Source organism: Pongo abelii, chromosome 6, assembly GCF_028885655.2.
Source record: "Pongo abelii isolate AG06213 chromosome 6, NHGRI_mPonAbe1-v2.0_pri, whole genome shotgun sequence".
NCBI lineage: Eukaryota > Metazoa > Chordata > Mammalia > Primates > Hominidae > Pongo > Pongo abelii.
This window is the reverse complement of record NC_071991.2, coordinates 54844285-54916199: the sequence shown is the minus strand read 5'-3', so window position 1 is coordinate 54916199 and position 71915 is coordinate 54844285. Positions and strand designations below refer to the sequence as shown.

At 44.4% G+C, this 71915-nt stretch overlaps 1 protein-coding gene across 4 annotated transcripts; it reads left to right on the top strand.

The window, feature by feature from the left end:
- Window positions 1-15361: 15361 nt before the first annotated feature.
- On the top strand, window positions 15362-43399 carry MTURN (maturin, neural progenitor differentiation regulator homolog). 4 transcript variants are annotated; one of them, XM_063726029.1, is made up of 5 exons: window positions 15717-15861; window positions 17823-17923; window positions 26737-26859; window positions 38067-38224; window positions 39612-43399. In XM_063726029.1, the coding sequence occupies exons 1-4, from the start codon at window positions 15735-15737 to the stop codon at window positions 38175-38177; spliced, it is 462 nt and encodes a 153-aa protein (XP_063582099.1). In that variant the 5' UTR covers window positions 15717-15734; the 3' UTR covers window positions 38178-38224; window positions 39612-43399. The 4 variants fall into 4 exon arrangements, with proteins under 4 accessions (XP_054416545.1, XP_024105675.1, XP_063582099.1 ...); XM_054560570.2 differs by having other exon boundaries at window positions 15362-15861; window positions 38067-43399; XM_054560571.2 differs by lacking the exon at window positions 15717-15861 and adding an exon at window positions 16083-16837 and having other exon boundaries at window positions 38067-43399.
- The last annotated feature ends 28516 nt before the right edge of the window (window positions 43400-71915 follow it).

The window sequence follows — 71915 nt, the reverse complement described above, 5'->3', positions numbered from 1 at the left end:
TCCACCTTGCTTCATGTTGAAGTGTGAATTTGTAACCTTAGGAGCCTGTTGTCACAGTCTTTAGGATGTATTTATGTGCTCTGATCTTCTGGCCTCCTGACGCTAAATATAACTCTTTCTTATTGGTACTCAGCTGATATACAAAACTCAGGCTCTTTTTGTGAATGTTTGCTGAATGAGAGATTTGTTAACACCTACTGTATTCTCAGCTCTGAGAATATTAAACCTCTAAGATACAATGCAAGCCTCTGAGAGCAAACAGTCTTCTCTGTGCTATCAAAAAGCTAAGAACTTAGTCATTAGGGAAATGCAAATCAAAGCCACAATGAGATACCTCTTCATACTCAGTAGGATGGCTATAATACAAATAATTTAAAAAACAAACAAAAAAACAGAAAATAATGTGTTGGCAGGTGTTAAAAGAAAAAACTTTAGACAAGTTAAATTTAACAGAGTTTAACTGAGTAAAGAACAATTTGAGAATGGGGCAGCCTCTAGAATCAGGGCTGCTACATGGTCGGCTAACATTTACGGACAGAAAAGGGAAAGTAACGTACAAAAAAGCGGAAGTGAGGTACAGAAACAGCTGGATTGGTTACAGCTCAGCATTTGCTTTATTTGAATACAATTTAAACAGTTGGCTGTCTGTGATTGGCCAAACTAACACCTGTAAAGGAAAGCAATATGCCTATGATTGGCCAGAACTCGGCGACTGATGCAAGTGTAGGTTACAACAGTCTGTTTACATATCCAATTAGTTTCAGTTAAACATTTAGGCTGGACTTAAATATGTAAGGAGACAGCTTCAGGCTAAACTTAATTTAATACAGTGATATGGAGAAATTGGAAAAAACACAACTAAGAACCTATTTTAAAGTCACCAGTCAGGTCTAGTTTGGGTGTAATTAATGCATGTTCATTTGAGATCATTAGTTGAAACTTCCTGTAATTCAGTTGGCTTGATTGGTGGCCAACTTGCTTTGGTTAAAGATACAAATAAGGGACTTCAAACACCATAAGTAGGTTTCTGATCTGCTTCTCTGAGCATTATACCACAGGTAGAATGATCATGTAATTGATCATCCAAACTGTGACAATTATTTCCAAGACAAATGCTGAAACAAAAAGAACACTGGGACAGAAGGCCAACCCATGGTTGCCTTTGCTGGAGGAATACCAGTAACATATTGACAACCAGAGAACTGACTTTTTCTTTACCAAATCAATCATGGTAGATTTTACGATTAATCTATTTAATCTGTGGGAAAAATGTAACAATGGCCCAATGATAGAACCAAAGGATACATACTGTGATTTACTAGGAAGCAGCAGTGGCAGGGTTCCACGTGAAAAAATAGGTATCTTTTTCTCTTTTTCAGGTCTGCCTCTTCTTTGATCCATGCATGCTTCCATTTTCTTCCATGGGAGGTTGGTCAGAAAGTGGCAGCTCAGGGTAGATGTCAGGAAGACAGTGGTCAGAAACAGACCTGGAGAGGGATCTGGGCCACCACGATAAGAGAGGAGTGGCCAAAGGGATGAAGAACTTACAGTTTATTGGCTGGGCACGGTGGCTCCCACCTGTAATTCCAGCACTTTGGGTCGCTGAGGCAGGCGGATCACTTGAGATCAGGAGTTCGAGACCAGCCTGTCCAACATCACCATGTCACCCCCTCTCTACTAAAAATACAAAAATTATCCAGTTGTGGTGGCAGGAGCCTGTAATCCCAGCTACTTGGGGGGCTAAGGCAGGAGAATCGCTCGAACTCAGAAGGCGGAGGTTGCAGTGAGCAGAGATTGCGCCACTGCACTCCAGCCTGGGTGACAGAGTGAGACCCTGTCTAAAAAAAAAAAACCATACAGTTTATTGATTTCCTTTCCTTTACAAGGAAAAAGAGTTGGCTGCCTTCATGTGTGACTTTTAATCTTTGTATCTCTGCCCAGAGGCACATTTTGGAGACGATGCTGTTTAAATTTCCAAATCAATAAATAAGCAGGGTCAAAGATCCAAAACTAGCAAATTGCTATTTCCAGGAAAAGATGCTGGCCTTGTCAATGTGGTTCTGTCCTGCACATACCAGGGAGTTCACACATTTCCTGCCCAGGCCTAGAGTTGCTTGGAGCTATTCATTCTACAGAAGTTCCATCCAACTATCTTGGTATGATTGCCACAAAGAACTTTTGAAGAGGGCTGAACTAGGTGGGCCTTAGAGACCTATAAAGGGAAGTAATATGCCTAGATTTTTATATGTGTATATAAAGCACTGTAAGCGCTATGACTAAAGAAATGAGAATGTCAGTGTGAAAGTTTTTGTGATTCTGCCTGGGCGTCCATCAGATGGCCTTTCTTCTAAGAGGTAGAATCAGAACACATTGGCTTAGAAGCTGCTGTAGAAAACTGGCCCATCTGGCTATTCTAATTGTTTCAGAAAAGAAATACCACTGTATCTATATATGGATCGCTTGGTGTCCTCACTGCCAAATATACATAGATCATACAAGACCCTAAAACCGTTATCTGTTATGCTTTTGGCTTACTTTCCACTGGGCTTTTTTCCCCCACTTTCTTAAATAAAGTTATTATGACTCACATTCAGCTTCCTATATTCTTTGAATTCACCCCCTTCCAAGAAGTTGTTTTTTAAAAATCATGGTTGTCTAAAAGCCTTATAGTTGTAAATTTCTCCTTTCCTTATGGTAGTACCTTGCACTTGTATGTATAGAAAAACGACCACAATGTAACTGTTGAAATAGATACCTTTTGCAATGTCTTCCCAGCTCAGTACCCCCTTCCATTGAGAATATCTCCATCTCCATAAGACATAACGTTTGTGATGGCTCACTCTGCTCTCCTGTCCGTGAAGGGACTCCTGAGTTTGAGGTGAGCCAATCAAATTGGAGCTGGGGTTCAGTAATAGACAACCTGTTAACTGGAATGAGGGTAATGGAAACTGATGAGCAGAAGCTGCCATCATAGGAAAGCATTCTCATCCACATGCCAGGAGAAGCAGGAAAGTGGATATTTTAAGAGAAGAACAGAACAGATGTGCAAAGTAAAGGATGGAAAATGATCTGGCTAGAGATAAAGAAGTGGAGGGGTGGGAGAGAGAGAGAGAGGAAGGGACTGGAAATAGTAGTTCCTGGTAGTTTTCTAGTTCCTGGTTCTCAGCTGTCATGAAACCCACTCCTGTCCTTGGGTTCTGTGAGATATTCTGGACTTTTATACAAAGGTCTCCTGACCTTTTCCCCCCTAAGCTAGCTTGAATGAGTTCCTGTTATTGACAACCAGAAGACCATTGACTAAGACAACTAGAACCTACTTCTCCATTTTCTCATCTGTTTTGAGTCCCAGAACAGAAGAATGAACCTGGATTCTTCCTGAATTAGTGAAATACAATTATAGACATTTAGATCTGAAATAATCTAATCCAACATATTTATTTTATGGATGAAATAGTAATGTCCAAGCAAGTTAAATGGCTTGCCCAAGGTCAAGGTCACACAGTTAGGGGATAGTAGGATTAGAACTAAATCTTAGGTCATTTGAATGCCAGTCTGGCTTTCTTTCCACTAAACAAATCTGCCTTTTAATGAAAACATTCAGCATCACACTTGGTGCAGAAAACAGCTGCTCTCTCTTCTGAATGACGTGGTAGATCCTGCAATCAAGGGATCCCCGTCCTCAAACACAGTGGTGGGCCGAGGATCCAGGATGAGCTTTTAGAGTATCACAGACCTCTAGCATCAGTGATTGGCTCAGAGGTGGGCTTCAGCTCCAAGTAGAACTACTTAAGGACTTTCTAGGGAGAATAATCAGGCACTTGGACAGAAGGAGAGAATGTGGATCTCTCGTTTTTGAGCTCTGAGAAATTAAGGATCACATGAGCTTAGAGCTGCTAGGGGTTGTCTTTTCAGCATGAGAAGACAGCCTGCTGAAGAACAGAGCCAGCACAGAGGAAAACAGAACCAAGAGATGCAGAGAGATAGATATCCGATAACTTTACCTGGGCACCTAGATTTAGCCATGCCTGAAGTTATCCAATTCCTGAACTTATCAGTTACCTGACTCAGTGCATTTCCTTTTCTACTTAAGCTGGTTTGACTTGACTTTCTAGTATATGCAACCAAGTAAGGTATAATACCAAAATATTGACGGCTAATCCTAGTTTAACTTTATATACTTTTGCTTATTTTTATATGCTACAGAGAAGCTATATCTTTGGTTCATTGTAAACAGATGTCAGCTATTTTGGTTAAAATGTATTTAATATGACTTATTAAGACTAAACTAGGAGCAGTAGTGACAAAGAAATACAACTGTGTGTGTGCTTTTGTTTTCCGAGGAAGAAGAGTAATTTTTCCTAAAGCAGAAGATGGGCTTTTTTCGTTTGTTTCTGACCCCTTTTATACTTTTAGGACTTATTGAGGACCCCAAAGAACTTTTGTTATGTGGGTTCTGACTATCAATATTTACTGTATTAAAAATAGAAACTGAAAATCTTCAAAATATTTAGTGATTCATTTGAAGATAGCAATGATGAAAGCATGTGAACACAAATAATATCTTAGTATTATAATAAAATTAGTTTTGACCTTGCAGGCCCCCTGAGATCTGTTCTAAAGAAAAATGTCAGTTTGTGTAGGATAAAAAAGAGCAAAATGTAGGACAAACTTGGAAAGTGAGTTTTATTTGCCTTCGTTTATAATACTTGAGTCGGAAAAGGAGCTCCATAATCTGTTGAAATCTTAGCAAAGTTTGCCTAATTTTGGTAAGCCTTTTTCGTTGTTTTACTGATTAATGCTTTCACCGACAATGTAAAAGGTTATTCATTACTTGCTGTGTAATCTGCCTGGATAGCAAAGATTCTAGGTCTTACCAGAATAATTTCCTGTGCTTTCTGTTGACCTTACTAGATCCTCGACTATTTAAAAAGAAAAAGTACAAAAGGTTTTCACTTATGAAAGAGCAAAGGTTCTTTTTAATCATGTTGCCTTCTATGTTTATTTCAAAATGCTTTTTTGTGACTCAAATAAGAAATAAAGTATTGTTTCTAAGGCACCCACGATCCTATCTTAATCAAGCATTCAAATATGTTCTGATAAGTTTTTTTTAAAATTTTTGTTCTCCCAAAAAAATTAGATCTTAAATTTAGGAAAAAATAAAAAAAGATCAGAATTTTTTTTTTGCCAATCTTTCGTCATAATTTTTTAACCTTTTTTATGGTAATAAAATACATGGAACATAAAATTTAACATTTTCCCTATTTTTAAATGTACAGAAAATTAGGATATCTTTTACACCTAAAATATCTTTGAGATTTTCCAGTGTATCCCTTGAAAATCACAAACTTGTTTCTTTCATTACATAAAAAGATAAGGGCTAGGTTTCTTTGATGTGTTACTATTGTAGGATTTGTATGAGAAGAGTTATCTAACCAGAGAAGGTACTTAGTCTTCCCTAGGTTAGATTTGTGTAAATAAAATATTGTTAGTGTAACTATTTCAGAAATGGTATACAGATGGTCCCCAACTTACAATGGTTTGACTTATGATTTTTCAACTGCGTTTACTGGGGTAGTAAATGCATTTTTGACTTCTGACATTTTTTATTTACAATGAGTTTATTGGGATTTAACCTCATTGGAAGCCAAGGAGCATCTGGACTTTAGAGGAAATCCCTGGAGATTTATCAATGCCCTGGCTGTCCATGATTTATTTTTACCCTCAAGGAAAACACTGATCAAACTCTTATGAAATTGGTTTGTTGTGTTTTCTTGTATTTATCAGAGTCCTGACAATGCTTTGCCCGATGATATTAGATGACAGTGTAGTGTTCTCAATCCTAATTTCAGTTATTATTTAAAATGTTTCCTTAGCCTGGCCACAGTCCTATATTTTTAATTTGAATTTACTATCTCCTAAGCTAGTTGTTTTCAACTATGGAGTTTTATAAAAAATAAAATGCCTAAGCCCTACTGCTGAATCTCTTTACTTCATATATTTGGTATGTTATGTCTCATAATTATGTTATATCTCAATTTATTTTTCTCTATAAAAATTGTGTTCCTCCATTTTTATAAATCAGATTTTTTAATGCAAACTTAATTATTATCCTTAGAGACAACTTGCCTATTTTTTTATTTTTATATTTTGGAATGGCTTTATTATCTTTGGCATGCCACAGAAGCAACCACATTTCTTTACTGGTTGCATTATAATTATGCACCCCTCATCTGACCTGTCACATTTGAGGGTTACCAGTTATAAATTAAAAACAGCCATCTAAGTCTCTGTCATCTACAGATTTTTTCTTTTCTTTTTTTTTTTCACTCTGAGGCTTGTGTGAAGGCCCTGCTATAAGCTACAGGCCAAATTTTGGGTCTTCAGCCAAGGACAGTCTCAGGCTTGTGTGAAGGCCCTGCAGGCTTGTGTGAAGGCCCTGCTATAAGCTACAGGCCAGATTTTGTGTCTTCAAGGAAAACAGTCTCAGAGCTTCATGGAGAGGGACTGTATCGGATACTTCAAACTGTTGACACTTTAAAACATAGACTCTTGGGCATAGCTTTCTGAGCTCGTATCTCTTAGATAACTCTCAGCTCAGATGAGTAAACTCAGTCAAGATCTCTAGGACTCCTTTTAGTCTGGAGAACTGCTAACCCAAGATCCTCAGAACAAGAGTTACTTACATAAGACTGAACTGATGAGGGAAATTTTATTGTGTTTTTTAAAATAGTATTGTTGATTTTGTTTCAATGTTCTATAGTCTGGTTGTATACATAAACCAATTTCTTTTCTTCTAAGCTAACTATAACCTATAAAATTTAGTAGACTACTTTTGTAAATTGTATTAGTTCGTTTTCACACTGTTGATAAATACATATCCGAGACTGGGCAATTTGCAAAAGAAAGAGGTTTGGCCGGGTGCGGTGGCTCAAGACTGTAATCCCAGCACTTTGGGAGGCCGAGGCAGGTGGATCACGAGGTCAGGAGATCGCGACCATCCTGGGTAACAGAGTGAAACCCCGTCTCTACTAAAAGTACAAAAAATTAGCTGGGCGTGGTGGCGGGTACCTGTAGTCCCAGCTACTCGGGAGGCTGAGGCAGGAGAATGGTGTGAACCCGGGAGGCAGAGCTTGCAGTGAGCAGAGATCATGCTTGCCACTGCACTCCAGCCTGGGTGACAGAGGAAGACTCTGTCTCAAAAAAAAGAAAAAAACAAAACTAAAGAAAGAGGTTTAATGGACTCACAGTTCCACATGGCTGGGGAGGCCTCACAATCATGGTGGAAGGTGAAAGGCACGTCTCACATGGCAGCAGGCTAGAGAAGAGAACCTGTGCAGGGAAACTCCTCTTTATAAAACTATCAGATCTCGTGAGAATTATTCACTGTCATGAGAATAGCACAGGAAAGACTCGCCCCCATGTTTCAATTATCTTCCACTATGTCCCTCCCATAACATATGGGAATTATGGGAGCTACAATTCAAGATGAGATTTGTGTGGGGACACAGCCAAACCATATCATAAACTGAAATGAAACATCTTAAATTGTATTTGATTCTCACTGATCCTATAGAATCCAGAAACTTACTGAGTCTCTTTGCTTTTCATGGCAACATAGTTTTATGTAAAAGCTCAGTAAGAATATCTTCTCCTTCTTACTAGGATATAATTGGATGAATCAGTTGTACAACCAGGGCCTTACCTGGAGTGTCCTTTTTGAGAATGATGCTTATTTTATCAGAAGTAACCAGCCACTTTTCAGAAGCTAAAGTTGACATTACTTATGGAGCCAATGCATACAAAGCCCTCCTAGGAAAACTGGCTGGTGTCTGGCTTATAGGATCCCAGCCTTACAGGAGGTGAGGAATATTATTCCCATCAGGCCAGAAACTCAAGAAATTTGAAGGAATTTAAGAAGAAAGAAATTCACTCAAACATATAAATACTATGGGTGACATTTTTTGGTAAAAGTTTCTAAAAGATCATTTGGGATTCCTTATTAAAACTTTTAGACAGAAGTTAACTTTGTAAGTGATTAATACTATATGGACCTGGATTTTGCAAGCCAAACTTTAGAATAATCTTCCTTTGAAATTGTTATGATCACGAAAGGAAAGGGGACACTAGGGAAAAATTGTGAAAGACTGAAATAGACCGAAAGGTGGACTGGTGTCTTCAATGGAAAACTATGCCTTGTTTTAGAGCACCCCCTTCCAAGTTTTCTGATTCTATAAATGATGTGCCTTTCATTATCTTTGAGCTCCTATATAGAACACTTATAGGAATGTAAAAAGTTCTTGTCTATAGAAATAAAAATTGTGTTCAGTGAATAGCAATTCATTATTGTCCCATGGATATTAACCAATTTTACATCCATTTGTACATTCATTTCAGCATCCTGATTCAACGATAAAAGTGTAGTACATTGAATTCTCCTATATAGCATCTTACTGGTTCCCTTATGAGTTAATTAAGAAGTTAAATAAAATCTTTGATGTTTCATCCTATATTTTTGTTAAGTGTCATGATTTTACCTTTTTTAAAAAAAGTATCCTTTAAAGTTATTTGCCTATTGTATATTTTCCCATTTCTTTGCTTTCACACTTTCTCTATTAGAAATTGTGTCTCTTATAAACAACATATAGATGAGCTTTGCTTTATTTTTATTTATTTATTTATTTATTTAGAGACAAAGTCTTGCTCTGTCACCCAGGCTGGAGTGCAGTGGCATGATCACGGCTCACTGCAGCCTCAACCTCCTGGGCTCAAACTATCCTCCCACCTCAGCCTCCTAAGTAGCTGGGACTACAGGCACAGGCCACCATGCCCAGCTAATTTTTTATTTTTTTGTAGGGACAAGGTCTCACTATGTTGCCCAGCCTGGTCTCAAACACCTGAGCTCAAGCAATCCTCCTGCTTTGGCCTCCCAGAGTGCTGGGATTATAGGTGTGAGCCACTATGCCTGGCTGTTTGGTTTATTCTGTCTGGCAATCTATGTTTTCATCTGTGGGTTAAGTCACACATTGATTCCTATATTCATATTGATTATGATTACACTTAATTGGAATTATTTATTCCTTGGCTTCTTTTTATTCCTTTCTCGCTATCTACTGGATTGCTGGAGTTTTTTTTTATTTCCCATTTTTCTTTCTACTCGTTTGGAATTTTTCATTCTTTTTCTAATACTTAGTGGTTACCTTTGTGGCAGAGACTGTTAGATGCCCTGTATCTTAGTCCATTTATGTTGCTATAAAAGAATACCTGAGGCTGGGGAGTTTATAAAGAGAAGAGGTTTATTTGGCTCATTGTTCTGCAGGCTGTACAAGAAGCATGGCACCGGCATCTGCACCTGGTGCAGGCCTCAGGCTGCTTCCACTCAAGGTGGAAGACAGAAGGGGAGCCTGTGTGGAGAGATCACATGGCAAGAGAGGAAGGAAGGTAGGGGAGGGGGCAGGCTCTTTTTAACAACCAGCTCCCAGGAGTGAACGGAGTGAGAATTCACTCAATACTGCAAGGATGGCCCCAAGCCATTCATGTGTGATCCACCCCCATCACCCAAACACCTCCCACTAGGCCCTGCCTCCACCACTGGGGATGAAGTTTCAACACGAGGCTTGGAGGGTCAAATATTCAAACTATAGCACCCTGCAATAGTCATTCTCCTTTTCTTCCTTAGCAATAAGATTCTGGAAAATATACCTTGCTGAAAAACTACTGATACAAAGGAAACAATAATATGTAACAGGAAGTTGCTGGTTGGGACTAAAAGAGTAGTGACAGTTGGCCTGTGTTCCTCTGTCCTTCCCTCTTTTATCCTGCTTGGAATGTGGGTGTAGATGGAACTCCGGAAACCATCATGGACCATGAGGCAACTCTGAGGATGGAAGCCACACACTAAGGACAGTAAAGCAGAAAGAAGAGCTGAAACCCTGATGATTAAGAAGCAGCCAATTCCGTCCAGTACTGCCCACCTCCAGATCTCATTCATGTGAAACAAAGAGAAACTATCTTGTTCAAGTCACTTTAGTCAAGATTTTTATTATCAGATGAATGCAATTTCTAATTGATACACCTTAAAATTTTCAACATGTACACCTGATTTAACAAAATCTAGAATTAAGTCAATACCTCTACATGCGTTATAGACCAAAGGTCACTGCTGTAAGAACTTTGGGTATATAGTCAAATTCCTCACATTTTTAGAAATTTGTTTATTCATTGCATCCCTCCCCCATCTCACTCTCTCACACACTCACATATTTATTTTCTCAGATGCTTACAAGTTCATAAGGCATATGTCCTTATTCCATTTTTACAGATGAGAAAACTGGGGTTTGTAGGGGTTAAGTAACTTATCCAAGATCACACAATTAATTAGTGGCAAAGTCATAATTTGAAGTCTTTCTACACCCAAATATTTCCATTGTGTCACATATCGGAGCTGTGCTCTTTCCATCAGCCACTTTCCCATTATCATAGCTGATGACATGCACACCCACCATCTGGGTCAGGCTTTAGTACAGCACTCTGTGCCATCATCCAGATCACCAAATCTTAGTAAATGGACGTGTCATAAGATATAAGGCTGCCATAGAATCACAGCAGCTTCTGGCTTAGTAAATTACCTGGATACACACCTTTTCCTAGAGGAAATCCCACATCTTCGTAGGAGATCTGGTGTAATGGTCTTGGGACCCCTCTCTAGAGGATGAGCTAGTATCACTGGGTCCTAGTAAGTTTCAGCAAATATAATAGAGACAGAACTGTCATCATTATCAGAAAAGTAACAGAGAAAAATGTTAAAACAATGGTTTTGTGACCTTAAAGTCTGTGTTAGTCCCTTAGCACCACTGCTAAGGTTTTGCTGAAAGGGATGTTTTGTGTGTTGGGCTTCACTGAAGGAAGCCCCTGAAAGTGTTCAGAAATAGGGAAAATGAAAAGCTGTTCCAGCTGAAAATATAGGCAAGGGGGAATCATTGAAGAAGACAGAATATTGAAGTGTTCAAATGAATAAAGAAGCTAAAAACTAAATCATAAGTATTTTTGTTTCTTTGACATATATAAAAGGAAAATGTTTACCAGGTGAATGTGATCAGCTAGGCATGTTTTGAAGGCAATTGTAGCCAAAATGTAACCCCTAACTCGCTCAAATTCTACATCCAAACCTTTCAGAGGAATGTCCAAAAAAGAAATAATTTTGTAAAAACTAAGGTTGGAAGATTCAGAAACAAAATTCAGAATGAATTTTCCTAGCCCCAGAGTAGGAAGGCTGAAAGAAATCCTATTCCAGAGCTTTACTGGGCATTTGGGGTAAATCACAATGACTCATTTATATAGATCTTCAACTTTTGCTCATCTTCCAACTTGATTTTCTTTCAGACTCTAGTTGCAGTGACACATAAACTTTGGCACAGGCTTAACTCATGTCTGCCCTCTACTTATCCTCCCCGCCCCACTGCTGGGCTCACTGTTCTGGAGCACAGTGCAGGGAGAAGACAGCTCTCATCCTTCCTGTGTTGCTCTCTTGGGAGTTACTTCTCCAGATCCTATGGTCTGTTCACCTCTCCCATCACCACTGTGACAAATCAAACACCTCTCTGCTGTCCACTGTCTCCTGGAACCTGGGGTCTGCAGTCCCTCTTGATACAATGAGATGACCTTGCGCTCAGGTGAAGGGTGAATGTGGAACCAGCTACGCTTCCCTCTCTACCTACCTCCTCCTACTGCATAACCACAAGGCTATGTGGATGGAGCAAATTTATCAAAAAGTAGGGCTAATTTAACGGACTTACAACATACGAGTGAATCAAAGGTCAAATTATATGTTAACATAAAACTTACACTAGAATAAAAGCCATGGAGAACTTGAGAACAGAGATGGGCAAAAGAGTCAGCATTAGCAGGACAGTCTAGGGTGGCCTTTGCATTCCATACTGAGCTCCTGATGTCCTAGCCAGTGGGGTTTGAATATGTCTCCTCTTCTTGCCAACACACATCTCCCAAAGGCAAATGGTGATTTTCAGAGACAGCAAAGCCCAGATTTCTATAAATGAACAGAAACGTTCCTTAAATACAATGAAGACTGTACAACTCTGCCTACTGGTGGGGATAAGTTTTTTTGTTTGTTTGTTTTGTTTTTTGAGATGGGGTTTCCCTCTGTCACCTAGGCTGGAGGGCAGTGGTGTGATCATGGCTCACTGTAGCCTCGACCTCCAGGGCTCAAGGGATTCTCCCACCTCAGCCTCCCAAGTAGCAGGGACTACAGGCACATGCCACCATGCCCAGCTAATTTTTGTATTTTTAGTAGAGACAGGTTTTCACCATATTGCCCAGGCTGGTCTCGAACTCCTGGGCTCAGTGATCCACCCACCTTGGCCTCCCAAAGTGGTGGGATTACAGGTGTGAGCCACCATGCCTGGCTGGGGAGAAGTTTTAATTTTCCTTCTACTTCCAAACCATGGCCAAAGGCTATGGGAACACAAGAAAGGGGGTATGGGAGCCCCTGGTGTTTCTTCACCTACTGGCTGCACAAAACACCTGGCTGGAGTTCTGAAATGACCACTGCCCTGTGCATGAGGCCTAAATACACCCCTACAACCTGGGATGCCTCACAGGACTCTCCCCAAGCAGGAGGGAGGCAGGGCAAAGGTTTATGATCTTCTTAGCTAAGCAACTGGTGGCTTTACCAGTTGTTCTAAGGAAACAAAATTTCAAGCAACTTCTGCAGATGAACTTTCCAGGATGAATTTCAGCTGCTTTATGTGCACACCCTTTCCATTAGTTAGTAAAAATGACCAAAACACGACTGTTGCAAGACTTTTCTCTCTAAATCTGTGGTTCTCAAGTAGGGGCAATTTTGCACTCAGGGGACATTTGGCAATGTCTGGAGAAATTTTTGCTTGTCACAGTGGAGAGAGGGGAGGGTAGAGGGAGATGCTACAGGCATCTAGTGGGTGGAGGCCAGGGAATGTGGCTAAAAATCCTGCAATGTGCAGGACAGCCTCCAACAACAAAGAATTTTTGGCTTCAAATATCAATAGTGCTGCTGCTGAGAAACCCTGCTCTAAAGACTTGGAAAAAAAATGAGATTTAGGTTCATCTGTGACCAATATTACCAATCATATCACTCCTGAGTTTTACTTTAAAAATTAATTAGCTGATCTTCTTACACATCATCCCTAAGAAGTAGATTAAGAGTAATAATGGAATTTACTGAGTTCTTACTATGTGCTAGGTTCTGGGATAAGGACTTTATATACTTTATCTCACTGTTGTCCCTGTTTTCAGAAAAGAAAACTGAGCTCCGAGCAATGAAGGAAGTTGCAGATGTACATAAAACTTAAAATGGCAGAGGGAGGAATCAACACAGACATGGAGTTCTGAAGCTTTTGCTGTTGCTCTCAATGCATTTCTAAGGAAACCCAACGGTATCCATTTCATTGACCAATTGCTTTGTACCCAAAATTCTATTTTTCATAGGAACTTTTCATTTTCTGACAAAAACTATTTGTTAAATAAACATAACTTCATAATGGTGATCACATCACTTGGAGCAAATTTGACTGATACATTTTAAAACACATGGATTAAAAAAAAAAAACTCCTTCTTTCCCGGAAAAGGAAAAAAGGAATGTATTTTTCATATTTTCATCTCAAATTTAAGGAATTCATTTTTGGAACACATATTATGCTTTAAATGGTGGTGCCAGGTAAAACTGCAAGGAAGCTTGTGCTATCTGGAGACACCCATGCTTTTTTTTTTTTTAAGGAACATTTTGTAACTTTACAACGGCATATTGCATTTTTATATTCATGTGCCTGTCTCCTTCATTGTCCTGTGTTATCAGTTTTCTACTGCTGCACGAAGAATTTAAACAGACCTAACAGCTTAAAACAACACCCATTTATTAGCCCACAGTTCTGAAAGTCAGAAGTCCCAGCACAGCCATGGCATCACTGGGTTCTCGCTCAGGTTCTGCCAAGGCTGCAATCATGGTAATAGGCTCAGTTCTTGTCTGGAAAAGACAACAAGTTTGAGAAAAAAATCTGCTTTTCAAGCTCATTCAGGTTGTTGGCAGAATTCAGTTCCTTGCAACATTGGCCTAGGCAAGTAATTTATGACTAAAACCCCAAAGGAAGTGCAACAAAAATAAGAATAGATGGGCCTTAATTAAACTAAAAAGCTTCCGCACAGTAAAAGAAATAATCAGCAGAGTAAACAGACAACCTACAGAATGAGAGAAAACATTTGCAAACTACACATCTGACAAAGGACTAATATCCAGAATCTACAAGGAACTCAAACAACTCAACAAGAAAAAAAAAAAAAACCCATTAAAAAGTGGGCAAAGGACATGAACAGATATTTCTCAAAAAAGACATACAAGCGGGCAACTAACATATAAAAAATGCTCAACATCCACTAATTATCAGAGAAATGCACATTAAAACCACAATGAGATACAATCTCACACCAGTCAAAATGGCTATGATTAAAAAGTCAAAAAACAACAGATGTTGGTGAGGGTGCAGAGAAAGGGAAACATATATACGTGTTGGTGGGAATGTAAATTCGTGCACAGTGCCTGGTTCAGAAGACACACTTTAAAGAAAAAAGCTGGCTGAGTGTTTATAACGTGTCTGTGTCTGTAGTGTTCAAGTCCTGCGGGCGAGGACCCTAGTGCATTTTCTGCAATCCAGTAATGCCTGTCCAGTACATGGCAGCCAGTGAGCACTCAACAGGTGCGATCGTTGGGCCACACACTCATGTTTTAAAATGTGCTTTATCCTCTTGACCTTTTTAGGTTATGCAATGTGAATTCTAGCTGAATAATACTGGAGCCAGTCTTATGAGGTTCATTTCTAAGAAATATTCAGCTTTACGTAACGCAAATAAAAAATCACACATGCCCTTCCTTTGCAAGTGAACATTCATATTAGTGTCTGATAAATGCATTAAGAAGACACATTCTCTTAAATCAATCGGAGAACAGAACTTTGGTTTCTGCAAAAAGAAAAACTCCCTTTTCCCTAGATTTTCTCAGCTCCTCCACTGCTAGCCCCAGACAAGGTCCAAGTTATCTGCAGTTCTATGGCCTCCCTTGCATTTAAATCGCATTTGGGTAAACGCTTCCTGGGCTTTCTAACTCCACAGATAACGCTAACTAGGTATTGGGCGCTCGCACCACTTCCAGGTAACCCGCGGAGTTGCGGATGCCAGGCTCGCGCTGTGACGTCACCGGGCTCGCAGGCCGCGGCGCCGTCTCAGGCTCCGGTGATTGGCTGGGGCCCATGACGTCACGGCCCGGGGCGGCCCCGCGATGGCCAGGGCCCCGGGATGCTCCGGGTTTGTTTAAAAATAAAGGGGGGCGGGAGCGCCCAGGAAAATCCGGGCGCCCGCGGGGGTGCCGGCCGCCCCTCCCGCCGCCCCGCGTCCCGGCCCGGTCGCGCCAACCCCCCCACGGAGGCCCGCAAGGGGGCGGGGGGAGGCGGGGCGGAGGAGGAGCCGCGGGCGCGGCGCCGCGCTGTCCCCGGCCGCCGCCCGCCCCACTCCTCACCGCATGTAAACAGTCCCAGCCGGCCCAGCCCGGCCCCGGAGGAGCCCGTGCAGGCCGAGCCGAGCGCCGCGCTGCCCGCCCGGGAGGAGGGCGCCGAGGAGCGGGAGGGCGGGCGGCGGCGGGAGGCGGGCGCGGGGCCGCGATGGATTTCCAGCAGCTGGCCGACGTTGCGGAGAAATGGTGCTCCAACACGCCCTTCGAGCTCATCGCCACCGAGGAGACCGAACGCAGGATGGATTTCTACGCCGACCCCGGCGTCTCCTTCTATGTGCTGTGTCCGGACAACGGCTGCGGCGACAATTTTGTGAGTGCCTGGGGGAGGGACCGCCGGAGCCGGCGGGAGTGTGGACGCGGCGGTGCGTCCCTGCGCCCGAGCTCCCGCGCGGTGGGCGGCGGTGGGCGCCGAGTGGGGGGGCGTAACCCGCGCCCCGCGCCCAGCGTGCTCCGTCGGGGAAGCCCTGGGCCGGGCGGCACGGGCTCCGCTCCCCGGGTGGGGCCCGGTGGGCGGCGGGCAAGGCGCCCGGAGGATCCGGGGAGCCGGGTCGGGGCGGGAGGTGTGGCGTCCCCCTGAAGGCCACCCCTCTCCCCGCTGCTGCGGGCGCCGTTTCGGGAACCCGACCTCGCGGCCCGTGCGCGGTGCCTGGCGTGGAGCATCCATGGGGTGTGGGTGTCACCCGCGTCGGACCAGCCCGGGCTGGGGCGCACGGACCCTCCAACAGGAGCCCAGGTCCGGAGCTTCCCACATCCAGGCGTCCCGTCCGGGATAGGAATCCCGCTCGCCTCCGGTGCCCAGCCTCGGCTCCTCGCATTGCCCCTCCCAGGAGAACCCCACTCCCCGCCCTCGCTGGTTAGTCCTTGCACTGCCTATTTGGACACAAAGCTCTGTCCGTACTAGCGATGCCCGATCTCTTGGACCTTCTTTGCGGAATTACACCCCGGATCTTAATACGCACGCGCGCCTGCGCATACACCCCAACACACACACACTCATGCTCACACCCTCACCCTTACACGCGCACACTCACGCGCACACGCGGGCACGCCTCTCCCCCTGCCCCCGCGCTGCCCTTGCCGCCTCTCTGAGCTGCCCGAGAGGTGTGTGTGGCCCGGGCGGGTTCTCTCCAGCCGAGGCGGTGACCCTGGCCCTGCTGAAGCCCGTCGGCTTGTCCAGATGACGGGGAATCCCCTCAGCCCCGGCTCAGAGGGACCGGGAACTGGGACTGCGGTGTCCAAACCTTCCACTTTGAATCCTGCACCCACCTGGGATCCCGGCTCAGGCAGTTGAGGAAGGGGATGCGGAGGGCAGGGGAGTCGGGGTGGGAGGGGTGGAGTAGGGCGAGCACGGTGCTCATGAAGTGTTTGTAAGGTCGGGGAATAAATAATGATCCCCAAATGTAAGATGGAGGCGGCCGTGGGCGCGGGTGACCGTGTGGTCGCCGGCCTTGTGGGCGGAGGTGAGGCGGTGCAGGGCGCGGCCTGGTGCAAGGTCCTCAGGTGGGGGAGACAAAGCTGGGCCGTGGTCCTGCCGCCGAGCGCCCTGACCACCTACGGGAAGTTCGCGAAGGAGTTGGGGAGACTGCAAGACCGCCTTTCTTGTTCCTGGAGAGGTGAAGGCTTGTGTATGCCTGGCCAATAAAGCATTCCCTCCGCCCACACGCACCCCCTGAGGAGGGCAGGGATCCACCTGGGCATTCCAGAAGTGCCACTCCAGAAGAGGGATGGCCTTGTGTGGCAGCCAGATTTGAGTTGTGGCTCTGTGACTGTGCTCAAATACCCACCCTGAGCTCAGTTTCCACATCCAAAAAATAGGTATAATAATGCCAGCACCCAGGCGTTCATATAAGTAACGCATCGAATAGTCCCTGACACACAGCAAGAGCCCCACAAATTTGGGGTTAGAGACCTGGGGTTTCCCAGAATTTAGAGCTTGTCTCATTTTTTAAAGAGCCTTGGTTTTCCCACCTGTAAAATGGGGCTAATCAGAATGCCTCCAGAAGAGCCAACTGAACAATAATATTAATGCCTGTAAGCTCATCTTAACTGTAGGTAAAGTAAGTAAATAAGTGTTCTTTTTGGAAGGAGTGGGAGATCATTAAAAAGGTATTCACTCCATTGCAAAAGTGTGAGAAAGCCCCCAGGATACAGTGGAAAGGGCACCAGAATCCCTTTCCACTGTAAAATGTTAGGGTTTGGCTAGGGTCCCTTCCAGCTCTGGGCTTCCTTCATCTGCCAGCGTCCTTTCTCCCTCCTGACCGTGTGAAACAGGGCAAGAATGGCTCATGGTTCTGGATTTCACTGGGAGAAGCCCACACAGCCTTCCTGCTGGGACCGCCCAGGCCATACCCAAAGAAATGACTCCAAAGACAGTAAGTGGGCCAGGAAGACAAAAGGCTGTTCTCTTGCCATGAATATGTGTATCCAACCATCGTTCAGAAGTAAGAAGTATTATATTATTTGTATCAGGCCTTTCTCTTGAGGCCACCCATATTTTAAATATTTTCCCATCTGCATGAGAAAAATGCTTGAAAGTGTCATGTAAACTGACACTTTAAATAGAATAGATAGATAGAGGATGGGGGTGGGCAGATGATTCCTTGGGTAGAATGGAACTTTCTCCAAGTTCTGGAGGCTCTAATGGACAAGATGCCAACCTCAGGAGTTTTCTTAGCCAGACCTCTTGAATCTGTCGCAGGCCAGATTTGTCAAGCTAGTGTTTGCCTCTAATAAGTGTCCTGCCTCAGTTCTTTTCTTTTTCCCAGGAAAATGTGTTAAGCACTAGACAAAAATGTGAGATCAATGGAATTTCTATCAGTTGAAGGACTTAGCAATAAGAATGTCTACATGAGCATTTCTCAATTTACAAAAGTATTTCCACATAATTCATTCATTTATTCATTCATTCATTCAACAAACATTTACTGAGGGTTTACTTTGTGCCAGGCGAGTGCTATCTGGAATACAAATAGGGTCTCTGCCTTCATGTTCCTGGGGCGATTTTTACTTGTCTAGGAAGCAGTGTGGTGTGGTGGTTAAGCACACAGGCTGTAGATCAGACTACTTGGGTTAACACCTCAGCTCCCCACATTTGTGTGCCTTGGGAAAGTTATTTAACCCCTCTATGCCATACTTTTGTTTTTCTTTTTCTTTTTTCGAAACAGTCTTGCTCTGTTGCCCAGGCTGGAGTGTAGTGGCGCAATCTCGGCACACTGCAACCTCCGCCTCCCGGATTCAAGTGATTCTTGTGCCTCAGCCTCTCCAGTAGCTGGGATTAAAGGCGTGCACCCCACGCCCAGCTAATTTTTCTAAAATAGTAGAGACAGGATTTTGTTATGTTACCTAGGCTGGTCTCGAACTCCTGGGCTCAAGTGATCCTCCCACCTTGGCCTCCCAAAGTGCTGGGATGATAGGCGTGAGCTACTGCGCCTGGCCTCTATGCCATACTTTCTACATGTGTAAAATCGGGATGATAATATTAGTACCTCCTGAGCAGAGTTGTTTGAGAACAGTGTCTAAAGTAGGGCCAGCTTAGGTAGTCTAAGCCACTGTCATTTTTCATCGTATCTCCTAATTTGTCTCCTTGCTTATAACCTCCACCTCACTCTTACTGTAGTACTGAAGTGGGGGTACTAAATAGATCCAAAATGACTGCTTGGGGAGACTGACTCTAAGCCACTGTCTACCCAGCAGTCATTTTGGATCTATTTAAAATATAAGCCAGATCATGTCACCACTATTCCCCACCTCAGCTGAATTGACATCCCATCTTTTATAATAAAACCTAAGCCCTTGCCCTGGCCCCAAGCCCCCACATGATCTGCCTTCTTGCCACACAGACCCTGCTAGTCCTCAGACGTGTCAAGCGCATTCCTGCCTCAAGGGCTTGGCACTTGCATTCTGTCTGCCTAGAACCCTCTTGCCCCAGATCTTTACACAGCTGGCTCCTCGATGCTCCTGAGGCCCAAGAGAAACCTTCCTGACCACATATTCTTTCATCTCACCCTCTTTTATTCTTCCCATAGCACTCGTTAGACTTGGCATTCTCTTTTTGGTTTTCTGCCACCCCCACTAGACTCTAAGCTTCATGAGAGCAGAGGCCTTGTCTGTGTTATCACTGTGTTCTGGCATTTGGAGCAGCATCCAAACATGGTGGGTGCTCAGTACGTATCTGTAAGGATGAATAAATTATAGTCTAGTGTAAAAGACATGACAAATGTCAAGAATTCCATTTCGAAGAATAATAATAATAACCATCACTTATGTTCAGTTTACTATGTAGCAGACGCTGCTCTCGGCACTTTACATATGCAAACTCATTTAACTTTAGTACTCTCACATAATTATATAATCTCTATAATTATCTCTGTTTTACAGAGGAAGAAACTGAGGCATGGCAAACTTCACTAACTTTTCCACAGTGAATGAGTGGTAGAGCAACTTGAACTACAGCCCTGTTGAATGCATGGCATCACAGGAGTGACAACAGGGGACCCAATCTAGACTGGGTTCGAGGGTCGCTTCTTATTGGGCCTCACAAAAATTCATTGAGGTAGATATTATTATTCCCACTTTATAGGCAAAGAAACCGAGGCTCAGGGAGTTTAAGAGACTCATCCAGGACTGTACCACTAAGAAGTGACAGAGGAAGGACTTGAGCCCAGAGGCCTGTCCTCTCCACCATGCAGAATGGCCCAGAGGCAGGGTCAGGCCAGTAGTTCCAGGGGCCCGTGGTCAATGACGCCTGTTTATTTTTCCTCCATTTTGGGTCCCTTGCACACTCTTTCCCTATCTCACTCCACAGGCCATCCTGTCCATGCCGACCCTTTCCAAACTGTCCCTCTGCCTGGGACCCCTCTCTGTGGGCCCCATGATCAGGGCCTGGGGTGAAACAAAGCTGCTAGTGCTCTGTGTGTGGAGGGAACTCAAGGGCATGGCCACCCTGCCTGGCTCTACGGGTTTGACAAGGGAGGGCTCCTGGCCCTGGTCAGAGGGGTCCAAGGAGTCCTTTCTGCCAACTTGGAAGGTCCTTCGGGGCTTGGTAGGCTTGGAATGGGGTGTCAGCAGCCACTTGGATCCAGATAAACAGAGGGGCACTCCTAGGCACGGAGCACCAGCTGCGTTCCTTCCTTGTCTTAGGCCACGAGAAATCAGGTCTCTGAACAAAGAGCACTGCCCAGCCCATCTGGGGGCCTGGATTCTGATGGTTGCGGGAGAGAGGGAGGGATTCATTTCCCAGATTGCCCAGCCTTTCCTGTCAGTCCAATCAAAGACATGTTGGACTCTAAAATTTCGTATAGTTTAATCCCGCCTCAGCACAAAAACAAAGGTAGTAATGATATTATTAAAGAAAAAGGCTTTATTTATTGCAGGACTGTGATTTAATTTTACATGTGTTTATAGAGGGGTGTGTGTGTGTGTGTGTGTGTATATATCCCCATTTGTGGTCTGAACACATCTTTATTAACTATGTGATCAAATAACAGCCTTCTTATTTGGATAAAGAAAACAGAACTTATTTAAATGAGATTGAGTCACGCTTATGTGCTGGTATAGTGGAGAGAAAGTACTTTCTTGTGTGATTTAAACTCTGCCCTGTTTCCTCTTGTGTGAGATAGGGACAGTCATGCCCGTATTACATGATTAGTGTGGTGATGAAATGAAGAGCGGTGCATGTGATGTGCTCAGTAGACATAAGGCATTCCACAATGGCCGTGCATGTTCATATAGAGAGGTTATTTCTGGGAAAATGATAGGTCCTTTGTATATTTTTTGAGTGGTAGTCATGAGGAGAGTAGTTATGTTAATATGAGCTCAAGCAGATGGGCGTAAGCGCTTATTGGGTCCGTGCTAAATGAGAGTCAGTCTACAGGTTGTCCCCTGAAATCTTTAGGTTCCCCCTGTAAATATAATTATTTTCTGTGACTTACAAATGAACACACGAGGCTCAGGTTAAACATTGTGCAGAGTGTAGTTGAAAGGGTATACACTCCTCCGTTGACATTCTGGCTCTGCCCTTGTTCCCTGTGTGACCACAGGCAAGTTACTTAACCTCTCTTCTGAGCCTCAGTTTCCTCACTGGTAAAATGGGTCAGTGGCTGACACACAGATTGGGCTAGTCTTAGGTATGGCCAGCTGTGCTCTTCCCACCATGTGTGGTGGCTCACACCTGTAATCCCAGCACTTTGGGAGGCCAAGGCAGGCGGATCACCTGAGGTCAGGAGTTCGAGACCAGCCTGACCAACCTGGTGAAACCCCGTCTCTACTAAAAATCCAAAAATTAGCTGGGCTTGGTGGTGGGCACCTGTAATCCCAGCTACTCGGGAGGCTAAGTCAGGAGAATCACTTGATCCCGGGAGGCAGAGGTTGCAGTGAGCCGAGATCGCACCACTGCATTCCAGCCTGAGCGACAGAGCAAGACTCCATCTCAAAAAAAAAAAAAAAAAGAAAAGAAAAAAAGAAATATGTTGGGAGGCATGTAGTGGATTGTAGCTTTTATCTTTTTCTGCCATCTGTTTCCAGGACAAGAATCAGGGTTTTGTTCTGGTATTTTATTTTGGAGACAGGGTCTCACTCTTGCCCACGCTGGAGTACAGTGGTGTGATCAGAGCTCACCGTAACCTCGAACTCCTGGGCTGAAGCATCCTGCTGCTTCATCCTGGCAAGTAGCCAGGACTACAGGTGTGCACCACCACACCCAGCTATTTTTCTTATTTTTTGTGGAGACTGGAGTCTTGCTCTGTTGACCAGGTGGTCTTGAACTCCTGGCCTCAAGCAGCCCTTCTGCCTTGGCCTCCCACAATGTTGGAATTACAGGTGTGAGCCACCAGGCCTGGCCAGGGATCCATTTTGGATTCAGACACACCAATTCAAAGTGGACTCCCTTGGTACCGAGTGGCAGAAAACCCCCACTTCAGTACTACAGTTAAGAGTGAGTCCCAGAGCAAGGGCCCCAGAGGGAGGAGACACAGGAGTGTGTTCTTACCTCCCCTGCCACCCCCACCCTGCTTAAACACCAGGAAGTCCAGCTGCATACCCACCAGGATTTAGAATAGTAGGGGTGCACACATTGTGCTCCCCCAAAAATGTCTGTAGGATTGAACTACCTTAATGACTGGAGACCACTTTTTGATAAACTGGATATTCCGATCTACATTGTACAAAACAGGAAGGTGCTCATTTTCCTATTTGCAGGTGACATAGTTATATTATCTTAAGCTGGGCAAGCTTTTATGATAAACTCTGGCCTGACTTCACAGGAAGAAGGGTCACAGATGGCCTGTACTCAAATCAAAGTGCTTATCGGATTTTCTGTAGGAAAGAGTAGACCACTCAGGCCAGGTTCGATGACAGCCACTTCACTGCAGCTCAGGCCAACCTGAGATTTGGAGTTGGCTATAGTCAGTAATGGCAATTGCTGTAGTTCTCCCGGAAAGATATTTAAATGTCACACCACCCCCAACCCCCTTCAAATATGTAGTTAGCCAAAGTTCTGCTGTGCCCATGGTTCTCAAAGTGTGGTCCCAGAACCAGCCACATGAGCATCATCTGGGAATTTGATGGAAATACATATTGTCAGCTCACTGAATAGTTCATTAGCTAAATAAACTGATTACCAAGCAGAGGTGGATACATTGCAATTCTGTTATTGTGTTTGAGTGATACACTTTTCTCAGTTAACTTTGCAATTTAAACTCTGCCCCCCCCAGCACCCAACTCTGATCCACGCTGAAGCTTGAGAACCGCTTCCCTCTACTCCCTGAAGCCTTTCCAGGCATTTCTCCTTTTGTCCAAGGGAGTCCTGCAGGCTGCCGACGCTCTGACTACCGCCTTATTGGAGAATCAATACTTTCCGTACCCAGATTCATGTTTGCCAGGGCGTTGCATTGTTCAGAGCTAGAGGTTCTCTGATTCCTGCTATAGTTTTTTTCCTGGTCAAAATGACTATTTGGTTACACATGCTTAAAATATTTTCCAAGTTGAAGTTACTGTGGCCACGCCCAGTGGCACAGGACTCCGGGCCTTCAGTTGTCCATTTGTCTTTGTACAGGACTAGATCCTGTTTTCAGGAGCACCAGCCCTGCCCATAGATGGTCTCTCTGCTCCCCTTGGTTTTGGAATGGGCCCCTGTATCTTCCTAAGAGAATAACCGCTCTGCCTCCGACCCCCTGCCTGTTAATTTTCCTGAAGAGCACGTCTGTTTTATCTGTGGACACTAGCTCATGAGATTGATAGTGCCTCTTTCTTTGCATGGACTACTTAGAAAGCTTTGCTGGCAAATCTGTATCCCATCTGTAGCAAGTAGCCAGGCCCTCATACCTTGCTCTGTTTGTCCTGGTCTCACTCTTGGATCTTATTTCCCTCCCTTTGTCTTTTTTTTTTTTTTTTTTTCCAATGACAGACTTATTTTTTTAGTTCATTTTGTCTTGTATCCCGTGATACCTTGCCAGCTGCCTAGATTCATTTTGAAAGGAAGGAATTTAAATGGAACACTTCCTTGTTATGAGATACAATGGATATGAGACAACTAGCATTTAGTAAATGATGTCTTTTAAGTGACCGTGTATACCCGGATCTGAGTCCAAACCCCATGCCACTCTATCATGTGGACAAGGATTCAGTTACAACATTTTTTAAACCCCAAAACCTAACAGAACTGGTAATACAGGTGGAGATAGCCAAATGAAGGAAGTTTAGACAGAAGGCCCTTTCGTGGGTATTAACTCTTCCTTCAACATATAGTCCTAAATTGCTCTAAAAGGAGAGTAATGGAAATTGTGGCGTGAACAATCTCTTCATGAGGTTAGAAATGCCTTAGAAACACTTAGCTAAATATACTGTCTGATTACCAAGCAGTGGTGGCTACACTGCAATTTATGATTCTGTTATTGTTTGAGTGATACACTTTTCTAAGTTTACTTTGTAATTTAAAGCCCAGATATACTTACTTTTTAACAAAGTAGGTTTACAAGCTTTTCATAGGTGCACCTGCTTCTGAATTAACCTCAACCCTAGTTGCCTCAGGCAGTGCTCTTAGTGAGTCACATTGGGTGTCTGATTTACTTATTGTGTGACCATAGCCTTGTGGCAGATGGTAAGCCCACCCCTTCCCTTCCGTCTCCCCCATCCTCCTGCAGATGCAAAGGGGGAAAGAAGGTACTTATGTCCACCATTTACTGAATATTCACTGCATGCCAGCCAGGCACTGTGCCAGGCACTTAACTCAGCTTTTAACTCTTTCTGTCATCTTCACAGGTCTACAGAGGACAGGCTTCAAGTTTTTGAAATGTGGTGCTAGATGTTAATCCCCTCTTTAACTTGGATAATAATTTGAAATAAGCTGGAACTTTTACACATTTGAGTATGAAAATGGATGCTGAGCAGAACTTACTAAGTAGAACTTTTGTTGTTCTTCCAGAATCTCCACTGATTAAGAATCAAGTGGCATAATGGATATACAAGTACTTTGTACTATTACACTTTTGTACAATGGAAGAGACTATTACATAAATGACATTATGGTGGTTTGACAGCTTTAAGGGTCTCTAATTAGTAGGGAAGAGCATTTGAGCTGTTCACTAAAGGTAGAGAGCCCAGATGTTGTCTTTATTGGGTTGGGGAAGCCTCTAGAGAAGGCTGCTGGCATGAGAGCAACGTGTGTCGAAAATGGACCTTTACAACTATGAAACACAGATAATTGGGGTATAAAGATGGTACATTGGCACCTAGTTATTCTCATTTGGATCTGAGCAGTATTTTAAGTCTATAGGTCTAGTTCTCAGAAACCCTGCAATGAGAAGGAGAGGAAATGTGTTTATTGAGTGATAGGGATATGGGGCAAGTGTGTGCTTGGCATGGACCATATCTCCACATAAGTCTCATATCCTGCTATCTAGCCCCTGCATCTTGTTCTTATCTGCCAGATGTCTTTCTTTCTCCCAGACCTCAATACTTTTTTTTTTTTTTTTCTTGCCAGTGTTTAGCCATCCTGGATCCGTCCCCACTAAAGAGTGATTCTTGGTACCTGACAGATACTCTGATGTTACCCTGGAAGCCCAGTGTCCCTGACTTGCTTAGATATGCAGGGCAGGGTCTTCTGCATTAAGAATGCTCAAAACTATTTCTTGTCCTTGTTCCAGATCTTTGAACATTTATGGGAGAGGCTTGCCTAGTCTTAAAGATGTGCTAAAATGGATATCCTCACATGGAAAAAAGCCTTACGCAACCTTCAGAAAAAATAAAACCTAGACTGGGCCTGGTGGCTCACGCCTGTAATCCCAGCAATTTGGGAGGCTGAGGCAGGTGGATCGAGACCAGCCTGGGCAACATGGCAAAACCCTGTCTCTACCAGAAATACAAAGAATTAGTCGGGTGTGGTGGTGTGCACCTGTAGTTCCACCTACTTGGGAGGCCAAGGTGGGAGGGTCACTTGAGTCTGGGAGGCAGAGGTTGCAGCAAGTTAAGATCATGCCACTGCACTCCAGCCTGGGCAACAGAGCGAAACCCTGTCTTAAAAAAAAGAAAAAGAAACAAAAAACCTAAAACCAATCTCCTCTTAGTATGTGTTAGATTGTGAAATGATGCTTCGGTATGATGTCCTCATAAAGCATTTTAGGGAAGGGAAGTTTTCCTTTGTTTTCCAGTGACATAGTGGTGACTTGGTGGGTTCTCTTAAGTTATTTGCATTTGGAAGTAAATTTACCACCACACCCACTCACAGGCCGATCTGGATAAAGAATGTCTTGTTCCAAGTTAATGCTTACAAACTATGCTTAATTAATCTTTCAGCCATAGCTGAAAGCAAAGTTAAGGATTTTGAAGGCAAAGGCTCTGGTTTCTCCTTCCCCATGTCTGAAAACCGCCTTTAGCCTGCACAAGCTGAACAGTGGAAATCATTGGTGAGGAATGGCCACCCACTGCCCTCTTTACTGTGTAGGAGCAGATCTGATGACGAACAGAGCAGGTGAGGTATGGACCAAAAGCTTGGGAGCTTCTATAGATTAGACATTTTTTCATCCCTTTCAACACAAACAAATCAAGAACGCATGTATGAATTTTACTGTAGAATGGAGGCCTTCTTCAAATTGATGTTATTAAGAAAATCTGCTTGGCTTTTCTGAACTTCACACTGAGTGTAGTGACTGTGTGTCTTTGTTTTCTCCTTCCGTCGCCCGTGGGCACGCAGCACGTGTGGAGTGAGAGCGAGGACTGCCTGCCTTTCTTGCAGCTAGCACAGGATTACATCTCCTCCTGCGGCAAGAAGACGCTCCACGAAGTCCTGGAAAAAGTCTTCAAGTCTTTCAGACCTGTAGGTGCCTGCTTGGCTTCTCACCACAGCTTGTTTTCTATGGTGATTGTGTTTAGAATAACAGGGGCGGTGGGGAAGGTGGGCAAAACCTGGGATGACTAATTGTTTTTCTCTTGTCTGTCCTGTGGCTTAGAGATAGCAGCCAGTTATAGGGAGGCCGAGGGCGGGAGGAGGGGGACGGGATGTGACACAGCTGTTTGCTGCAGGGATGATGGTTATTTCTAGCATCACTTGAGTTGAGAATCCCTGATGGGGGGGAAGCAAACAGATCCTTTATGAGACAACTGAGTATTCCTGTTCTCCTCCAGGAGACTTAGAACCATGGCACTTGCAAGTCCGATGGAGGTTCTTTTATAATAGTGGGGCGTATATTTGGGGATTGCTGGGAAGCTATATACAGGTTATATTAATACCTCCACGTTTGTGGGTATGGAAAAGGATGAAACTGGATACTGGCTCTATTCTTTTCTATTTTTAAAAAGTCTCTGTTATGAGCTACTGTTGCTTTGTTTTCCCCTTTTGGGATTTAGGAATGTGTATTTCTGTGGCTAGCGGACAGGCTGTTTTCATTCTAGCTGATAAACCTTTAAAATGAATGCTCACTTCTATTTTGAAGATTACCTACTTCCCTTTATCTTCATTGGAAGATAAAGTCCCATCACCAGTGTCTCAGTGTTTCCCCTAAGTTCGATTCCCTGCCCACTGTAAATACTGCACGTGTTCAATGGTATTTGCTAGAATTTCTATTTATTTTTCAAATCTGTTTTAATGCTGTCTCCTTCTCTGCTGTGTTTTTCAAGCTTGTCTTCTGTTCTTTGAACATAGTAAGCTTGGTTGCATAGTAGACTGTGTCTGATGATATTTCATTTTGTAAGTCTGTTTGGTCTTCTTTTGTTTCTGCTAGTTCTCAAACCTGGTGTCTTGTTTCTCTGTGTGTGGGATTATCTTTGTATGCTAGTTATTGTATTTGAAAGTTTACATGTAGGAATAAAGTGAGGCCTGAGATGACAGTCCCTTACTCCAGAGAGGATTTCTGTTTGCTTCCGTCAGGACTTGGGGGCCTATTAGTCTGAGACACCTTAGCACAGTTTAAGGCTTGTGGTTCTCTGATGGCTCCCGGGGGTGAGAAGGCGGATGCGGGTCTGGCCTCCTGTGGCTCCTCCTCATTCTGAGGGTGTGGGCCTCTGGGGGCCCAACTTCAAGTGGGGATGGTGTATAGTCTGCTCCTTTGGAAGACTCTAGCTGTTAGAGTAGCCCAAGAAAGCCCTGAAGTTTCTAGCTGCTGCTTCCAGGTCAACAAATGCCCTCAGGACAAAAGCAGCTTTTTATGTTTGGCTTACCTGTCCTGGTTAATACTTTATATTTAAGAAGGTATTTTTCATATTTAATTCAGCTTTTTTTAGTCATTCTCAATGAAAGAGTTGGACCCAGTCACTTTGTGCACCATTATAAGAAATGAGATTTCAGTGGCTTTTGTCACTCTGATTTGCTTAAGCAAATGATAGAAATCAAATAGAGTGACGAAAACCACTGAAATCCCTTTTTGTTTGTTAATTTTCTAAGCCAGTTTGGCACATTCAAAATAGATACTTAAAAGTACCAGTCTGTCCCACATTCATTCATTCAATAAATATGTATTGGGTACCCACTGGGTACATGGCACTGTGTACTGCATTGTTCCTGGCACTGGAACTAAAGCATGAGAAGCTTAGATCTCACAGAGCCTGTGCTCCAGTGGGGGGAGACAGGATAGACAAGGACACACGTAATGTCGTGAAATGATGCTAGTAATTAAGTGCCAAAGAGAAAGGAAAGAAATCAGGGAATGGGGTAAAAAGTGTCAGGAGTCCTGGAATTTTTGAGTAGGGAACCAGGGAAGGCTTTGCTGAGAAGGTGACATTTGAGGAAAAACTTGGAGTACAGAGTGGGCTGTGAGAAAATCTAGGGGAATAGCATTTTCAGTAGAGACAGCAGCAGGTATGAAGGCCTCGGGGTTGGACAACACCTGTGTCCGGGGAGCAGGAGCGGCCAGTGTGGCTGAAGGAAGTAGAGAGAGGTGAGCTGGAGGAATTCCAGGAGTCACAGAAGGACATGGGCTCTTACTCTGGAGTGATGGGGAGCCCCCCAAGGGGTTAGGCAGAAGAGGGATGTGACCTGACTTCACATCTTGAAAGGCTCCCTCTGGTGACTGTGTTGAGAATAGGCTGTGTAAGGGGAGGGACAGAGAGGCCATTGAGGAGGCCATTGCTGTCATCCAGGTGAGAGGTAGTGGTGGCCTGGACTGGGACGGTCACGGCAGAGGCAGGGTGAGGGGTTGGATTCTAGAGATACCTTGAGAGTAGATCCACCAGCAAGCTGGACTTGCTGGTGGATCAGAAGTGGGATGTGGGAAAAAGGGAGAGAAGGATGACTCCTGAATTTCTTGCCCAAGCAGTGAAGGGAATGGCGTAGTCATTTACTGAGATGGGGAAGGCTGTGGGGTCGGGTGGTGGGGAGTTTGGGGTTGGTAATGTCAGAGCTCAGTTTTGGACATGTCACTGTTTTAAATGCCTGTTAGACATCGAAGAAGGGAGATCACATTAGGCAAAATTAAAAAGAAATGGATTCCTCTAAAATTTAACCAGAAGAATACCTGTTAGCACATGAGGTTCGCTTTGCAGCAGGTTTCTCACTCATTGGCCTGCCGCCAGCTGCTCTTTGTGGGTGTTGTCTGTGGTGGCAGGCAGCCTCCCCTCCCTGCAGAACTGGCTCACCTGGGAAGGGGAGCTCCAGCTGGGAGTCACTGTGCTGTTTTTCTTTACCGAGGCTCTGGGTGTATTTTGGCAACCAGGCTAGCCACATGTAAATGAGGAAACAAATGCGGTCCAAAAGAAATCCAGATGCGTAGCTGAGAGCAGTTGGATTGGTTGAGGATGTTCTTCTAGGTGGCGCTGAGATGTGTCACACAGGCCCACAGCTTTGGTTTGCTGTTGCTGGGCTTCCAGGTTTCGTTTCTGAAGTGGAGCTTTTTACCTTGTGGGCAGGGATGTGGCTCCGCAGGTGAGGAGGCGTTGACCTGGCACAGCATGCCCTTTGGTGAGAAGGTTTATGGGCTGGGCTGCCCTCTGGCAGGGCCTGTTTGCCCCTGAGGGCAAGGCTGGTGGGAGGCACCTTCCTGGGCTGGTAAAGATGAAGTGCTGAAGGCCTCAAGTTTCTCCCAGTCAGGATGCACCCCAGACTGGATGAGAGGGAGCGTCACAAACCCGAATAAAGGACCACAGAGATCCCTGGAGAAACTTTGATACTCTCCACCTCCACCAAATAGAGCACTGCTTCCCAATGGCACCATTTATCTGTTTGTTTTATATAAGGGAGGTTTGTTAAAAATAAGACATAGGTAGGGGTTTTGTTGCTGTCATCACAGTTGAACGTATCTGTTGAAGAAACGCTTACCCAAAAGCTACAGGTTATCAAGTGGGTAAAACCAGCACATCATTTCCCTGAAAATACATGGGAGTCTGATCAATCAATGCAGCTGCTTTTTTGTTTATCATGGGCCAGCCCCAGGAGGAGTGTTTTTGCCTTCATCTTAGAGCAGTCCCCTGCTCTGCCTACTGCACTCTGCTGGTTCTTGGGAGAGCTATTTCTGCGAGCATGTTCTGCAGGGGGTTGCTTGTCATCTCTTAACCCAATTATGAGGGAACAGGTACTACAGTCATGAAGAACCCAAGCTCCGTTGTCAGGCTACCAGATTTAAGTCTCAGTTCTACCACTTGCTGGCTGTGTGACCTTAGACAAGTTACTTAACCTCTCTGTTTCTCCATTCATTTGTAAAATTAGAAAATTAATGATGATAGTTCCCTTAGGGTTGCAGTGAAGATTAATGGAGTTTTTGTTGGGTACTCAGTACAGTGTGTTATCCACGGTAGGCACTAAGTCAATGTCAGTATGATGTGGATGGGATGAGGATACTAGACAAAATACTGTAGAGAAGTGAGCAGGTTACCATTTGGGGGAACCTTAGATTGTTGGTGGAGAGAGAAAACAATTTGCTAAGTGGTTTCAACATGAAAAGGCATTAGAAGGGTAAGTCAAAAGTTTATCAACACTGGTTTTGGTAAAATTACAAGCATTCACTGAGCACCTGATCCACATGACTCACTGTGTTAGAGGCCAGGACTCCAAGGAGGACCAGTGGATGCTCCTGTCCTCCCAGAGGGGCACGTGGCCAAAGCGCTCAGGGTTATGGATGATTTTTTATTTTCTTCTTTTCCACATTTTCTAAGTTTTCTATGATCACATTATCAGAAAATATATTTTTTAATGAAACTCTGTGGCTTCCAGTGTATTTGAAGGGCTAGGAGTATCAGTGTGAGCAGGCTCATTGAGGAACAAAGCCAGGCAGTGGCTTCATGAGGAGGTGGGACTGAAGAATAGCAGGATCTAGATGTGCTCAGAGCAGGGGCAGGGCTGGCCCAGGAGGAAGTCCAGGAAGGGTCCATCTTGGCTGCCTCAGCTCCATTTCCTTAGAAATGGCTCCATGTGGTAGAAGGTGGATCAGCTCTGCCCTGTCTTGCTCCCATGCCGTGTGGCCTCTAACAGGTACACTTGGCCTCAATGTCCCCAGCTTTAAAATGGGGGCAATACTGATTTAGCTGTCTTGTGGAATCATGGGGAACTTTGAAATCAGACTGAGAACCCAAAGGATTGTCAAAACCCAGACACTCTGCTAAATTTAGTCTCAGTTTCTGGCTCCTAACAGGTATTAGGAAATGTTTATTGGATGGGTAGATGACTGTGGATGCAGCTGGCCATCTTCCCTCGAGTGACCCACACTCTACTCCACTCCAGTGACCTCCTACTTGCTAATGTTGATTGCTCAGAGAGGTATGAGTTTTACCTAGTTTTTCTTGCTACTGGCATGTCATATCCAAATGGCACATGTATGCAAATGACAATGCCAGGCAGGCTGTTGTTGGCACCCACGAGCAGGTACTGCTACTTGTAGTGGTTTCAGAAACCCCCATCAATCACTTTGGTAAGCATGAGTTGGATAATCGTCAGAGCCTTGCATTTTTCTTAAGTGACCCTCCATTGACAGTTGCTGGTCATACATGATTGAGCTGGAGAATGAAACAATGATTATGGACCTAAATAATGGTGATCATGCCGTTCAGTTTTCCCCACCATCTTTTCATGTTTTATATTTAGTGTCAACTGACAGACTTACTGCTGGGTAGAAAACAGTTTACAAGAGAAGAAATAGCCTACTATTTCCAATTTAGCAGTGAAACTAGACTTTATCTTTGCCCTTTCGAATTCTCTCAAAGTGTTATGGGCTTAACAAGGAACTATTGCTTCCTTGAGTGTGTTCTTCTTCTCCTTAGCAACGCTGTGGACATTAGGGTCCTGAGTCCCCTGTTGCTCTTGCAGTTTTGTGTGCTGTTTGGTTGTTGCTTCCATGGCCCGGCCTGGAGTTGGGTCCCGTGGTCCTTGTAGATTCTCACTCAATTGGCCCGAGTCCTCTCCTGGGCTTGCCGTGTGACTCTGCGTTTCTTATCTCAAGAAGGAGAGACATTTCTGCCAGAAAAATCCCCCTAATTCTGGTTCACTGGCATGAGCAAGATTGATATTTTCAGTTTGCCACAAGTGGCTGGAGAGCTGCGGGTTAAATCCCACAGGAAAATCCTGTGTCCCAGAAAAAGTGCAATTCTTGCCTCTACTCATGGAGTCTGGTCAAGAGCCTGGAAAAGAGAAAGAATCCACCTGTGAGAAGCTGCCTGGGTGGGTCAGGGAAAGTCTGATGAGAAGAGATTATGCACACATGTGGGTTTCATAATAAACATTGAATATTGACAGTTTATCTTTTTTTCTTTTTTCCTTTTTTTTTCCTCACTCATGTTATGAACATTCAAACCATCCTCTTTTTTAGAAAGTATGGTGGCCTCAAAAGGTAAGAGAGTGCCTCCTCCTGCCCATTGTGCTACATCCATCTTGCCACCCTTTTTCCCTTAGGGTCAGGAAGACTGACTGACAGACCAGGACCCCACCAGGTGTTTCTCTGTACCGCCGGCATCATGATCATGAAGATAAATGGTGCCACATTTCCCAAATGCTTTAGAGTCCTACCACCCTTGGCTCTTGGACTAACAGTATTCCCGTCACCTGGGAGTGTGTTAGAGATGCAGAATCGGGTCCCACTTGAGACCTGTTGAATCAGCATCTGCATTTGAGGTAGATTGCTGAGCACATTATCCACACCTACACATAGTGAAGGAGAAGAGAGACTGCCTAAGGGGAGTCCCTGGAAGGTGCATACAAGGATCTCTGAAGCCACAGGGCACTTACTCGATGCACAAAAGCCGTGGTTGATTGGCTGTGCTCTCCAGGGTACAGACACCACCTCCCCTTCCTTTATGAAGACCTTCTAGCCCACTGTGCTGAGTGCCCCTTCCAGAGACAGTAGCTGCTGAATGCCAGCTCAGTATGGCCTCGCATAGTTTACACTATTATCCAAAAGACCTGGAGTTGGCCCTACAGATAACAGATACTCTCTTGGGTCTGAGGAACTGAATTCTTCAGAGTTGGCAGTTCTGCCTTTCGGTTGCAACCTGTTTGGATAGATGGGCCCCAGCAGTGCTTATGTGATCACTGATAGCTCACAGGAAGCTTTGTGGACAGTGAGACCCTGGAAATGCCAACTCTCTTGTCCAGAGTGAGCATAAACTATTTTCCCAGTCAGCTGAAAAAAAATTCACTGAAATAGGAATAAATGATTATAACTGTCAGGAATAATTTAAATATACCAGTCACTTTCATTTTTTGGCCCACCTTTTCGGTATGAGAATGTGTGGTTGCACTAAAAGCCAGGGCTCCAGAATTCTTCCCAGTCTGTGTGTACGCCTGTCTCTTCTTCTTGACTGTTGAAAATTGGGATCCAGAAGTTAAATTTAGATTTGCCCACCATAGGTGGGATTAAGCATAGAAGTGAGGATGCTAGATTACTACATATCTGTAAGATATGTCCCTTAGAATTCCAGGCAGTCTATTTCTGGTGCTTTCTATCCATGCTTCCAAATTGTCCCTCCTCATAAATTTAGACATTAGCATTTCACATTGCATTTTTAAAAAAGATTTATTCCCCAGCGGAAAACATTGAAACCTCCAGCTAATAGGAACAGCATTAACAGCTGAATGGGAGTCTCCTGGGTGGCCTGGTGGGTAGGGATGTAAAGTCTGCTGTCAGATCACCTAGGTTTGAATTGAATCCTGGCTCTGCCACTTACTGGGTGACTCTGGGCAAGTTACTCAACCTCTCGAGGTCTTATTTGTAAAAGGGGGACAATAAAAGTATTCAACACAAGGTTATTATGAGGAGCAAAGGAATTAATGTATGTAATTCTGCTTAAGACAGTGCATTTGCAGTGCCAAACCCCCTTTTTATTTTATTTTATTTTATTTTTTAGACGGAGTCTTGCTCTGTCGCCCAGGCTGGAGTGCAATGGCACGATCTTGGCTCACTGCAACCTCTCTTCCTGGTTCAAGCAATTCTCTCACCTCTGCCTCCCGAGTAGCTGGGACTACAGGCACACGCCACCATGCCCAGCTAATTTTCATATTTTTAGTAGAGATGGGGTTTCACCATGTTGGCCAGGCTGGTCTCGAACTCCTGTCCTCAAGTGATCTGCCCGCCTCGGCCTCCCAAAGTGCTGGGATTACAGATGTGAGCCACCGTGCCTGGCCTAAACCCCCTTTAACCTCAGTAGGGAAGGCACCAGGTTCAAGAGGCCGAAGAGGAGACCCAGAGCCAGCAAACGAGACACGGGGTTTTACTGTACTGACATACAGGGGAGAGAGTCCAGCAGCAGGGGCTGGGCAGGAGAATCGCCTTACATGCAGTCCAGTGGCGGCAGGCTGGACAGAAGAACCACGTGGTCCCGTGGTGGTGGGCTGGGCAGGAAAACTGCAACCTCCTGCAATCAGTGTGCATTGTATATAGGATTTTCACTCAACACCCTCCCTCTAATGACCTCCACCTGGCAACATTCATTTAACCCAGAACTCAGGGCCGATTTTAATCCCTTATAACGAACCATGTTCCCTGGGATAGGCCATAGGCTCACATGTTTCTTATAGATAAGGAGTGACTCTCTTGGCCACTCCCAGTTTCCCTAGCTCCTTAGAGATAATATAACTCGATCACGTCACATCACATCACATCACATCACATCACATCACATCACATCACATCACATCACATGTAGTTATGTAAGGCTCCATAGTTTGCAGATCATGGCCGCCTTCAATCTCTCATGTCACTCCATAGTTACTCTGTGAGATAGAGCAGGTATCGTGGCACTTTACAGAGAAGGACACTGAGGCTCAGCAAGGTGGTGACTTGGCAGAGGTCTCCAGCTAACTAGAGCTCTGGCCTCTGGACTCTAGTGCCAGTGTCTTTTTCCACACACCCTCTCAATAAATCTGTAGACCCTAAAATAAGGTGCCTCAAAAATCCAGAAGGCCACAGAGAACTGCCTCTCCTCTTTCCCCTTTCCAGAAGGGCAGTGAGTGAGCAGCTCTTGAAAGAGCAGTCAGAAAACTTCCAGCCTGGGGACCTGTCAGTAGGTGCGTTGGTTTCATCTGAGGTAAGGTAGGGAGCTGGAAAAAGGAACTGCAGAAGAGAGGTGGTCATGGCTACCTGCTTGGTTTCCTGGGTCTTTTTCAGTAAGGCACCACCCTAAGCTGAAGAGAGGGAGGGTGTTGAGTGCTACCTATGGTTTGGGTCAATATGAATCACCTAGGGGTGTTATGGAACAGAATCACCCATGGTACATCTCTTTTGGATAAAGACGGCAAATATGCAGATGCACACCTCAGCTGCACCCTTTTCATGCAGGACAGCCATTGCTAGTTGACCACAGTGTTTTCCACGGGGCCTCAGAATCCTGAAACTCCAGGCCTCCACACCCTGTCAGGTCTGTTAAGTGAGAGGGAACCAACTGGTCATTTCTCTTTTAGTGACATCCCTTCAATACAATGAACAATTATATATATTGTTTAGGTGTTTAGGTAATTTTGGAGTTCCTAGTGGTGGCAATAGTATTTATATTTTACCAGCTATTTAAATGTTACCACTTATTTGACACTTTCACCTTGCTATGTCACTGAGCAGCTCTCCAAATAAAAAATTGACCACCAAGTGTAGTCATCGACATGCCTTACAATTAGTTATCTTTTCTCTCTTTAGAGGCAAACTTTGTTTTTTATTCCGTTTACTAAAATCTGGAAGAGAGACAGGAGCCGGAAAAAGAGACTTGCTTCTCCCAAGCACACTCAAGATTGGAGCACCCTCTCCGGGGAGCTGAGAGCGCTCTTCCTGCCCTTCCCCTTTACATCTGCAGAGTCTCTGAGGCAGCTGCGGCATGCCCAGCTCTAAGGGGCGAGCATGTGTCTGCAGTTGACTGTGTACGCCTTGGCAGGCCACATGCAGAGTGTGACCAACAATGCCTAGCAGATGATTTTGTCCTGAATGTGTTCATAGGGCACTGGGAGACCTGGGAGATCTGCAGCTGGAGAACTTCAGAGTGAAGGCATTATTTTCATCAGGACTCCGCTTTCTCTTTCCCCATTTCAGCAGTGGGTGGGAGTGAGACGAAGGGGGTGGCAGGACACCAGGGAGGCAATGCAATTGAACAGAATGGTCAGTCTTCTTTTTACTGTCTTGATGCAGTTAGTGTTTAGATCATTAGGGCCACTCAGTGAAGGTGCTTGAAACTGATGGCCCTGGACACCCCTATGTAAGAAGTCCTAGGGCCACAAACAGACTGTAGATCTCATGAAGGCACCAGGAGACAGAAGCCTGGTTATCACAGGCAGGCCTGACAGCTAGGGTTGTGGCTTCCTGCCTGCACCAGGGGGTGGTGTTCATATTGATCAGGCCTAGCAAATGGCACTTGGTTTCTAACCAAAGACCAGCCAGTGCTTTAAAAAACAATGTTTATTTTGAACTTCCCACATAATTATATAGCAATTGGAAAATACAAAAAGATAAAAAGGAAAAAATTACCCATAATCTCACAATCTTAAAAAAAATTTAAAATTGGGGTGTATTTTACTGAAGTCTTTTTTCTATGCAAAAGTGTATAAATTTTAAGAACTCCGGGTCAGGTGTGGTGGCTCATGCTTGTAATCCCAGCACTTTGGGAGGCCGAGGCAGGAGGATTGCTTGAGTCCAGGTGTTGGAGACCAGCTTGGGCAACATAGTGAGACCCTGTCTCTATTAAAAATATATAAATATATATACATACACACATATATAAAGAAACTCTGGGCCGGGCATGGTGGCTCACGCCTGTAATCCCAGCACTTTGGGAGGCTGAGGCAGGCAGATCACAAGGTCAGGAGATCGAGACCACCCAGGCCAACATGGTGAAACCCTGTCTCTACTAAAAATACAAAAATTAGCTGGGCGTGGTGGTGCGCATCTGTAGTCCCAGCTACTCAGGAGGCTGAGGCAGGATAATTGCTTGAACCCGGGAATTAGAGGTTGCAGTGAGCCAAGATTGCGCCACTGCACTCCAACCTGGCAACAGAGCGAGACTCTCTCTCAAAAAAAAAAAAAACAAAAAAACCCCAAAAAACTCTGTATCATAATAAAAGTGCAATTTTGTCATGCTCTTCTTACACTTATGTGCATCTTTTTTATGTCATCAAGTCATTCAAAAATGCCATTTTGAGTGGATATATAAGATTCCATTTCAATAACACCATAACCATTTTGCTGTTGAACATTTTAGTTGTCCCTACATTTTTAGAAATGTGTTATAAATAATAGCACCGTGTGTTTTTAGGACAGAAAATACAGAATCGGTTTTTGACATCTTGGTGGGACAGTGAGCACAGTTCATTTCATACTACTGCTAACATCCCAGATGTGTGTGTGGGCACATAGCTAGCTGTCTGTGCATATGTGGTGCCACATTTTGATACTTAAAAATAGAGACTCTCCAGGCTCCCCAGTAAAACCTAGCCCTTTGGGCACTAATCCATTGAAAGATTGACATTTCCGTCTAACAAGTTTATGAAAATCATTGTAGAGGTGGTTGACGGGGAAGTCTGCAGCTGCTGGGTTAAGTACTGTTTAACGTGGATCCGATGCCTTTGGTTGTCTTCCTGCCTGTGTTCCATTTGGCGCTCACAGCTGCTTTTCTCTTGTCCTCTCCCTGTAGTTACTGGGGCTTCCGGATGCAGATGACGATGCGTTTGAAGAGTACAGTGCTGACGTGGAAGAAGAGGAGCCAGAGGCGGACCACCCCCAGATGGGGGTCAGCCAGCAGTAAATCTGGGGGCTCTCCTGAGAAGGAGAGTGAGCCCCACAGTAACCTAGGTGGGGTCACTGCCCCTCCTGGGTTAGCATTTTGCATTAGCACTTCGAAATAGGACATCTGGCTCCCAGCATCCAAATTAAAATGAAATACCTTTTTAACGACCACAAAATATCTGTGATGAGCTTTGCTCAGAAGTGACCTGAATTTCACTCCCGCTTCAGTGGGGTTTCTATGGAGTTGTCTTGGTAGCCTTTGCCATTTTGAATTTAGGGTCCATTTTGTGGCTGACTATTCTCTTGAGTTTATGTTGGAGAATTAACATTCACTGACTCGAATGTAGAGAACTCTGAATGTATTAAGGATATGTTTTGGGTCCTCACAGGTGACCTTACTGAGGGAAAGCATGGCAGAGAAGAAATGCAGTCTGCACTTTTTATGTACTTTTTAAGTGTCTGTAAGTGAAAGGTTTTGCTTATAAAGCATGAATTTTAATATCTAGTCATTAAACTGCACAAGTGCACATACAAGGGCAGGAAAGGATAATCACTTAGCTTTGGACTAAGAGGGTAAGAGAGGCCCAGAAGCCTTTAAGTGTTTTGCCATTACTGAGTTACCTGGGTATGTAGCGACTGGTTCGTGGTTAGGTGTAAATGTTAACTTGCTTGTTCGATTGTTTCAAAACATGCTAATTCCAAAGCCACTTTTAAAGTCTATAGTGGAAAATATAGATGGGGTGAAAGATATAATTTATTGATTTTTAAAAGTGTTTGTAAGCCGTCCCACGTATAAAATGAAACATTTTACCTTCTCTCTCTTTCTAATGAGATGGCCACTTGTTAAATCATGAAAACATCCAGAATTCAAGTGCCACTTAAACTTTGAAGCCATAGATAAATTTGTTAGAAAAGTAAACCAGGATTAAAAGTTTTAAAAAATATAATAGAATCCTTCTTTACTTTTTAAGTCTTTTATTTAAAAAAAAAAGTCAAGAAAAGGATTCATTGTATAATTTATTTAAAAATTTAATCACATATTTCGAGGGACTTAATTGTGATGTATTTGTAAAGGGACATGAAGGTAGGAATCTTTTAATCGTGGGTTAGCTTGGTTAAAAAGGGACGTTTTAATAAGATACTCAGACAACTCACAGAAACAACTTCTGTAATAACTGGAAATACTGCTGTTATCGTTTAGCCAACAGTTACTTACTGGGGACATCCTTTGTAATGCTAACATGGAATTATTCCTGGACTCTTCTGCATCCCTGCTTCTAGTTAACCTAGGATGCAGAATGCCTCCTTTACAACACTAGATTAAACCTAGCATCTGGGGTGGGTACGTTTAAACAGTCACACATGTGCCTGTTAGGTTGTCAAAGTTTTGAATTAAAAACAAGCAGTAGCAGCAGAGGCCACAGAACTTATGGGAGTCTTGTATATCTTCCAGGCATGTTGGTGTAAACCTGATTGTCTCGACATTTTCTGTTTAATTGATTGGTGCTGTGAGGAGTTCGGCTGCTCGTGGTAAAACAGCGTACTCCAGTTTTAAGTCATCGGGTAAAATAATAGTACAGTGATTTCCATCTGTGCTTCAGTACCCACTTTGTGTTCTTTTCTTGAAAAGTCATACTAAAGGTTAATTTCAAGTAAAATGAATTTCCTTCCGAGTAGCCTATTAGTAAAACACAACTTAGTGTTTCATCCATTGGGGTGAGCGTATTCATCCCTTTGCAGCCATGCCTGTGTTCTGATTGGCTCCATTCATGAGCAAAGGTGATTGTGAGCTGTATATTACATAGATGTCGCCCAGGTTTCGTATCCTCCATTTTAATGAAGTAAGCCACAAGAATGACTTCTGCAAGTGAAATGAGGAAGCTTCACTAACTTGCTCCATTGGAAGGTAAACTGAAATTTTATACATTGAAGCTTAAAATCTAAATTTATGTATGTTTGGAAATGGAATGGACATTAACATAAAATGTATTTTATCAAAAAAGTGTTTAGACTTTGACCAAATATATGTTGGTATTATCATGTTAATGTTCTCTGTTTATAAAAATTGAGTGGAGATAGACTCGGCCATTCTGTGGGCTGATGAGAATTCTGGGCTTTGTTTTGTACCAGGTGTAGGAGACAGAGAACATGTCTGTATGTTACTTAATTTCCATAGCAAAATCCCAAACAGCATTAGCAGATCGAATTGTTTCTTCTAAGACTTCCTTTTTCTGAATGTGTACACATCCCTTCTCGCTCTCACACACTTGCCCACACACTCACTTCTTCCTGTGCTGTGGCTGCTCTAAGCAGGGCTGTGCATGGTGCAAAGCTGCAGTCAGTGAGCCTGGCAGCCTGTGGTTTCTGTTATGGAAATGGTTCCATGGTGAAACACATCCCTGACCCTTCACAGACTTACACATTTACTCACCAGGAGGTGGCAGCGGTGTGGGAGGAGGGTTGTCGACCTTGGACGCAGGAGAGACACCTGGGTTCTAGTTCAAATCGGCCAAGGATTGAGTGACCTTGACAAGTTTAACTGGTCTGTGAACAAGGGGCGTTTGCCCTTCCAGCTGTAAACACTGCCCTTCTGTGCCTGCCTTATGTGTGTGTGTGAATAAGGAGCAACAGTCAAGGAAACTTTTAGGGATCTGAGAAGAAAATACATGTGGGATCTTGCCAAGGTGCTGCCTTTAGGATGCTGACCCCCGCACTACCTTAGAACATGTTGGTCTGTGAGTGCCCAAGCCCCTGAGGGCTCTATCTCATGGGGCTGATGAAATTCTCTTCCTTAGAGGAAAGGGAAAGGTGAGGCCCCAGAGGACTTATCTCAACTGTACATGCTCTGCCTGTGGAGACATGGCTTTCCTTTGTGCCGTGACAGACTGGGGCTTTGGAAGTGGTGTATGTTTAACTTACCCGAGAGCGGGAGATGTGTAGGAAGAATAGCTGGAAGAAAGTGAAAGATGAGTGCCAGTACTTTTTGCCCTGTTATCCAGTAGAGAGAAAGTGACAGTGAAAATAAAGTGAGAGAGAAAGAAAGAGTGTGTGTGTAGATGTGAGAGAGAGAGAAAGAGAGAGAATGAGGAATGCTTGATTGCTTGTTGTTCACTGGGCCAGCTCTGAAATCCAGAACCATGCCTTGGTAACATTACAAAACTGTGATCCTGGGTGTGAGTGAATCCTAGAGACGTTGTTCTCATGGCTGCCTGGTTTCCTCAGCCTGATCGCCACATTGAGCAGACGTCAAGGAATCAGAGTGAAGTACGGAGCCAGGGAGGGGGGTGAGGCCCCGTGTAGTGCCTGTCACCACTGTGGATTTACCTGCACTCAGGGGTCCACTCCTGTCTCCCAGGCCCAAAGCAGCACATGGTGCAATTTGTTTTTCCACAGGCAGAGCGTGAAAAGTCTCTTATGTAGGGATCCTCCTTGTGTCCTGGTGCCAGAATTAGGTTTCCAGTGTACTTCAACGAAAACTTCTCTCCTTTATAGTTGCTGTCATCTTCCATGTATAAACAGAAACCGTCTCTAGCACAATATATTTCTGAATATTGTTTCTGTTTCATAAGAGCACAATGTATATGGACCTAGGGGAGCTGTGGTCCCAAGTGTCATTGGAATTTATATTTTAGGAATAGGCTTTGCATGTTAAAATTCACAAGTTGGGAAACTGTGGTATGAACAGATCTGATTTCCCACAGAGAGGCATGAAGGAATAGGCGGGACTTCACTTGGGGTGGGAGGAGATGAATAAGGGAGAATGGGAGAGCTGGGGTCTGACAATTACCACCTGAGCCCCAGGAAAACTGTTTTCATTTTCACGGCTGTCTCACTGGAGGCCTGCTTTCCTTAAAGGAACTGACTATATGTTAAGAGGCAATGCCTTGTGTTGGCATGGCTTTGCTGCTTTAAAAGTGCCCCCCAGCCAAGGAGACCACCAGGGACCCTGCTCATCTGCTGGGGTTCTTTCCTTCAGTAAAACCAGCTGCCAGCCTGAGAAGCCTGTCTTTCCCAAGTGCAGGCAGATCTGAGAGGGGCTCCAGGCACCTGGCAGGTAAATCACAAAGCAAACTTGGGTCTCCTTGGCAGTGGGGAGGAAGCAGGAGTGCCCCCTCAGGCCAGAGGGCAGGGCCAACCTCCTCACTGTGCTTCAAGGTTGTAGAAAGCGCACAATTAATGCTTAAGCGATCACAGACCCCTATCCCCTGCAGTGGGTGTTAGCTCCAAAGAGATGCTATTGACGATCACCCAGTCTTCGGAGAAGCCTAAAATTTCTTTGAATTAAAAACTGATCCTCTTTCATAAAGACTCAGTCACTTCTCCCAGTTTAGTGATAACAGGTATGACACAAGAAGCTGAAGTCTTTTAGATTTTATAGAGAGTAATTCTGAAACCTGCCAGAATGCTGGTAGCCTGTGGTGCCATGGCAATGGGTGTCCATGGTAAAATATCTATAGCTTCTGCTCACCGGGCAAATTGTTAAATAATATGTTTTCTTTTATATTTTTATTTAAATCTGGATTACAAAAATATAGTACCCATGAGCATTTCATGTTAGAAACCCCATTTAAAGCACTGTAAGGCTGAATAGGCACAAGCGATTAAAAGTAGATGCCAGGCCACATAAAAATAAACGTTTTAATTTGCTTAGAGCTGTATTCAAGTTGTTTGATACCAGAGAGAAAGCAGACAGTCTGTTCTTTGTAAACTGCCTTTCCCTGTTTTTCTGTTTTGTTTTGTTTCTCAAGTTTCATTTTTCACTAAGCCCCTTCTGATACCTAGGCAGATAAAGATAAGAGCAGTGCACGGTACAAATGTCAGCTCTGAAGAGGAGGAAGTAAATCTTCAATGCTAGGGCAGATCTTCACTATCCGTGATCCAGTCTTAATTTGAGCATGAGAGCAAAATTTAGTCATCTACACAAGAAGCAAAAGCAAGGAATAGTTGTTGGGTTTTTGTTTTTTGGTTTTTTTTTTTTTTTTTTTTTTAGGCAAGAAGTGTTGCCGGTAGGGTATGTGTGCTTTCTTTGCCTTCCTATTTCCTTTCGAAGAAATCTGTTGTAAATTACAAAACTGTGAATTGGGTTGCCAAAAACTGTTGCCCTTCGTTAGATGCTTCAAACAGTGTAAATCCTATACTGCACCCTGTCCACCTCTGCTCCCTCCTCCCTCCCCTGAGAGTGAGGACCTCATCCGACCATGTAATTACCATTCGCTTGCTATTAAAGAGCCTTTCAAACTCTGCTGGTGTTTGCCTCTTTTTTTCTGCCTCTACAGTTTGGTCCTAAAGGACACCTAATGTGGCTTATAAATGAAGAGCAAAGAGTAAAGGACCGGCAGCTCGCTGTGTGGTTGCTGTTTGTGAGGAGGCTGGGGGAAGAGAGGGAGGAGCTGGTGACATGAAACACTGCCATTGTTCAAAGATTAATCATTTCTGTGTGATGCATTCATATGTCTATTCTGATGCTATAACTGGTAGTTAGTAATTTTCTACTTCTTTGAACCAATACTTTAGTTTTGTGTTTGAGAATCCTATTTTTTTTCTAGCCTACTTAGGAATTCTTTGTGGCATTAATTAGAAATCTGTATGCTGTGGTCATTCTATGGCATGACACCATGTCGCCACCACCTTCCTCCCGGTTATTTATTCACTAAACATGGCATTTAAATAACTCATCCGGAAGTTGGTGGTAAGTTCTAGTATTTGATTAAGAGCGAGTTTCTTTCTCCAAATGAATGGGTCTCCATAGAGAGACCCATTAGATTCGATTAGATTTGAGCTTGGCTTCACAGGCACAGCATAAAGACTTGTGTGTATGTTAGATAGTGTGTGGTCCTTTGTTTTCAATGTGGCTGTTAGAGATTGTACTCAAGTGGTGAGCTGTGTGTCAGCAGTCCCAACCCTGCTCGTGGTGCAGCAGCGGGGGCAGGCGAAGCCTTGCTTATGGACTTCCTTTGTTACAGTTATTGTATCCGTCTCACAGATAGAGTTTATAAAATGCAGGTTGGCCCCTTTAAGTGCAGGGACTGGTGTTAAAAATACCCACATCTGCCCCGCGTAATCATTCTGAAATCAGTGGCTGAGGGCAAGAGGTTCTAGCCCAGACTCCTCCTGGGCTGACCGTGGCCCCAGGCATGTCCCCTCCCCACCCCACCCCACTTCCGGCTTTGTTTCCTCATCTGTGAAAATAAAGAGTGGGAGACTTGTCCCCGAGTTCCCTTTGGGCACTAGCCCTGACTTGTCTAGGGGAGTCAGGAGTCGGTAGGGAGGACATGAAGCACAGTTATAATGGAAACACTCACAAAACCAGGGTGGGGCGGCCAGGATTGGCAAAACTGTCCTTCTGGGATTCTGAAGCCCTTTCCCCTAGGATCCCTTTTAGAATTGAAGACACCAGCTGATATCGTGGCTGTGTGTTAGCCCAAATGCTTATTATGTCCCTGCATGTTTTCTCCTGCCTTCCCACACCTTCCTTCCTTTCGTGAAAGTAATAAGGAGTCAGAATTACAACAAAATAAAATTGGGGTGTTCAGCTTAGGGATGTAATCAACAGTCTCACTCCCTTTAGAAATGAGCCTTGTTTCCATAGTGAAGTTGGGTCGAGTGGGATCCTCCATTGTCATAGAGTTCTTTGTGTACAGGTGTGGGTTGAAGGACAACAAAATAAACAGAACCAGACCCACCACCCAGCATTTGGACGCCACACCGGGGGCTGGACAAAGTGGACTTGCTGTCCGTGTACCTGAGTGTCGGGGTGGTTTTGCCCTGTGCCCGCCAAATCAGAGTGAATGAACATTCCTGTCTCTGTTTAGCAGACTTGGCCCTTTGGGAACTCAAGAGATGCATCCTGAAAAAGCTGGCACTGTGCTTTCCTCTTAAGACCACAATAGGCCAAAAAAACTGAAGTACTTTCCCTATCTCTAACCCTCCGTTTTTCCTTTTTGGAGTAAACAATGACATTTGTAGTGATCTGGGCAAGTTTTAATTAGGCAGTCAAGGAACAAGGTAGGCATTTTTTTAGGGATCGTTTAAAGTAACAGAAATATTTTATCCTTATTTTGTTGGGAAATATGGCAACAGTGTACAGTGTAAAAACCAGCAGTAAAATTAAGTTGGCCCTTTGGGATGCTTTTTAATTAGAAGCCTCTAGAGGTCAGCACCACATAAAGAAAGGGGTTTTGAGTTCAGGGTAATCATGATGCCCATTTCCTTGTGGAGCTTTTGGGAAAGGAGGGTTGGCCAATGTCCAGGCTGGGGAAAGAGAAGTGAAGAGCCTTCTTCTTTATACATAAACCCTAACATTTGACTGGGTTGTTTTTTTCCCTGCTCACCCATCTTTCTCTGCAGCTCCCACACCCCTGCGTCACACTGTCAGTTTGATAAACATGACTTATTGACCGGTCGATGAAGTGTGGCATTTAGCTCATGCTGAGAAGGGCTGGGGAAATGCCGAAGATGAGATGGAAGGCACATTGCATTTTGCTTGGAGCAAGGTGGGGGGATGCTGGGTGTTCCAAGGCCTTTCAAAATATTTGTTAGCCCGTAGCCTGTTAAACTCTGCAACTTCCAGTGGAACATCAGGGAACACAGGTTTCTACCTAGAATCCATATCTGGCTCCCTGAAGCCTGCACAGATCAGGGGTGGGCTGGGGGAGGATTTGAGCATCTTCAGGAGGTCTGGCCAGAACTGAGATAGTTGGGAGCCCCTAAAAACTTGGAGACATACCTGTGGATCCCCAAAGTACAAGACCCAAGAGCACTGTGCAGTGATGGCCACAGGCTTCACAGACCACCGGAATTCAAGTCCAAAACCAGAGGCAGCCTTGGGAGGCCACAGAGGCTCCCGGCGTTGCCCCGGGGTTTCATTTTGGCCCAATAAGGAACAGGAAGGGGAAACAATACAAAAATACCTCCCTTCTCTTTCCCTTGCCCCTTCTGTTCAGGGTTTACTGTTCCTGTCTACTAAGGAAGGCTTGACCCATAACACAAATAGTATTGACGATTACTCCGCTGGGTGATTAGATGAGCCTTGGACCCTGAGGTTCTTTCACTCACTGAGAAGATACATTGGTGGGAAGGACAACAAATATGTCACAGGCACATGGAAACCCAGTCTTAACATCTTAGCACTTAGTGGCATAACAGCGGTTTCACTAGTACCATTAGATTTCAAAATGCTGGGTTTGGATCCTCGTGAGTGTGGACTGTATTCTTTGCAAGTATGGAACAGTCTGATTCTGATGACTTTTCAATTGTTTTGTCATGAAGCCAACAGTGCTGAGTAAATATGCCCCACCTGTGTGTGCTATTACATACAAAAATTTTTTTGTAACAAACTTTTATGTAGTCCTTGGTAAGTACCACACACTGTACTAAGTTTCTTTTAACCATTTAATTGTTCCAACAATCCTACAAGGTAGATGTTATGGTTGATATTCTCTTTTTACAGATGAGGAAACTGAGGCACAGAGAATCTAAGTAACTCTCACAAGATCACACAGCTAATAAGTGCCAGAGCTGGGATTTGGACCCAGGTAGTTTGGTTTCAGAACTCTTAACTACTCTGCTGAATAACGAATGTCATGGGTGTTGGTCTACGTTTACTGAAATCTATGATTTTTTTTCACACCACAGCACAGAGGCCCTGCCTGCCCGTATACTTCACGCAGTGCATGCTGCTAATATCCATGGTTGCCTGAGAACAGATGGAGTGAAGAGAGCATTTCCCTAGCTATTTGCCTTGCCTGTGGTCAGGTTGGCCGCGCAGAGTGGTTTAGGATAATAGCAGACACATTTTTTTCTGGTATCCGTGTACTTACAAAGATTTTTGAAAGTGACTGGAAGAACCGGGGCAACAAGTTTATAAAATAGGATCCTCAGATGGGGGCAGGGGTGGGGAAACAACCAATTGGCTTTCCATCCTGTACCCTTCTTTCTAGATCTTGTTCCGTGAGGAGCCCTTTACAAGGGTGTTACGGACTCCTCTAAGTGTCTCCCTCCTTATAGCGAAGGGGCTTTTACTCACACTTACCTTGAAGCAACCAGCAGCAGAAATGCATTGTCTAGTCAAGAGGAGGCCTGGGAGCAAGAAGAAAGCTCTCTTCGTCTGCTGATGTGTGGTAACATGCCATTGAGTCACCATCCCACACCAAGGATTCCGGCCTGTGGCCCTACCCCTCAGCCATCCAAATACATTTCTAGCCTGCCTTCCTGCTCCATGCAGAGGCAGCGTGCACAAACACCCTCAATACCACCACCACTGCTGGATGACTGTCGTGCTATTGTGCAGAAGGAATAAGTGCAAATCTGAGACTCCATTTCAAAGGCAAACACAATTCTCTTTTGAGCTCGTCGGCTTGTTTGGATCATCTCTGCTACCATTTTCTCCATTCCTATGGGAAAGAAAAGCTGGCCAGATCAGTATCCCACAAGAAATGCAGGCACCCCAAATCTGCTGTTCTTGCTTCTAAGATTCTGAGTGCTATCACATAGTTCCCGAATGACAGGCTCTAGGTCCTACCATGGGAGAGTGGGCTTGCTGGTGAGTGGCAACAGGGAGAGGGTGCTAAACCTCAGGAGCAGCACTTTTGTGTTTTCCAAATGATGCATGGATGAGAGAAAGGAACGCAGGAAAGGTGAGTCAAAAACCTTTGGAAATACAAAAATAAGGAGCATAGAGCTGCGCAGGTTTGGAAAGAGGAGGAGGCAGTGTCATGTGATAAATGCATGTTGGGTTTCTGGATCTGATGTGTGCCTTCCTGCATGACTTTGGTCATTTAGATGTTTAGTTTCTTCTACTCAGGAATGTTAGGGGGCATTTTGAGCCTGGGGCTACAAGGGGCTAAAAAAAAATACAAACTGTTGTGCAGAATCAACTTTGGAATGGATCTGGAAAGTCAGAATTGAAAAATTTTACTTCAGTATTCCCTAAAGTCAGAAATGTAAATCCAGTAATGGGAAAGGACATGAAATGTACAGTCCCCCCTCAAGTCTGAGTCTGGGTGATGCCGCTCTGGGTGGATGCTTTCACCTCATCAGATGCATCTGGGAGAGCTGGCCCGGGTCTGTTTGTCCCACCAGGCCCCACGCTCCCCTCCTTCTCTCCTCTCCCACCTTGCCTGATGTGGAGCACTTTGTAATAAAGAGGTTCATTCCCTGAATTTAATATGGGATATCATCAAGGCCTTTACTAGACAACAAGCATGTCCTCTCCTTCCCAGCAGCGATGACCTCCCCACAAGAACATGCCTCTCACTGAGGTCTTCATCCCTCTCCAGAAAAGGAGACCCAAGCAGCAGCGCCCAGGGTGGAGCCTCCGTTCCTACTTCATGGATGTGAAATACCCAGGATGCTACAAAATCACCATGGTCTTCAGTCACAAACGTGTGTTGGCCGCGCCACCATCCTCTCTCTGCCAGCGCACAGGAGGAAAAGCAAGACCCACAGAAGGACGTTCCTGTAGGAGGAAGCAGCACAGAAAGCACTCTAAGGGAAGAAGAATGAGATACCATCCCCATACACACATTCTGGGAAATACAAAACATGCCCTTCATATTTCCAAGTGGCCTTAGTTTTCAAACTGTACACAGAGAAAAATCCCCATCTGAAAAATGACTCGTTTAGCCCGCATTGTTTGCCACCTGGCTTTCCGTGGCAGCTCTGTCTGGAGAGAACCCTGGATGCTTAAGCAGTCCTTTTCCTTCCTCCTGTTAGGATGATGTGTGAGGAGAGTGAGGAAGAGGGAGTCAAAAAAGGGAAAGGGATGAATGAAGTCATCTCAACGCACATGGATTGTTTCTTTGGTGTTTTGTGGAGATTTCACTCCAGGGGCCTTGGGCCAACCAGTTTACTTGGGTAGAAGCATATGTTGCTCACCTGGCCAAGTTTTCTCAGTGGAAGATGGCTTAGCCATTCTTTGCCATGCTTACTTTTGGTCCTGTATATGTAGAGTTGACCAAAACCCTCACAAGGGCCATGATCCGACCTGCTTTCTCCCATCGTCTGCCACTCTCCTGCCTATCTCGTATCCCCAGGTTAAAACTGGTGGTTTGGCTGAGGAGTGGTTTATGCTTCATGGTACAGCTAAAGTTATCCTGCTGTCTCTTGATATCCCCTTCCTTCAAAGACTCTGTTTCTGACCCTGGCCAGCTCCCAAATAGCTCCTGTAATTGGTTACAAGCAAGGCTAAGTGAGATAGTGATTTGATTCTGGAAGAACAAACCAGTGCCCCCATGGTGGGTGGGAAGCATCTTCTCCATGTTCACCTCACAAGCTTTTGAAAAAAACCTGTCATTCAGAAGCAAGCCAAAACTGTCATCTCGCTCTCGATGCTAATGAACTCATCAAATCCATTCGCAGGGTTTCGGCTCTTCAGAACTCTGGCCCAGCCTTTGCTTAGCACATGAAATAATATTCCCTGGGGTGCTTTTCAAACCCTAATCTGACCCCATACCCCTAAACTATGGAAGAACACAGACACAATTGGCCACATGCTCTTGAAAAATTCAGTCTGAAAGCTAGTGTTGGTGACTACAGATAGGATTTTGATAAAAGTAAAACACTGAGCCGGGTATGCTGCTTGCTGCTAGGAGTTTGTCTCCCTGGAGGACAGTCCTGCCTGCCCACTGCTAAGGAAGAGCATTCCATATGTGGAGTGGAGCAGGGCAGCTGCTGGGAAATACAGTGACCTTGGCCTCTTAATCCATCAAGAAAATAATGGCACTTTTATGAGAACTCTAGAAATAGAACTTTTCATCTGGCACCATCTTATGCTACACTTTGGAGCAGTGATGTCACCAAGGAGACAGAAGCTAGGGAATTCGTCCTCTTGGGCCGGGTGACTAATCCTGTTTCCCAACCTCGGAACATTTGCTGATATCATCCATCTTCCCGAAACCACACCAGCCTGGGGGTAATAAGAGAGTGACATCAACTCACAAATTCACATTTCTGTGACTCTAACGGGTACTTTGGGGATTCCCAGCCCTTCTCATATTCCTCCCAAATATTCCGGGAGGTGGTCCTCGGGGGCTGACTTGTGTGCTTCCCAAGTTCATCTTCTATGGCACCCGGTGTTCTCCCTGACTTTAATGCACAGCCTCTCTTCTGATGCTGCAGAACCCCATAATGGCAGTGGGTTTGCCAGAGCCCACAGAGGGGGCACAAGGTCACCCACCAGAGGAGCCCACTTTCCTGCCACTGCCCAGCAGTGTTTACCCTGAGGCTGCCAGCACGAGGCAGTGAGGACCTGGGTGTGTGGTCCAGGATGCTGTTGCCAGTTACCACAGAGAGTGCCACACCAATGAGCAATGAGTGATGCCCCAGTGACAGCTCTCTCCATTTTTATTCATCTTTCATTCCAGCCACTCACCGAAGGGGCATGAGTCCAAACAGTTGGACATTGCTCTGAGTAACAGAGCCAGAATCTCCTTTTCATCCAGCCTATACCAATATGTCCAGAAACAACATTAGCTGGGTCTTGCCATCCCCCTGAAATAAGGTGGGTAATTCCTTTGGGTGGCCCTAAGGTGCTGAGTAGAGGGGATTTAGCCAGGGCAGAGGAATGCTAAAGTCCTGAAAGTCTCCCTTCCCACACAGGAAGTACTTTGGTGAGGAGGCTGTGGGTCAGGTGACTCTCTACACCTGTGAAAACTCTTTTGCTTAGAGTTGACCATTAAAAAGTGATTTCTTGACCCTCAGGGTAACAAAAGCCTGGCCCACCAATCAAGGCCAGCAAGTCTCAAACTTTAAGGCTCCTAAGAATCACCTGGTGGTGGGGCCGGAGCAGGGGTGTTGCTGTGAAACATGCAGAATCTTGGGCTGCACTCCAGGGGTCTGCTGGACACAGGAAGCTGCAAGTTTACAAATACTCCAGGTTTACAGTTTACAAATACGTCAGGCGGTCCTCATGTAGGTGGTTCATGGACCACACTTTAAGAAACCCTGGGTTGAGCCGGCCTCCAGGCTCACCATGTCATTCACCATGTCTGCAGGGAGGCAAGATTCATCACAACGTGACTGGGTGCCAGGAACTGGGCAAAATTCCTTCCTGATCCTAACACATCTCATTCTATAAAGATAAAATCCTTGTACAGATGCCACAGTGATCTCCATTAACATCTCAAAACTTGGAAAAAAAAGTCTCCCTTCTAAGCTCACATGGTGACAGAGCTGGGGGCAGCTAGTTGTGCCTGACTCCAAAGCATGGTCTCTCATCATAGGATGTCACATTGCTTCTGTGACATTTAGGGGACACGAATGAGCAGAGGCCAAGTTGTATTTGGCAGCATGCTTGATTGCATAGAAAAATGACGACACTACCCTTGGTACATCTATTGGCCCCAACAGGAAGGAGATGAAGAGATGAAAGTATTGCAAAGGGAACAGTGAGCCTAGACTGAATCAGAGGACTCCCAGAAATTCGCTGCACTCTCACGATATAATTATGCCATCAGGTTGGCCAGTTGAGGATTACACTTCAGAAGAAGGCAGACGTCATTATCTAGGTCATTCTATACTCATTTCTTTGTTTACTTGTTTCTTGCCAGTCCATCCACTGGATCATAAACCTTATGAAGGCAAAGCTCTGTTAGTCCTGTTCTTCACAGAATCCCCAGTGTTTAGCACAGTCCTGGCCTTCCAGAAACATTTGTCGAATGAATGAATGAATGGGTCATGGGGAGATGAAAGGCAGTGTTACTCTTTCTCTGGGGGGCCATGGGAAGGCTGCTTCCCTCTCAGAGCAGTGCACTCTCATTCATGTGTTGAGTGGCAGGTGCTGGAAGTCAGAGCATCTGAGATGTAAGCTCCTATGCCCCTTCCCTGGACCTCAGGTCTCCAACAATTGGGCATGTGGTTGGTAAGTCTCTGAGATTCTCAGGTATATCAGGGAATTGGAACTGGAGGGGGTGGATGGTACAGGTCTCTGTGCCCCCACCCCATGATCCCTAGATGACCATCCAGAAAGTGTCATCAGCCAACTGGAAAGTCATGAAGCAGACACAGCCCTAGACATATTCTAATGGGAAGGCAAGAACATGTTCAGTGTCCCCTCCTGCTTTCCAACCTAAGGTAGAGGCTGCCCCGGGCACAAGAGCACTTTCAGGTCACTGGTGTAGCTTTTCCAAGGCTGCCTGCCTCTGTACCATCTCTGGGAAGATTCTGAAACTGCCCCATTCCAGCGGGATGGCCTAGGGGCAGAAAAATGCTCCATGTGCCTCCCAGGCAGAGGTGGGAGCTTGGGGTGGTATTTCTTTAATGAAGTCACCTAGGTTTTCACATCTAGAACTGTGGACATCCAGGCTCCTGCTCACTGCTCTCAGAGTCACTGGAAGCCTGGAATGATGAGGCTTCTTTTCAAACACTATCTAAGAATCTTTGATGAATCCTCATCATCTGCCATCAGGCACCGTGATTTCATGATCCCCAAAGGAGTAGGGCAGGTTCCTGAAGACCTCCCGGGGCCGGTCCACTGGTGCTGGGCCACTGACTCCATGGAAGTGGTTGGCACAGCTGGCCTTTGAGACTCTGTGCCTTCAGAACCTGATATAGTCTGGCTGTGTCCCCCACCCAAAATTTCATCTTGAATTGTAATTCCCATAACCCCCCTAATCCTTAAGTGCCAAGGGCGAGACCAGGGGGAGGTAATTGGATCATGGGGGCGGCCTCCCCTGTGCAGTTCTCATGATAGGTGAGTCTCATGAGATCTGATGGTTTTATAAGCATCTGGCATTTCCACTGCTGGCACTCACTCCGTCTTGCTGCCCTGTGAAGAAGGTGCCTGCCTTTCCTTTGCCTTCTGCCATGATTGTAAGTTTCCTGAGGCCTCCCCAGTAATGTGGAACTGTGAGCCAATTAAATCTCTTTCCTTCATACATTACCCAGTTTCAGGTATTTATTCATAGCAGTGAGAACTGACTAATACAAAACCCTATTTGTTTTTCACTTCCATCTGCTTTCCTTTTCCAGTTACTTCATTCTAATTGGTGTTCCTTTCCTACTTCTGGGTTCGTACCTCCCTTCTGATTACTGCTGTGACACATTCTCCCTCTACTGACTGGCAGGCCTGCCCTTCTCCCTGGTGACTGTTCAGGCAGGCCTTAGTGACCACATATGTTCACCCTAACCATAGACTTGACCCTTCTGCTTCAAACCCCATGGAAAATTGGCATTTCCTTGCTATTCTGAAAGATGGGAATGGGAATTTGGATTTGAGAGAACTGACACCTTCCTAGAGTCTGGATGGCAGACTGGGTTCTGACTGGGACCAGATTCCTCTTGTCCTTCCTCCTGGCAGGGTGTGTGTTAACTTCAGGGAGCCCAAGTCATCGTAACTCGTGTGCACAGACAACTAGAATCTGTGCCCAAGATGGGTCAGTGAGTCTGGAGTGATGATTCAAATTCATTTTCTTGCCAGGCAAACAAAATCTCTGACTTGCCTGGACTCCCCGTGAAGCTAGCTGCAGCTGCCCTTGCTGGTCTGTGGTGGCCCCAGGCTATGGGATTTGAACAGCTGCCTGCTAACAGCACCACCTCCTCTCCCAGATTTATCTTGCACCATTGCGCCCACAGCTGGGCCTGTGCAGAATGTACAACATGGTGCTGATGCTGTTCAGGCTGCCAGCCCATTGGAAGCACAGCAAATGACTTCTATTTATAGAGAAGGCATTCCTGGGCCACACACAGCACTCTTGGCCTGCTGAGAAGTCGGCCAAGTCCCTGACAGACACCAAGGGGCAAGACTGCAAGCCTCCTCTGCCAGAGAAGGCATTGTTCTGTCGCACACAATGGTAGGGCGGCCCTGGCATGATGTCAGATGAGTTGACAGTAGCAGCAGCTGCTTGTACGTTCCCTCTCCTCGTTTACAGCTGAGCTCTGCCAAACCCAGGGAGCAGTCCGGAGTTTTAGGTTTGGATTTTGGAAAATGAATTGCACCAAGAGGCCAGGACCGTCTTGCTCCAGTTGGCTTAGTAAGGAAATGGCCACAAGCCATAGGTGGTAATTTAGCAGTGGCTGCCTGAATCTTTAGGGGAATGTAACCACAAAAGGCAGTAGAATGGGCAGCCAGGGCCATTGCAGGGCACAGTCACAGTGGCTGGCCAGGAGGTCTGATGGGGAGGCCTTTCCTTCCTGCAGAGCCAGCCTCCCCTGGAATCCTCTCATTTCCCGAGGCCTAGCTAGTGGCACCCAAAACCCACGAGAGAGCTGCAACATAGAGCTGGGCTGTCTCAGGTAAATGCAGGAAGGGCTACCCCTCTGTGGGTGAGTGATACTAGCTTCCTTAGGCAGCCTTTAGGTTTCCATTCATTAGTTAACTCTGGCTATACCTGAGAAGGCAGAATAACCAGCCTGGTGGTTGAGTGTACACTGTAGAGAAACACACAGCCAGCCCTAGTCCCAGCTCCACCACTTGCTAGCTGTGGGACTCTGAGCTAGTTAATTCAATTTGTCCAGTCCTCAGATTTTCCACTAGTAATTTGGGATTAAATAACCCAATAGGAAAATGAACCAAGGACACAGAGAGGCAATTCATAGAATAAAAAATACAAATGGCCAATAAATATATGAAAATGTGTTCAAGCTCTCTAGCTGTTAGAGAACTGCAAATTAAAATGAGGCCTCATTCCTGGCAAATGTTGCAAGATTGATAATGCCCAGCACTGGCACGGAGGCACTGGCACGAACTATTGGTGGGAACGTAAATTGGCTCGGCCACATTAAAAGATCATTTCTCAGTCTCTATAAAGATTTTATGTGCAGACCCTTTGACTTCACAATCCCACTTCTCAAAATCTATCCTGGAGAAATAATTGCATGTTATGGATATAGTGGTCAGTGTAACATTGCTTGTAATCTTAAATAAAAGGACAAAAAAAGAAAAAGGAAAGAATAGCAGAAAACCCAAGTCATGAGCATGTAGTTGCAGGTAGAGCTGCAGGTTCTGAGATGGGAACAATTCCAATATACATGGTTATCTGGAAAGAATATATCAGGGGAACAATACCTGTAGGCCAATCACATTATATTAAAGAATGTATATTTTCATTTTTCTAAGTAAGGCCATGGAAAAGGTCCTGGAGGCTGCACTTTCCACTGTGCACAGTGGTTACCTCTGGGTGAGGACAGTCGGAGGGAGGGAGACAGACTTTCATTTTTTACTCCATATACAGATGCCCCTCAACTTCGTAAGCAAAAATGTCATAAGTCACAATGCATTTAACCAACCTGCGAAACATCATAGCTTAGCCCAGCCTACCTTAAACATGCTCAGAACACTTACATTAACCTACTCCTGGGCAACATCATCTCACACAAAGGCTATTTTATAATAAAGTGCTGAATAGTTCATGTAATTTATTGAATACAGCACACTGTAAGGTGTCACTTGTTCACCCTCATGATCGCGTGGCTGACTTGGCAGCTGAAATCTTACCACACAGCGCTAGCCCAGGAAAAGATCAAAATTCAGAATTCAGAGAAGTGCATTGCTTTTGCACCATTTTAAAGTAAAAAAAAAATCATAAGTTGAACTATTGTAAGACCATCTGTACTCTATATACTTACATCTGTATTTTTTGCATTTTTTACAATATACACTGTAAAGTTATTGTTGTCCTCTATCATCCCAGTTTCTTGTAAAGCCGTCAGAACTAGACTGAATTGGGAAAGGCTGCAGCTGGAGCAGAGTGCACAGGAAATACCAGGCATTCAGATTTGGACGTGTTAAATGTCAGGCGCCCATTAGAATCTTAAGTGGAGATGCTGAGCAGGCAGATGGATAAAAGAGTTTGCAGTTTGGAAAGGAGATCCGGGTTGGAAAATCACATTTGAAGACAAGTCCCCTAGGATGTATAGGCACGAGGAGGAGAGTCCCATTAATAAGATAGGGTGGGGCCCAGAGCCAAGTGTGTGGGCACCCAAGCCTTGGATTCCAATGTCTTTAACACAAATCAATTTCTGCTACGAATCTAAACAACTATAGCATCCTAATTGATTCTTCCTACACACTGGTATCACTGGCACCTATAACAAACTCCTTGTGTCTTATTCTTAGCACTGCTCCCTGCTTTTCCTTTGAATGTCCAGCTTGGTCTGGCTGAACTCCTTTGGTGGTCTCTGATTTTCCCAACTTCGCCTTCCCTTGACATCCTGTCTGAATCCCCCATCTGCAAGCTTCATGGCTGCAGAGAAGCCCTGCCGACTCCTGAGTAACTCCACCCATCCCTTACTCTATTCTTCAAGCTCCAACCCAGGACAACTCCAGCATGCGTAGTTTTTCACACAGTTGCTCATTTAATTCCCAAGAGGCAGATATATTATTAACATCACTTTTACTATTATCCTGCCCTCTTGACAGATGAGAAAACTGAGCGTTGTGTGGTGGGAAGTGTCTTATCTTCCACTAGAGTCTAGCAAACTACCATAAACTTAGCAACTTGAAACAGCCCATATTGGGGCCGAGTAACGTAGCTCATGCCTGTAATCCTGACAGTTTGGGAGGCCAGGGCAGGAAGATCACTTAAGGCTAGGAGTTCAAGACCAGCCTGAGCAATATAGCAACACCCCATCTCTACAAAAAATTTTAAAAAATTAGCCGGGCATGCGCCTATAGTCCCAGCTACTCTGGAGGCTGAGGCTTGAGCCTAGGAGCTTGAGGCTGCAGTGAGCTATGATTGCCACAGCACTACAGCCTGGGCAACAGGGTAAGAAAAAGAAAATACAACAACAACAGCAAAAACACATTTATTATCTCACAGTTTCTGTGCCTCAGGAATCTGGGTGTGTCTCCGCAGAATCCTCTGCTTCAGGGTCTCTCATGAGGCTGCAATCCAGGTGTCAGCTAGGGCTGGGGGCTCATCTGGAAGCTCAGCCGGGCAAGGATCTGCCTCTAAGGCATTCTGCAGTTGTTGACAGAATTCAGTTCCATCTGAGCAGTTAGACCAAGGGCCTCGGTTCCTGTCAGCTGTTGGCTGGAGGTCACCGTCAGTTCCTTGCCACATGGGCCTTCTTACTTTATCAATGTGTGTGACCCGAGAAGGCAATAAAGAATCTGCTTGTAAGGGAGGCTACAATCTCTTGAAACCTAATCTCAGAAGTGACACCCCATCACCTTTGGTTAGAAGCAAGTTGCTAGGCCAGCCCACACTTAAGAGGAGGCACCCCCACTACACAGGGTGTGAATACAAGGAGCAGGTCACAGGCCATCCTAGTGTCAGCCCACACAGGACATAACACCTGGGATTTGGGCACAGGCATGTCGACCTCCAATGCTTGGCTGCTTCCTTCTATGCAATCCTGGATCCTCCGTGATTGTGCTCTGCTGTGGCCTGAACAAAAAGAGAACAATGATAGTTCTTTCTTCATGTGACTCTACTAAGTACTCTTTTAGCCAGGGATGTTGAGTAATCTGGTTTTAACAATAGAAAAATGGGACTTGCAAATTAGCATGGGTTTCCAAAACAGAATGCAATTTAAAGCTGAGAAGCTGAAGTGATAAACGGAGGAACAAATGGTGTTCTGTCTATAAAAGCAGCTGACAAAAATGCCTGTCACCTTTCAGACCAGTCCTGTACCCCACAGACCACAGGTAAATCATCTCTGTCTACCCAGACCCACGAACTGGCCATGTACATAACACTGCCACTGCAGGGAAGGAGGTGGGCCAGAGGAGCAGGAGAGAGCCAGCTACCACCTCACCAGCCTTTTCTGTGAGTCGCCTTCTCCCAAGTCCTTTGAGTGGAAACAGCCCAGTCCCTGATCAACAAAGTGCCCTGCAGTGACAGCTGGGAAAGATGGCCGGTGTCAGCCTACTCGCCCCATCTCTGCCACCACTGGTCCCTGAAAACTTCTCGCAGGGATGATTCCAGTGCTGTGACTTCTTGGCAACCCAGCTTCAGTCTTGGGCACCCCTCTCCTCCCAAGCCTGTTTCTCAGGCTGCCACTGAATGGACTGTCTTTTCAGTGCCCCTCAGAAGAGTTACTCCAGTTCCCAGGACTACCCCGATTCATCTCCTCAACCGGGACTTTCTATCTCTAGCTTGACCCCAAATTGTATATTGATTTAATTAATATTTATTGAAAACTTACTAAAGGCCATATATATCCTTCTAAAGCACTGAAAAACATATTCCTTATACATGGGCATATATGTACATAAATACCTATAACATAGAGGCTAACAGCATGGTTTTAAAGTTAGATCTCGTCATTTAGTAACAGTGAACTTCACTCTGGCAGATTACTCAAACTTTCTGAGTCCCAGTTTCCTTTTCTGTAATGTGGACATCATTTTTCCTACCTCACAGGATCAGTGTGAGAAGAAAGTGAAATAATAATTTGTGTGCGGCACTTAGCACTGTGCCTAAAACATAATAAATACTTAACAGCACTTCTGTGTAATCAGCACAGGACAGACCATTCCCGAAGATTCCCACTCCCACCAAATCATAGATTCTTAGAAGGCTAAAACCACAACTGTCTTGTTCACCCTTATATCCCCAATACCTGGCACAATGCCTGGCACATGGTAAGTGCTTAATAAACATTTCTGCAATGAGTTAATAAGTGAATAAGTAATACTGCAAGTTAATGACAAAAATATTTATCTGGTGCAACTTTCCAAGGAGCTTAAAGATCTCTCAATATTATTTAATTTGGTTTTAAAGTTCACCTTGGGGCCAGGCATAGTGGCTCATGCCTCTAATCCCAGCACTTTGAGAGGCAGAGGTGGGAGGATTGCTTGAGTCCAGGAGTTCAAGATCAGACTGGGCAACAAAGCAAGGCTCCGTCTCTACCAAAAAAATATGAAAAATTATCCAAGCATGGCAGTTGTACCTGTAGTCCTAGTTAGCCAGGAGGCTGAGGTGGGGGGAAATCGCTTGAGCCCAGGAGTTCAAGGATGCAGTGAGCTATGATCACATGACTGCTCCACCCTGTGCAACAGCAGGACTCTAACTCTAAAAAAAAAAAAAAAAAAAAAAAACCCCACAAAAAAACAAAGTTCACCTAGGATGGCAAGTGAAAGGTTTGACCATTTACTTAGGCCTTTGACCAAGGTGTAAAGGACTAAACTTGATTTGCCTAAAACCATGCAATAAATCTGGTTATAGGTTGGCATGGCTACAGGGTTGGCATTCAGATTCTTGTACTCATAGCTCCCTACTCCTACATATCTAGTGTACTGAGACCATCTTCCTAGCCTGACTGACTTGCCCATAGAGAAAAGCCCCTCTGAACTCCAAAATTTGAGGACTTTCGAATTCTCTGTGACCATGACTCACTTTGTAAGGAACCAATAAGTTGTCCCAGGCCTTGGTGCTGAGCAAATGGTGGAGTAAAAGCCAGCTGCCTGCTGTTCATTAGTCCAAAAGTAGGACCTGACATCCCTGCATAGTCCGTCCAGCACCCTGGGGTTGATTTCCCTGGGGGTGTTGTTAGCCACTCAGGATGACCAGCAGCCATTCCTGGAGAATGAGAACAAGTCTCAGAATCATATGATCTGTCTCTAGTCCCAGCTCCACTAGCTGTGTGACCTTGGACAAGTTACTTAACTTCTTTTCACTTTCATTTTCTCATCTGAAAAGAAAGGAAAGTAACACCTTGTAAGGACTGAATAATATGATGTCTGACAAAAGGCACCGTGCCCAGCACAATTCCCAGAGACTGTTTGTGGTGTTTGGATCTGAATGCAGGGCTGGCGTTAATCATCCTTTGTGGGGAGCAGCCCAGGAAAATCTTCTGGTCCCGTTTCCCTCTCATAGTCCAGTCCAATTCCCATTGGCACTTTGGGCAAGGCAGTGATTTTCAAGATTTATCTCAGAGCAGAACTCTTTTGTCAAGCAAACTTAACATGGAATGGAACGGAAGTATATAAAACTGATAAAGCTGAGCTCACTTGTCCAAGCAGGGCTGGGGACAACCTTGATCTCTCTTTGTGATTTGCCCCTCCTCATTTTGCAGTGGCCTCCAATATAACTCCATGAGCCCCCAGACTTCCCAGAACTTGGATGGAACACAACTCAACTAAAGTAGTATTCTAGATGGTCTCTGTCAAATTAGTAACAATATCAACACATTATTATAATATAAATGCTAGCTATAATTTATTATTATTATTATTAAAGCTAACATTTACTATAGTGGTTCTCAAGCTTTAGCTTACATCAGAATCACCTGGAAACCTGATTAAAACACAGATTAATGGACCTCACCCCCAGAGTTTCTGATTCAAAAGCTAGCGTGGAGCCGAGAATCTGCATTTCTAACACATAACTAACTAGTGATGGTGATGCTGGAGTGTGGGAAGACACTCTGAGAACTGATGATTTACTGTGAGCTAAGTGCTAAGCATTCTACGTGGAGACTGTTTTTAATGCGCACAACCACACGATGAAATAGGTATTGAACTATTTACATCCCTTTACAGATGACGAAACTAAAAGTCTAAGTAACTTGCTCCAGGTCTTAGTTACTAAGTGGCAGATTCCAATCCAGGTCTGACTCCAAAGTCCTCACTCCTAACCATGATGTTAAAATGTTAAAATGGAAACCTATTATAAGGAATAGGTCCACTTATCTGCATTCATTAACCAGCATAAATAAGTTCATGTAATGAACTGGCTCTGAGAGAAAGGGTTCTAAGGTAGTTGAGGTTTGACGAAGAATAGAACAACCAAAAAAATCAGGAAGGTTTGAGTAACAGGCCATTGCTTATCATAGTCTGCAAGGTATCTCAAGAATTTGACCAAGAGAGACAGTACTTGTGACAAAAGATAGAAAAGCTGGTCAAAAAGACAAATTTCACTTTATTCATTATTCATTTAGTCACTAGTTTATAAAATGCTTATTGAATATGTACTATAAGCTGGGGACTGTTTGGTGCTGAAGATATGAGGGAGAGTAAAAGTACACATGGTTCATGACCCTCAAAGCTTACAGACCTCTCAAAGCAACAATATTAAGCTTAGTAACAATTTTGCCCAAGTCATGAAATCTTGACATTCAGCTTTGGCCACATGGTTCTCTCAGGTCCCAGCTCTTTTGGTTCTGACTCTTCTGAATCTTATTATCTTGTATTATTCACTCTATCTGTTGACCTAATGAATTTCCATTCTGATGTGTGCAGTTCAGCACAATCCTGACATCATGAACTTAAAAGCCTGCCTTGTTAATAGATTTTATTTTTTAAATGTTGACTATGGACAGGATTTGGCTTGTGTGTGATAATTGGTAACTATATGACTAACAGGAGGAGGTTTTATAATTGGTCTGCTCTTGTATTCTTACTCATCACTGCTAATTACCCAGTGTGTCTGATATGCCAGATGGATATTTAATAAATGGTGTAATGATTGGTTCTGAAATAACATATTCAGGTTCAAGAGAACCATGGTCCTGGGAGGGAGGTCACGAAGTTCTCCATTCTGCCATCCAGCACCGTTGCTTTTAGATGAAGTTTGATGAGGCTGAATTAGATCCTGACAATTGTATGGCGTTTTTGTTTAATTCCAAGAAATTTTCTTTCATGGGCTTACCATGATTTCTATGAAAACTCATTTTGGGGAAAATCCTCAGTCTTACTTGTTCCAAGTTGGATTTACTTACTCTGGCAAAGTTATGACCTATTAAAAAAGTGCTAATGGAGACAACTGAGAAGCTAAGTTTCAGGGAACTGTGTTGTCTTAGTCTGCTTTGTGTTACTGTAAGAGAATACTTGAGACTGGATGATTTACACAGAGAGCTGGCATCTGCTCAGCTGCTGGTGAGGGCTTTCATGCTGCATCACAACATGGCGGAAGGTCAAAGGGGAAGCGGAAATGTGCCAAGGGGCAAAATCCAAGGGGTGCCCTGGCTTGATACCAATGCACTCTTGTAGGAACGAATCCCTTTCCTGATCCAGCCTTCCCAGAATGAGATCTCACTGTCTACTGCAGTAACAGCACCAAGGTATTTATAAGGCATCTGCCCCCATGACCCAAACACCTCCTGCTAGGCCTCACCTCCCAACACTACCCCACTGGGAATCAAATGTCAACGTCACTTTTGGTGAGGACAAACTATATCCAAACCATAGCACATGTGAAGGAAAAAGGGAAGAAAAAGGGAAGGAAGAAGAGAAAGACTGTAGTAAGAAATCCATGATCGGTGCGAAACATGGAGTTTTCACAACGAGCTAAAGAAACACTATAGGCTGTCTCCTAGAGACACACATTTCTGCCATCTAATCTGCAGATTTGTTTACATTAAAAAACAAGACTAAATTTAAGCTTCAAAGTAAAAGCTCAACATTTAGGGAGACATATGGGCTGTTTGCTTTGAATGAGGGGCAGGAGCCAGCCTTCTCCTAGTTGGCCCAGAGAAAATTTTTGAAACACAGAAATGTAATAATAGCTGGCACATGGGATGTGTGGAATGAAATCAGCACTTTCAAAAAGAAAAGAATGCAGAGAATAATAATAATAAACCAACGCATTCAGTTCTTTTGGTTAATGTCAAATTTTACTCACCAATCTTAACAGATCTACTAGTGATTACTCTTATTTGGGTATTTCCAGTGGAAAATTATCCAGATTGTGAAAAGTCTCAGTCATTTGTTATGAAGAACACAGCTTTCATTTTGTCCCAAAATTAGATGGCACTGAATTACCCCCACCAAGATGATTCAAGCTGCCTACTGGTGCCCAGTTCTGCCCTTGCTTTTGGCAGGGTACAGCATGGCATTTAGCCTTGGCACTATCCCTGGTTGCCTGGCCAGGCCTACATCAGAGTTAGCTGGGGAGGAGGAGAAGAAGGAGGAGTTGGTATAGCTGACTGTTGAAGAGCTTAGGATTTGGAGCCAGAAAGACCTGGGTTCAAAGTTCAAATTTGCCTCTTACTATGTGAGCTTCAAGTTCTAAATAAATCTTAATAATAACATGAACTTATTACAAAGATTTGATGAGATAATATACACTAAGGGCTTAGTTCAGTGCATGGCACATGACATGTAATGGTACCTGTTGTTGCTCGGAGTCTTGATCTTAGTATGGGTGGTTTAAAAGAAGAAAGTAAGTGGGTCAATCTTAGTTTCTAAATCCATTGTACGGTGCTGTCCAATAGAACATTCTCCAATAATAGAAATTTCTATATCTGTGCTACCCAATACAGTTTAGTATCTTGCTGCATATAGCTATTGAGCTCTTCAGATTTGGCTAGAGGAAGTGACTTTTCACATTTAACTGATTTAAATTTCAATAGCCATGTGTGATCTGTGACTACCATGTTAGGCAGCACAGCTTTATGAGATTAATACTGTAGGATCATGTGAGAAAGAGCAGCATTGTGAGAGAACAGTTACATGAAAATATAAGGAAGCATAGAGCTCATGGGGTTGAGCCAGTCAGAATCGCATTTTTAATGTGTCATGGGCACTACTTATATTATGTCCTTTATTGTACAAACAAAAAAATAGAAAACATTTCCAAACCTTAAGTGTCAAGCAGTCCAGTTTCAAGATGTATTAGTTTGTTCTCACACTGCTATAAAGAGACACCTGAACTTGGGTAATTTATAAAGAAAAAAGGTTTAATTGGCTCGTGGTTCTATAAGCTGTATAGGAAGCATAGCTGCTTCTGCTTCTGGGGAGGCCTCAGGAAACTTACAATCATAGTGGAAGGTGAAGGGGAAGCAGGCACGTCTTACATAGTGGAGCAGGAGCAAGAGAGAGAGAGGAGATGTGCTACACACTTCTAAACAACCAGATCCCATGAGAACTGACCGTCAGGAGGACAGTACCAAGGGGGGATGGTGTTAAATCACGAAAAACCACCCCCATGACCCAATCACCTCCCATCAGGCCCCTCCTCCAACATTGGGGATTACAATTCAGCATGAGATTTGGGTGGGGACACAGATCCAAACCATAACACAAGAGCTATTTGACAAATTGTAATCCCACCAAATGAAAGAGATTCTACTTTGATTTAGAATCTACAATAGCAAAATTTTCACCATTTAGTAAACAGCCATGGTGAACACATGATGCAGCATCAGGTCTAATCACTGAGCCCTGTCAAGCACAGGAGAGCTTCCTAAGTGTCCTCCTTAAAGTACGTGTTGTACCTGTACAGGTGAGAGCCATTTTTTGGACAAGATAATAGAGGAATCCATGTTAATGTAACTCACTGCTGATTTGGCAATGAGCTCACTCATTGGCAGCCAAATGAAAAAGCCCATATGGGAAGAAATTAATAAAGCTGGCATCTTTTCTGTTCCTATCAGCATAACCCAAGATATAAGGATAAATAGTGTTTGTTCAGTAATGACTCAAATGTGTCACAGGCATTTTGAGAGAATGTCTATGGTAAAGTTTAAATATTAGGACAATTATAGTCCAATGTGGTCCCGGGTCCAAGATGCATAAAATAGTGTTTCAAAAAGGACTGGGTTTACATAGTACTTCATATTTTACATAAAGACTCTGCATAGTTGAAATAAAAGTGGCCTGACACTGGGATTCAAGAGCCCTGGTTTTGAGACCTGCTTTGCTGGTTACCAGTTGGTAGTTCTCAACAAGCTATTAACGCTCTCTGTGCCTCAGTTTCCACACATTTGAAAATGGGGTTGATACTATCTCATAAGATTCTTATAAAGGTTAAATGGAAAACTAAAAAGCACTTTGCAAATGAGAAGCATTATCATCACCATCGTCATTATCTTCATCATCATGGTGTTATTTTTACTTTCTCAACAGTCTCCTGAGGGAGCTAGATAGAGCAAGTAGACCATTCACAAATGAGGAGACTGAAGGTGAGAGGATTTAAGTAACTTCCTAAGGTCACACAACTAGGAAGACTAGCATTCTTATCACAGCTATGAAAAACTGGGTGAAGTTTAGCTGAGGAACATAAAGGTTTTCTATTTCTTTTTGATCTCATCCTTTAGATCATAGAATTATAAAAATGAAAAAGTCAGGACTGTGTTTAGATACAAGCAAGAGAGACCCCCACCAAGAGTCTTGTGTGTTAGTTACAAGGGCTGACCAACTGGACCAAATCCGGCCTGCTTTGTTTAATAAAGTTTTATTAGAACACCGTCACCCTCATTCATTTACAAGCTGTCTTTGACTGCTTTTGCACTACAACAGCAGAACTGAATGGTTGCAATAGAAACCCTATGGACCACAATGCTAAAAACATGTACAATCTGGCCCTTTACAGAAAAAGTTTGCCAACTCCTGCTTTAGAAGGCCCCAGTATCGCAAACCACACAAAAATAAATGTGTTAAAGAACACATGGCTGTTCTATTTGGTGATTGGCACTAGAAGAGTGTGACTCATGTCCTTGAATAGCCACTGTTGTGACCAGTACTCCTCAGGCCTCAGGCCCCAGATCACATCTGCCTTGTGTCCTTGAGACCAAAGAGACTACCTCTGGGTGCCAGGAAGGTTTGGGACTTCTGCCATTGTTCACTTGGGCCAGCAAGGCCTTGGGTCTGGAGAATTTGAGCGGCATAAGTACTCAGAAAACAGAAATGACAAATCAAGTAATTTGTCAAACCCTTCCCCCAAATAGCATAAACTACAGTAGATTCTTGCATAACAAAGTATCAGTTCCCAGTGGAGGCAGGCATTCTTGCCCTCTTTGAGTTTCAATTCCTGGTTTTGGATCTGGGGGTGCTCACACATTGGCAAAGTATACAGATGCGCATGGCAACTGGGGACCATTTTGCAATATTAAGTATCTCATGTTACTTGAAAAATTTTTTTATGGAGGTCATTGTATAACATGCATGAATTGTGATGCTTTTTTCTATATTGGCAACTAGATGGACGTTGAACAGTAGAATTGTGAATGGTGTTATTTTCCTAAAATGATTTCATTTAAGTAATTTTTATTTAAATATTTGACATTGTCCATTCAGGCTGCTATAACAGAATACCTTAGAATGTTTAATTTATAAACAATAGAAGTTTATTGCTCATAGTTCTGGAGACTGGGAAGTCCAAGGCCAAGACACCAGCTGACTCAGTGTCTGCTGAGGGCCTGTTTCTTCACAGATGGTGCCTTCTATGGATTCTAACATGGTGGAAGGGCAAAAGGGGCTCAGAAGCTTCTCACACCTCTTTTATAAGGTCACAAATCTCATTGTGAGAGCCCTCATGACCTAATCACCTCCCAAAGTCCCTACCTTCTAATAATATGAGCTTGGTGACTAGGTTTCAACACATAAATTTTGGTAGGATACAAACATTCAGATCATAGCAGATATTCATGTATTATAATTTGTATTTTGCCTCTTAATTTTAAATTTTGAATTTTTAGAAGAAAAATACGCATTTGAAAGCACAAAAATTTTAGATTGGGGGACTTTTAAATATTTATTTTAATTTAATTTATTTGATGAAAATACATTCAAATTGTGTATGCTTTAAATACCAATATGTCTTATTTTTATAATCCTTTGAGCATTACTGTCAATGAAATAAAATCTAGGCTTCTCATTTTTATTGGTAGTCATGCTTTTTCAGTTTTGGCAATAACAAAAACAATATCCTTATCTTTAATTTTTTAAAAAAAGTTAGAGAACAGATGAGAAAGTGACTGAAGAGAATTATTAATATGGTCCTAATAGGGACTTTAGTTGGAATTGGGTTGATTCCATTCTACTCCAGTGTATTAGCCTGTTCTCATGCTGCTAACAAAGATATACCTGAGATTTGGTAATTTATAAAGGAAAAAGGTTTAATTGGCTCACAGGTCAGTATGGCTGGGGAGGCCTCAGGAAACTTACAATCATGGTAGAAGGGGAAACAAACCCGTCCTTCTTCACATGGTGGCAGGAAGGAGAAGTGCAGAGCAAAGTGGAGAAAAGCCCCTTATTAAATCATCAGCTCTCATGAGAACTCACTCTCTATCATGAGAATAGCATGGGGGAAACCACCCCCATGATCTAATCACCTCCCATGAGGTTCCTCCCCCAGCAAATGAAAATTACAATTCGGATTACAATAGAAGATGAGATTTGGGTGGGGACATACAGCCTGACCATATCATTCTGCCCCTTGCCCCTACCAAATCTCATCTTTCTCACATTTCATAGCAAAATTTTGTCTTCCTTCCCAACAGTCCCCCAAAGTCTTAACTCATTCCAACATTAATCCAAAAGCCCAAGTCCAAAGTCTCATCTGAGACAAGGCAAGTCCCTTCTGCCTAGCAGCCTGTAAAATCAAAAGCCAGTTAGTTACTTCCTGGATACAATGGGGGTACAGGCATTGGGTAAATATATTCATCCCAAATGGGAGAAATTGACCATAACAAAGGGGCTACATGCTCCATGCAAGTCTGAAATCCAATAGGGTAGTCATTAAATCTTAAAGTTCCACAAAGATCTCCTTTGACTCCATGTCTCACATCCAGGTCACACTGATGCAAGAGATAGGTTCCCATGGCCTTGGGCAGCTCTGCCTCTGTGGCTTTGCAGGGTACAATACCCCTCCCTGTTGCTTTCATGGGCTGATGTTGAGTGTCTGTGGCTTTTCCAGGTGCACAGGGCAAGCTATTGGTGGATCTACCATTCTGGGGTCTGGAGGACAGTGGCTCTCTTCTCACAGCTCCACTAAGCAGTGCCTCAATGGGGACTGTGTTGGGGCTCCCACCCTACATTTCCCTTCTGCACTGCCCTAGCAGAGGTTCTCCCTGAGGGCTCTGCCCCTGCAGCAAACTTCTGCCTAGACATCCAGGCATTTCCATGCTCCTCTGAAATCTAGGTGGAAGTTCCCAAACTTCAATTCTTGACTTTTGTGTACCTGCAGGCCCAACACTACATGTAAGCTGCCAAGGCTTGAGGCTTGCAACCTCTGAAGCAACAGCCTGAGCAGTGCCTTGGCCCCTTTTAGCCACGACTGGGATGCAGGGTCCCAAGTCCCAAGACTGAACAAAGCCCCAAGGCCCTGGGCCCTGCCCATGAAACCATTTTTTCTTCCTAGGATTCCAGGCCTCTAATTGCAGGGGCTGTCTTGAAGGTCTCTGACATGCCCTGGAGGTATTTTCCCCCATTGTCTTGGTGATTAACATTTGGCTCCTTGTTACTTATGCAAATTTCTGCAGCTGGCTTGAATATATCCCCAGAAAATGGGTTTTTCTTTTCTATTGCATTGTCAGGCTGCAAATTTTCCAAACTTTTATGCTTTGTCACCTCTTGAACGCTTTGCTGCTCAGAAATTTCTTCTACCAGACACCCTAAATCATCTCTTTCAAGTTCAAATTTCCATAGATCTCTAGGGCAGGGGCAAAATGGCTGCCAGTCTCTTTGCTAAAGCATAGCAGGAATCACCTTTGATCTAGTTACCAAGAAATTCCTCATCTCCATCTCAGACCACCTCAGCCTTGACTTCATTGTCCATATCACTATCAGCATTTTGGTCAAAGTCACTCAACAAGTCTCCAGGAAGTTCCAAACTTTCCCATATCTTCCTGTCTTCTGAGCCCTACAAACTGTTCCAACCTCTGCCTGTTACCCAGTTTCAAAGTCACTTCCACATTTATGGGTATCTTTACAGCAGCACCCCACTACTACCGGTAGCAAGTTACTTTATTAGTCTTTTCTCATGCTGCTAATAAAGACATACCAGAGACTGGGTAATTTATAAAGGGAAGAGGTTTCATTGACTCACAGTTCAGCATGGCTGGAGAAGCCTCAGGAAACTTACAATCACGACAGAAGGGGAAGCAAACACATCCTTCTTCACATGGTGGCAGGAAGGAGAAGTGCAGAGCAAAGCAGGGAAAAGCCCCTTATAAAACCATCAGATCTCATGAGAACTCAGTCACTATCATAAGAACAGCATGGGGGAACCATCCCAATGACCTAGTCACCTCCCACGAGGTCCCTCCCCCAAAACATAAAAATTACAATTTGGATTATAATAGAAGATACAATTTGGGTGGGAACACAGAGCCAGACCATATTATTCAATATTTCTGGGAATCTATTCCTCAGGAAAAGAAAGGGAGTGGGGGAAGAAGTTCTGTTCCATTTTGGGACTGCACAATCCCATTTAACTTTGCTTTCCAGTGGGTTTAGGTTTATTTTTCCAGTGACTCATTTAGTAGGAGGCTTCTTCTCAGGGGGCTTCCTTCGACGCCAGCACAGAGTTCCTTGAAGCCCCACCTGAGGTTGCCTTTCCCAGGAGGAGGAGGGAGGGCTGCTGGGTTGGTCTGTAAACAAGGCAGGCTTTGTCCCATTTATCCCGAAGACAGCTGCTTCCCCTGGGATGCCATTAGGGCAGTCATTCAGGGAGCTGACAAAGAAAGCCATTTCTCTTGTGAAGACAGACACTCTTCCAGATCCACCCAAGGCACTCCTGGAAAACTGGCACCAGGTGTTTTTCATTACTCAAGTGGGTTCCAAAGCAAGCACTCAGCTCCGCCACCCTGGGCCTGGGGGAACTTCTTCCACACTTTAACGAAATAATGCATTCATTTTTTGGCTCATTCATTCATTTAACAAATATAGACTGCACACCTATTGTGTGCCAGGCACTGTGCTAGGCATAGGAGCACAACTGTGAATGTGGTCAATGTTTTCTTGTGCTACATTAAATAGATTTGGTCTTTGTCCGTGGTTCCTGGCACAGCACTCTTGAAACCCGTGGGATTTCCAGGAAGGAGTATTTGTGGCTTGTCACCAGAAAGACTGAGTGATTAGAGTGTTGGAACTCTCAGCCCACCTGCCCACCTCCTGGGATGGGAGGAGGTGGGAGCTGGAGATTGAGCTCTATAAAAACTCTTGAACAATGAGATTTGGAGAGCTTCCATGTTGGTGAATGCAGCCATGTGCCGAGAGGGTGGCACTCCCCAGCTCCATGAGACAGACGCCCTTGTGCATGGGACTCTTTTGGACCTTGCACTGTGCACCTCTTCATCTGGCTGTTCATTTGTTTCCTTTATAATTAACCAGTGTTGGGACTCAGAAAACAATTCCCCAAAACGAAGGCCTCCAAAGCCACTTTAGAAGCAAAAGTTTTTCTCTGACCTTCTGCCCTCCTGTCTGTCAGTCACATTCTCCCCAGAGGCAAGCCATACCAGAAACTAAAATTCCTCTTCCACAAGGTGGGTCATAGAAACCAGAACCCCATTTCCCCAAAGCCAGCCATAACAAAATATAACTCTAACTCTCCCTCCCTTTCTGTGTAAAAACTGGCCATAAACAAATGATCTGACCTACTTTGTTTGACTGTAGGTCATCAGACTCCCATTGCAGAGAGGGTCCTGTCCCACACCCAGAAGGAAGGAATGCTGCTCAGAGAGGCAAAGATAATCTAGATAGATAGGCCTTGCTGGGTTTCCTCACTCAATCTATTAGCATCAGATCTCCCTTTTTGTCCAATCATATTTTTTTACATAACTCTCCATACTTTGTTGAACCTAAGCATAAAAATGGACCATTTTCCCTGTATCTTTGGGTCTTCATCCTGAAGACTCCAGGGTCACATAAAATGATGATCAAATAAATCTGTGTGCCTTTTCTCCTATTCATCTGCCTCATCAGTGATTTTCAGCGAACCTTCAGAGGGCGAAGGGTAAGTTTTCCCTTGGCCCAGACACCAGCAAATGTAAGTGAAGTATTTTTCTGAGTCCTGTGAGCCACTTTAACAATATGAAACAGGGGGAAGGGGCTGTGAGAACCCCTGATTTACAGCTGGTCAGTCAGAAATATGGGTGGCCTGGGCCCTGTGACTGGCATCTGAAATAGGGATAGTTTTGTGAGACTGAGCTCTTGACTTGTGGGGTTTGCACAAACTCTGGGTTACTAACTCTGGTGTCAGAATTGAATTGTAGGACACCCCACTGGTCTTGGAAAATTTGCTGGTGTCAGAAAACATCCCAGAGTTCCCTGCTGCAATGAGCTTACCACGTGTGGAAGGGAAGAGAGATAATGAAACAAGTCATTATAATAAGATAATGAGTTTGAAGAGGGGGAAGGATGAGGTGCCCAGAGGGCCCACAGCAGGGGGATTTGTCTTAACTGAGGACAGATAGAAAGTGTCCCTGAAATTGGGCACAGTGGCTTGAGCCTGTAATCCCAGCACTTTGGGAGGATCACTTGAGCCTGGGAGTTTGAGATCAACCTGGGCAACATGGCAAAACCTCATCTCTACCAAAAAAAAAAAAAAAAAGAAAGTTAGCTGGGGCATGATGGCATGCACCTGTAATCCCATCTCCCTGGGATGCTGAGGTGGGAGGATCACCTGAGCCCAGGAGGTCGAGGCTGGCAAAGAGGGCAAGGAAAGAGCTCCAGGGAGAGGGAGGAGCGTGGGCCTGTGGGAGGGCTGGCTGAAGACCAGGCTGGAGGTAGAGTGGGCCTGCATTTGAAGGACACCTATGCCAAGTAAAACAAACACTGGAATAATCCTAACCTCAGGATGATAACAGCTTCACAAAGCCTTTCAGACACCTGTGGATATTTCCCCTTCGGAATGCTCCTGAGCCTCATTCATTCATTCAACAAGTGTCGAGGAAGCATGTTTCATGTGCATGTGCTGGTGAGGAGCTGGGACTACTCAGTGAAGTCAGATGTCATCTGTGCAATGGAGGAAACAACAGCCTGGCCCTGAGGAGAAGCATCATGGATGCAGGCTTGCTTCTGCCCATCATCTCTTTACGGGATAGCCCTGCTTGCAGTCAGTGTGGTTTCATTGGCACTAATGTCACCTCTGCTAGCTCCAAAGAGGAGTGTGTGACCAGCCCTGGCTAATCAGAGTATCACAATCCTTTTGGC

What these genes read in the sequence shown, in the direction of transcription:
- MTURN (XM_054560570.2), top strand. Translation starts at nt 15,735, where the DNA reads ATGGTGCTCCAACACGCCCTTCGAGCTCATCGCCACCGAGGAGACCGA. An exon ending in ACGGCTGCGGCGACAATTTT is followed by an intron (nt 15,862 to 17,822) that starts GTGAGTGCCTGG and finishes CGTGTGAAACAG; the next exon opens with GGCAAGAATGGCTCATGGTT. An exon ending in TCTTCAAGTCTTTCAGACCT is followed by an intron (nt 26,860 to 38,066) that starts GTAGGTGCCTGC and finishes CTCTCCCTGTAG; the next exon opens with TTACTGGGGCTTCCGGATGC.